Below are 64,079 nucleotides of genomic sequence, written 5' to 3'. Positions count from 1 at the left end.
TAGGACAGATGGTGCGCTGGCCGGCTTTCCGTGGCCAGGAACCTGCTTGTGCTGCTGTGGGAGGCCTGGGTGTCTTTTCCTGTCTGCCCTTCCCAGCTCCCTGGGCTGCTGACTCTCCGCCATCTGACCATCTGTCCTACTCCGCCCTCCATAACCACCATGCATTTCTGCCTTGCTGACACTTGCAGTGCCTTTGGGTGCCCATCTGGCTCAGACCTGGGGATGTATGGGGCCCTGACTTCTGCTGCTCATCTGACCTCTGTTCCCTGGATGACCTATGCAGGCTCTGCTCACTGCTGCTTGGGACCTGGTGGGATGATCATCATGAGGTTTAAGGGGCCAGAAGGCCACCCAGCTATTGTAAGGAGTGTGACCACACCAAGCAGCACTGTGGGGTGGGTGAAAGCTTCTTTCCTAACCTTAACATTTACCCTATTATACTAAAATATCCATGTAAGTGTTTTCTCCTCTTGATGGAGAGTTCCTTGAAGGCAAGAACTGGCTTTATCTTTATATCCAGAGTGCCAAGAATACAGACGTTATTAGGAAATATTGGTTGAACCGAAGTGAGAGAGGGAAGAGAAAAGTACATTGAGGATGCTGTTTCGATATCAGCCTGTTGGGGCCACCCTGGAAGAAAGGAGGACAAAGGGGGCATTTGTGGTTGTCAGTGCATCCGTTCCAGGGGGGTTATGTGTGTGTGTGTGTGGGGGGTGTGACTCCTGGCCGTGGCAGGACCCTCCGCTTCCTTGGCTTTGCCACCAAGCTTCCTGGGTCTTGTTGAGTACTTCAGCAGCTCCTACCCAGCCCCTACCCAGCCCCTGCCTGGTATCTATTCTTCCAGCTACAAGTTTATTTTGTACCCACAAGAAATGCAAGTGGGACCAGGAGAGGAGTAAATATTGGAGGAAGGGGGAGAACTGTAGACCATGTGCTCCCGGTACCCCGGTGCACGAGAGCTCTCCAACAGGAGGAAAGAGACCATGGCGTTGTCATTGCTCCTCTTTCTTTCTCTTCCTTTTTAAAAAAATTATAAAAGTAATGTGCATTCATGGAGAAAAAGACAATGGTTATAAAAGTCTTCTGCTCGCCCCCAGTTCCAAACCATAACACCAACCACTATTAACGACTCTTTGAGAAGCCTCCTGGAAACGTTCCATCATACAAAACTACATATTATACAAAAGTGTAATATACAAAAAGATTTCTTGTAGCCTAAGCATGTCCTCTGATAGCAGTTCACACTTGGGTATAAAGGCTTGTCTCATATATATATATATATATATATTTCATATATATATATATATGAAGTTTCCAAAGTGCCTATCTATATCTATATATCTATATCTGTATCTAATCTCACAAATACAAAACACGAGTGTGTATGCACACATGCAGATAGACAGACAGACAGATAGGCACCAGGACTTCAATAAGGGATGGAAGTGGAGGCGGACCTGAAGAGGTCGTCGATGCAGCAGGCTGGGGCTTTTCAAGGGAAGAAATGAGGGACTGCAAGAGTCTAAGTGGAGGGTGGGGGTGTCTTCAAATAGTAACATATTTGCATGGGAATTTTTCTCTTTTTTTTTGGTGTTACAATTTTTTTTCTTCTTTTTTCAGTTTTGGAGGTGAAGAAAATCCAACATCTGGTTGGCTTCCGTTTCCTTACCTGAAAAATGGGATAATAATGTACATTCCTCACAGATTTATTGTGAGGATAAAATAGGGGTATATGTTTAAAGTGTTTAGTTTTGTGCCTAGCCGCACACACGAAGCCTTACCTCATGTGCGATTATTAGTGGTGCGGGTGATGTTACACGTGGTGGTGGTAATGGTGGTTGTAGTTCCTGCTGTTGTCTCAGCAGCCAGCACCACGCCTGGAGCCCTGTTGACCCTCTGTCCATCGGCAGCCAGCACACAGAAAGAACTTCGTGATGACATCCGTGATGACGTCCCTCTTTTCATTACTGAATTCGTTGCCCTGTTCCCTTCTTCTTCTTCTTTTTTTTTTTTTTTCCCCCTTGACTGCCTCTAACTTCTTATTTATGTTGTGTGCCCTTGAAGCAAACTCTCTGAGACCTGGTGAATACAAATCCTCAGAGGTGTGTAGGGATGTTTTCTGTGGCAAAAGGTCACTGCCAGTTTTCTCCTGTCCTCTCTCTCACCTGGCCCCAGGCTGTTGGAAATGATTTGGTGGGAACATCTATACACTTGCTGCACTTTACACATATTACCCAAAAAAGCCAATTAGGACTGCTTACTTAAGAAAATACTTAAGAATCTGTAGGGCTTCTCTTATTCATTGTGTACGTTCTGATAGCATTGACCCTGAAGCTGCACTTAAGACATCTTGGCCTAGTAAATGTGTCCTTCTGAGATGCTCTGCAGTGTTTCTACTTGTATTTAGGAAAGCTGGCTTAAAACTCTTGGGTTTAATATTCTGTATCCCAAATGCTCTTAGTTGTCAGTAAAACTAAGCCTGCCCACGCACTCTTCTATTCTTGATTTATAAATAGGTTCAGCTGCCTAACAATTAAACGTACTATATTTTGCACATGCATATTCCTTAAGGAGACATTTGGAGGGTAGATGGCTTTTACTCTTGCGATGCTATCTGGAAACCATCTTCCTAACTTTTTTCCCCAAGTGGGCGTATAGTCGGCTGTTGAACAACATGGGGGTTAGGGGACCTGACCCTTGTGCAGCCAAAAATCCACCAATAACTTCTGATTCCCCCAGAATTCACCAACAGACTGCTGTTGACTGGAAGTAACATAAACAAACCATGAACACATATTTTATATGCTATATGTATTATATACTGTATTCTCACAATAAAGGAAACTAGAGAAAATGTGAACTAGATCTTAAGGAAGAGTAAATACATTTACAGTATTGTAATTCTCAAAAGACAAAACAAAATAACCCTGTTTATAAATAGACCTTCACAGTTCAAACCAATGCCGTTCAAGGACCAACTGTCTTTTGAAGGGTTGGCAATGAGACTTTGGGTCTGCAAAGCCCAAGACACAGTCTCTGACATGCACGGAAAAATCTAATATCAAATTTCCAGCAGATCTTCATAGGGACAGGCCCAGGACCTGCTCCTACGTGTCAGAGATCTGCACTGCAGGCTTAGTATTATACATGGCCACACATGCTTGTGGCTGCGAGAAATCCCAGTGACGACCGTAGGACGCTAGAGAAAAGAAGAGTGGGGTCATAGAAGGAGATGAAAATGTAGTCACAGGTAGAATAAGTTCTTGGATAAGGTGCATGAAAGGAGCAGGGCTTCGTGTGTACCAAGGCCCATGAGAGGTCTGCCTGCCAACCTCCAGGGGGAACTGGTTCTAGGTTAATCCACCAGAATTTCCCTTCTGGGCAGAACTGGGGCTTGAAAATAATACGGAGCAATATATAGCACTTTCAGGTATGGAGTTTTATTTATTTTTCCATAACACTGCAATAAGGTTGGTGGATTGAAGATCATCCCCTCTTTTACAGAGAAAACTGAAGCAGAGAGAATGAAGACAGTTGTCACTTATTTGGGGCGCTCAGGCTGGGTCTCTGAACCCTGACCTCATTCTGCTCTCTTGTATCCAGGGTTGCTTTACCTGATACCAGGGTGCAGGGGAATGAGCTCTCACATTACAGCCCTCAAGACACCTAGTTCTAGTCTAGACCCTGCAGCTGACTGGGTGGGACCTGGCCCCATCTCCTAAGTCCCCAGCCTGTTTTCTTGTGCGAACGTGAGGGCTGAGTCTGGAGGTCTCTAAAGCACAGCCCGGAGGCTCCCTGACTGTGTGGAATGGCCCATTCCTAGGGCCAAGGACTGACCGAGCACACTGAGTATGGTGCGCACAAGGGCGCTGACTGCCTTAGATGGCAGTGAAGGCTGGGAGCACAGAATGAAAGAAAAGGAAGCACCCGCGGGTGATATATTGGCCCCACAGGCCGAAATGCCCTATGTCTCCTACTTTGCAAGTAGTGATGTGTTGGAATTCAGGCGGCAATTTGGTAAATTTCCCATTTGAATTAAAAACAAAGAGAAAAAGAGCCTAGGTCTGGCCCTTTTTCGTAGCCAGGGGCCGAGTCCCAGGCCGAGGAATCCGGTCGGACCAGTGGGGGGCTCCACCGAACGCAGGCTCCGCTTGTCCCGGGGTGGCCTCGCGGCCCAAAGCCTCTCGGAAGGGTGGGTCACGGTGGGCGCTTAAGTACTGTCGAAGCCATGTTGCGGGGGTCCACCTCCGTCCTCCCCGCCCCAAGTCCGCCCGCCGCCCTGGCCTCGGGGGCCCCCGACCCCCATTCCCAGTCTCTCTCTCCCTCGAAGCTTCACCGATCCGCAGGCGGGGGCGCGGGTGATGAGAATTCCTAGAAGCCTTAGGCGGCTACCCAAGATTTTAAGTTAGGATCCTCCAACGACCCTCCAGGTTCATGCTCACACCCCGCCTCGGGGGCACAGAAGGACCCGGGGGACGTGGGCAGGGAGAATCCCCCACTCACCATCCCCGTCTACCCTGGAGCCCGTTTCCATCCCAGTCCTGCCGGTCTGGGCTGAGCCGGAGGGGACGGGGGACGTGGCCGGCGGCTGGGCAGGAGGAGGAGGAGCAGCTGGAGGTGGCGGGGGCAGGTAGCGGCTGCCCGGGAGAGGAGGGGGCTGGGCCCCTGCGGGAGGCGCAGTCCGGCTGCTTCGCCACCTCGGGGGCAGCCGCTCGACCTCCGCGGGCTTCGCCGGGAGTGGGGACGGTGAGTCAGATCTCGGGCACCCGCGGGTCGGGTCGGGCGGGGGTGCTGGTGGAGGTGGTGGCGAGTCAGGAAATGACATCAGAGGCCTGTGCCTGGGGAGGGGAGGTCTCAGCCCAGCCGGGGCGGCGGGGGCGGCGGGACGGGGGCGGGAGGACCTTGGCAGAGCCTCGGGCCCGGGGTCCGGAGCAGGGCCCCTTCCTGGGGGAGTTTCCTGCCGGGTCCGCCCTCCCCGCCTCTCCCCGCCTCTCCCCGCCCCCCTCTCCGGGCCGCTCCTTGTATGGTCTGAGCGCCGCTCTCTTCCCGCCCCCTCCCTCCCTCCTTCTTCCCTGCGTCCCTCCCCGCCCAGGCTGGAGGCTGCTCGGGACCCGGACGCAGAGTCCTGGGACCCGGCTGCGAGGCGGCCACCCGAGACGCGGCGCGCACGCTCCGGCCCGCGGTGAGGAGTGGGGAACCGCTCGGCGGCTGCGCACGGGGAGGGGCGGGGGCGCGGGCGCCGCGGGGAGCCGGGCCGGCCGGGGGTCCTCGGGCCGGCCGCGCGCCGCGTAACCTGGCCACCTCCCCCCCCAGCAGCCCGGCTTGGCCATGGCGGCCCCCCGCCCGCCTCCCGCGATCTCCGTCTCGGTCTCGGCTCCGGCTTTTTACGCCCCACAGAAGAAGTTCGGCCCGGTGGTGGCCCCAAAGCCCAAAGTAAATCCTTTCCGGCCCGGAGACAGCGAGCCCCCCTCGGCCGCCGGGGTCCAGCGCGCGCAGATGGGCCGGGTGGGCGAGATCCCCCCGCCGCCCCCTGAAGGTATGCGGCTGGGCTTGGGGCTGAACCCCGGCGGGTATGCGCCGGGCCGGGGGCAGGGGTTTCGGGAGTTTGGGGGTCTGATTGCACGAAGGGGGCTGGGCGCAGCTAGCCTGTCCCGAGCAGATGTTCTTACCTCATCGTGGAGCTCATGGCTGGGAGCCAGGGCTCCTGGGACCGTTCCAAGTCCCCCGCCTGGGGGTGGGAGGCGGGAATGTGGGGCACGAATCTTCCCCTCTGGGTCCGTTTTCCCCAGTGTAACGGGAGCTGCATCACTCCACTGTCGAGTCCCCCGCCTTTACTGACCCAGCGCTCCCAGGGCGCCCTGCCTCCTCTTTGCCTTCCCGCAAGCTCCGGGGCCCCGGGAGAGTTCTCGGGTTAGGGGTGAGAGCTGTAGAAGGAGAGTAGCTTGGGGAAGGGGTGGAGGGGTCGCCTGCAGACTGTCTTCTCACCAGACTGTCCTCTCTCGCTTTCCTACCTCAGACTTTCCCCTACCACCGCCTCCTGTCCTTGGTGATGGCGACGACTCGGAGGGTGCTCTAGGAGGTGCCTTTCCACCTCCCCCTCCGCCTGTGGAGGAACCGTTTCCCTCTGAGGCTCTGGAGGAGGAGATCTTCCCTTCCCCTCCGCCTCCATTGGAGGAAGAGGGAGGGCCTGAGGCTGCCGTACCTCCCCCACCACAGGTATGGGGGCTTGGGAGGGTCGGCCACAGTGGGACACCCGCTGGGGAGGAGAGGCAAGTCCTTACCTCTGACCTCTGCACCTCTGGCCTGATGGGGGTTGAGGTGGGAGTGGAGACCTGGGATCCCTGCTCTGACCCCTGACCCTCTAGCCCAGGGAGAAGGTGAGCAGTATTGATTTGGAGATCGACTCTCTGTCCTCGCTGCTGGATGACATGACCAGGAATGATCCCTTCAAAGCCCGGGTAAGAGATGGGAGAGTAGGAAAGGCCGGGCAGGGAGGAAAGGCACCCGCCCCTCTAACTGAGCTGCTTTTCCCTTCCTTCCCGTTCCTTGCAGGTGTCCTCTGGATATGTACCCCCACCAGTTGCCACTCCATTCGTTCCCAAGTCCAGTACTAAGCCTGCAGCTGGGGGCACAGCACCCCTGCCTCCTTGGAAGTCCCCTTCTAGCTCCCAGCCTCTGCCCCAGGCCCAGGCTCAGGCTAAGCCTCCCAGTCAGACCCAGTTCCATGTGCAGCCCCAAGCCAAGCCTCAGGTCCAGTTCCATGTGCAGCCCCAGCCCCAGGCTCATCCCCAGCCTGTGCCTTCGGCTAACACCCAGCCTCGAGGACCCCCAGCCCCATCTCCAGCCCCTAAGTTTTCCCCAGTCCCTCCCAAGTTTACTCCTGTGGCTTCCAAGTTCAGCCCTGGAGCCCCAGGTGGACCCGGGTCACAGCCCAGTCAGAAGTTGGGGTCCGCTGAACCTCCCTCTTCCAGTAGCACAGGCTCCCCTCAGCCCCCCAGCTTCACCTATGCTCAGCAGAAGGAAAAGCCCCGAGTGCAGGAGAAACAGCATCCGGTGCCCCCACCGGCTCAAAACCAAAATCAGGTGAGGAAGGGTAGGAGGACCAGGCTGAGACCAGGGAGCTGGGGAGGGGGCTAAGTCAGGAGCCAGAGAATGAGGGCAGAGGTGGCTTCAGAGAGGGAGGTGGACATGGAAACAGTGGGCTAGGACTTTTGAGCCTCTGAACTTGGCCTGGTGGGTCAGTGGTAAGAGAAAGTTCTCCGGAGGTTCTGGGTCTGGGTGGGGTCATAAGATCGACTTTTCCTTGCACCCTGCCCTCTAGAATGTTAAATGGAGGGATGAGATCATCACTGGTCCAATCTTGCTTCTTTCCTCTTCTTGGATTCTTGAGTTAATCTCTCTGCGGCTCTGAACCACTCTCAGTGCCCTGGGGCTCATCTGATGATAAGAGTCACAGTGTCAGTAAACACTGGCTGAGCCAGCGTCCGCTGAGTGCCAGGCACTGTGCTCTGTGCTCTGGAGGGAAGAGATCTCTCGAAGAGGTGAATTCTGAGTGAGTCAGATGGGCCTGGGATAGAATTCCTGGCTCACAAGACCCTAGGCAAGTTGGGTGAACTTTGGCCTTCAGTTTCCCCACCGTAACCCTACACAGTGGTTCTGAAGATTAAGTGAGCTAACTCATAGAAAGGCCTGGGATCTCTATCTAGCTCTTGAATGCTAACCATAGGAAAGTGATCATTCCTGTTTGACCATTTTTACCTTCTGGTGCAGGGGTCAAGATCTGAGTTGAGGGGAACCTGCCGGTCACATAGTCCTACGAACTGTCATGTTAGTCGATGCCACCAATGTGTTAGTGCGCAGGCACAGTTGAAGGGATGCAAGTGCCTGTGAGTTTTACAGAATCTGCTGTTACAGGAGCTCCAGACAGGCACCAACATGGGAGGCTGCAGGTTAGGAAAGGTGTGACAGCCCTAGTGTACCTTGAAGGGTTGGTGGGACTTGAGGTACCCGAGAGGAGAGGGAAGGGCATTTGAGTGGGAACGGCATGAGCAAGACTCAAGGGCTGCCGGGGTGTTTGGAGAAGAGAAAGTAGTTCCTGTGGCAGTAATGCAGAGCTGGACTCACAGAGATAGGTAGGTGGGGGTTTGAGGGAGGAGGAAGTAAGACAACACACCAAGGGAGCCCGTGAGTCCTGGAGAGTCGGTACTGGGTTTTGAGGAGTCATGTGGCCGGGTTGGAGGGTTGGTGACAGCTGTGCTTTTGGAAGCTTTGGGGGAAATTTTTCCAGCACAAGCATGGGCTAGAGGTAGGAGGTCAGTGATGCATGGGAGTTCACTCCTGGGCCACCGTGGTAGTGTTGGTTGCAGTGAAAAATAAAGCCCAGATACGAGAACTGTTAAAAAGGAAGAGCCTCCAGGCTTGGTAACCGATAAGCCGTGGAAGAGGAGGGGTGTGTTGGGGAATGATGGTATTGCTGACAAAATAGAGAAGTCCAGAAGGGGAAATGGTTTGGACGGGAAGAGGAGGGGCCCAGCTGTCAGCATGTTGAGCAACAGGTTCCAGGAGGACTTGGTCTCAGCTGGAACTGTCATCTAGTTAGAAATGGAGGACTGGGTTTCAGGAGAGGGCCTTGAACTCTTGAGGAGCGTGTGATGATACCAGAGGAGCAGGGGCTGCTGAGGGGCCCAGGGGATGCTGAGAGGAGGAGCTGAGGGTCTAGCAGTTGGGTGATGCTCAGGCTGAGCAGGTTGGGGGGGGAAGACGGGCAGCAGGAGGAAGAGGGTCACAAGTCAGGGTGGGGTCTCAAGACAGTGTGACGAGGGAGAGGTTCCTCAGCGGGGGTTTGAGGTGGACGAGGACTAAGGTCAGAGATTTGGCCATTCTGAAGTCCTAGATGACTTTGTTGTTGCCCTTTGGGGCCCTGTGTTGGGGACAGAGTGAAAAGAGGGGCGTCAGTAGGTGGTGAGAAATGGAGCTGCCAGAGTAGCCTGCCCCCAGGTTGGCAGGGAGGTGAAGCAGCAGGGAAGAGAGTGCCCATGTATGTGAGAACCGGGAGGAAGAAGCTGTTGGAGGAGGGGTTCATGATGCTTGCAAGCGGGGGCTGCTGCTCTCATGGCCTCCTGGAGGGGAACATGGTGATGCCGCCGCCCCAGGCATTCCCAGAGAGCAAGGGCAGTATGGCCACCGTGTTTTCTGGTAGGGGAGGAACGAGCAGGGAGCTGGAGCTGGCTGGCTTCCATCTTCTCAGTCATGTAGGAGGTGAGGTCATCGGTGAGCGAGGGGGCAATGCAGTCGGGGGCTCTAGGAGATGGAAAGGTTTGGAACAGCTGCTGTGGGGAAGGCAGGAGCTGGGAATCTGCAGGAGCCGAGTACCAGACAGCCCCCCTGGGGCTGAGGCTGGAGGGCACAGAGGGCGCTGCAGTGTTTCGTGAACTCACTCTGCGGTGTTCAGGATCTCTCCACCTACTTTCTGCAGCTGGGAGGCAGAAGCAGGAAGCGGGCAGTGCATGAGCCAGGGTTGAGATGGGGCCGGCTAAGCCAGCCATGGTGGCTGAGGGAGGCATGAGTAGCTGTGAGGGCCTTGTTGAAATAGCTGGTTCAGGGACCAGACCTGGGGGAGGCAAGCTAGGAGGTTTTGATGCACAAGATACGTGGGGACGGTCAGGAAGCAGAGGAACCTTTTCTGAATTGGTGCATTCAGTAGGTACGGAGGGGAAAGGAGAAAGGAAGGTGATTGTTGGGAGGTCAAGACCAGGGTCTTGGAGGAAGATTGACCTGAGACGGGTGAACCTCGGGTCCGAAGTGTTCCCGGCGGAAGGTGCCCGAGACGGAAGGACATTTGGAGCTGTTCTAGTGGAAGAGCTAGGGGTCTGACCATGGATGTTGAGGCTGGGACATTGGTGCTGGCAGGCAGAGAGGGAAAACTGTGGCTGGGTACCCACGGGGAGCTGATGCGTATGAAGAGCTCATACTTAAAAGAATGGGATGGACACCTCAGGGGACCCCAGAGAGCAAGGGCTGGCTGAGTGCCCTTCCTCTGTCCCCAAGATGCTAGGAAGGGAAGACTGGGAGAAGAGACAGAGAGGCTTACATTGGAGAAGGGGCTCCGCGGGGCCACAGTCGCGGAAGGGCAGGAGGTGGTCAGAGTCTGTGGGGGAAGGGCCTAGGAGCTGGAGCCTCCGAGAAGCCCTGCTTCCCCAGGCCGTGGCAGCTCTAGATGCAGGCGGGTGTGAGTATGGGGGAATCAGGGCTGAGAGGGGGCTGAGAGGCTTTGAGGTTGCAGGCGTTACAGAAATGAAGGCACTGGCAGGTAGAACATTTGGTGGTTGCAGCCTCAGTCCTGGCTGGGCTTATCCAGTACAGAGAAAACCAACCTAGTGTTTCTGTTGGAGTGTCATAGAAATGCTGGTGCAGGCCACAAAGCCCCTGGCACGGCTCAGGGTGACTGGCGGTGCCCCCCTAACCTTACCGGCACCCCCATCCCCGTCTCCAACTCTCTCAGGATGCCATTAAGAGAAGGGTAGGCAGGTCTGGCGAATGGTCCTCTGAGGCCTGCGGGGAAGGGAGTGGGGTCGGGTACTCCTGGACCCCTGCTTGGGGAGCTGGGGGCTGGGCTCCAAAAGATGGCCCTGGGGGTTTAACGTGTGATTCCCGCCTGTGTTGCATCCTCACGCTGACAGGGGCTGCTCGGCAGCAGGCGGGCCGGGTAGGTGTGTGTGCACCGGGGTGCACATGCCATCACGTGCCAACCTCTCCTGTGGGGGGCCATGTCTGCGCATGCTCCGTGGACTTGACGCGTGGCCTGGTGTGTCGGGTGCTTCAGTAACCTCAGCTGCTGTGTGTGTGTGGCCTTTGTCTGCTCAGTTGTTCTGGCCTGTCCGTCACTGCCCAGGGGGGGTTTGGGCAAAGTGGGCGGAAGCGGCATCCCCTTCCCCTGTGGTGCTGGGGGTCAGGGAGGGAGGAGGAGCAGCTTTCTGAGTCCAACCTGAGTGTCTGGGAGATGGGCGGGGAGTTAGTCGGTCTTGGAAGAAAGCGAGTAAGCTGGCTGGGTGAAGTTCTTAGAGAGGGCGGCCCTCGGGAGAGTATGAAGAGAGTGTTGGCGTTTCAGGGACGCTCCCCTGGGGCCCCAGGACCTCTGACTTTGAAGGAGGTGGAGGAGCTGGAGCAGCTGACCCAGCAGCTGATGCATGACATGGAGCACCCTCAGAGGCAGAACGTGGCTGTCAACGGTGAGCTCCCTGGCGAGCCGTTGGGACCTCGCCCCTGGCCTTGCAGTGCTGCCCAGCACCTTGGCTCTGCTCCCTGTCGGGGTGGCCGGACCCTTGCATGCTTCTTTCTCCCCTTTACTTCTGTCCTCTCCGGCCTTCCCAGAGTCCTGTGGCCGGTGTCGTCAGCCGCTGGCACGCACCCAGCCCGCGGTCCGGGCTCTGGGGCAGCTGTTCCACGTCCCCTGCTTCACCTGCCACCAGTGTGAGCAGCAGCTGCAAGGACAGCAGTTCTACAGCCTGGAGGGGGCGCCCTACTGCGAGGGCTGCTACACCGTGAGTCCCTGTTGGGGCTGAGAGGTGCTGCCTGGAGCCTCCGCCAGCGCGTGGGGGGCAGTGCGGGGCAGATGCGCCTTCCCGGCTGGTTTTTGGGTGCCAGTTCCCTGCCAATGCCCTACTGTTGCCTCCTTAGGACACTCTGGAGAAGTGCAACACGTGTGGGCAGCCCATCACGGACCGCATGCTGAGGGCCACGGGCAAAGCCTACCACCCGCAGTGCTTCACCTGTGTGGTCTGTGCCTGCCCCCTGGAAGGCACCTCCTTCATCGTGGACCAGGCCAACCGGCCCCACTGTGTACCTGACTACCACAAGTGAGGACCCACCTCTTGTCTCCTGGGCTCTTCTCTGAGGTTGTCTGAGAGTTAGGCTGCCCTCCCACAAGTCCAAGACCACTTCAAACTTCTGGCCTCACTTTCTGGTCCCACATTCTGTCCAACAGCAGGAGCCCCATTTGTCTGGATGTAGCTGTCCAGCAGTCTCAGAACTTGGTAGCAAGTCCCACTCCTGGTAGCGCCCCCCCCCCCCCCCCCCGCCGCCATTGGTTCACTGAGGCTTCTTTTGGGTGTGGTCTTAGGTTCAACCTTGTGTGCTGGAATGACTTCATTTCACACACAAGCTGGGCTCTGAAAGTTCTTTTGGAGATCAGCTTTTTGGAGTTCTGGTGTTCTCCTAGAAACAGTGTTTACAAGGTGGCTACTTCCTAGGTCCTCAGCAGGATCCCACAGTGCATCTCGAGGTCGGTGCGGGAACATTGCACAGTCTCATTCCCACCTCTGCCAGTGTTTGAGGTGTACGTTTTCAGAATTCCACCTGACGTGTCCAGAACTTCACATCCCTCCCTCCACCCACCCCACCAGTGGAGCGGAGATAGCTGCATGGCAGGGGAGGCTAGGGTCCCGGGTCCAGGCATGGGGGGCTGGAGAAGGGCGCCTTTGGCTGTGGTCTGTACCACCAGGTAAAGGCCTCATGGCAGAGGTCCCTGGAGTGGATGGGCCTTTGGGAGGATGGGGGAAAGGCAGGAAATTCCCCTTGATAAGGGCCCACGAAGGTGGCTTGTCTTAGGACTACCCTGTTGAGCTTCCTCTGCCTAGGGATGTGAAGCAAGTTGGCCAAGATGTCTGCCTGCCCCATTGCCATGCAACCAGCATGTCATCTCCTTCCTGCACTTCGATGGATAACCCTGGGTACCCTGTGCCCCCATTCTGACTCCTGCCCCACTTTTGGGCCCCTCCAGGCAGTACGCCCCTAGGTGCTCTGTCTGCGAGGGACCCATCATGCCTGAGCCTGGCCGCGAGGAGACCGTGCGAGTGGTGGCTCTGGATAAGAACTTCCACATGAAGTGCTACAAGTGTGAGGTTGGCTGTGCCTCTGGACCCCCGGGCTGGGTGGTGGTGGGGGCGATGCCCGAGCCTGCCCCATCCAGTGCTTCTGTCCCTGTGCAAGGTGAGGGGGAGGGCTGTGGGGTCCCTGAGTTTGGATAAACCAAGAAAGAACGTGATCAGTGGGAGGTAAGGGGCTTGTGCTTTGCTATAGTGGAAGGGAAGGGGCAGGGGGATGTGCTGGGTGAAGTTAAAGGAGGCAGAGAAGGGAGCTGAGGCATGTGGGAGAGGTGAGGTCCATGTCTTTTATTGGGTGGGTGCTTTGGAAATGGCTCTACCCACAATGCCTGCCTTCGGTGGGAGGAGTCTAGGCGAAACGAGTGGCAATAGTGGTGAGGCTAGGAGTGGGGGTGCGTGTGGTTGGGGACATAGGAAGTGACCTGGATATCAGCCAAGCCCTGAGGCATTTGGTCTTCCTACTTTAAAGATGGAGGTGTGGGGGGACACAGGGGCCTTCCACCAGCAGACTCTTCTTCCTGTCTCCCAGGACTGTGGGAAAGCGCTGTCCATTGAGGCAGATGACAATGGCTGCTTCCCCCTGGATGGCCATGTGCTCTGCCGGAAGTGCCACACTGCCAGAGCCCAGACCTGAGCAGGGGATGGACGAGTCTCTTCCCCATCAGCGTACCACCCACACTGAGACCACCCTGCCCCCCCTTCAGTTATTTTTTTGATGTCCAGCCCCTCCTTCCACGCGCCAATCCCCACCCCAGGATCCCAAGCACCCTGTCCGGGGGTCCCAGCACGGCCTAGGGCTGCAGAGTTCCAGCTCCGGGTTTCCCCCCCCCCCCCCCCACCCCGCAGGGACCACGCACCATCCTCCGGTGTACCCCACCTGTGGGGGCACCAGGTTGAGCGCTGCTGCTTTCACTGCTGCACCCATGCCCTTGGCTGGCGCCTGAGCAGCTGCGTCCTCTGCTTGCTGAGGCCAGGAGATGCCCGGACTCCAGGAGGCTGGACTGGGCCGGGCAGACGGGCCTGGACATTCCCTCCCATCCCCATGCTGCCAGGTTGTGGCTACAGCTACAAATAAAAAACCCTGTTTTCCAGAATTCTTAGGAGTCAACTCTTCTGTGCCTACAGCCCTCATGGGTGGGTTGGAGGAAATAACAAGGATAAAGCAGCCAGGGGTAAAGGAGAAAACTGTTTATTTACAAAAATATATATGTATATGTGTATATATTAAACCCTTCCCCAGGTCCCTCCCCCAATTACCTTTTTATTTCTACCCCCACCTCCCTTTTTAACACAAAGGCCCCCAGGCCCAGAGGGGAGTTCCTCAGGGAAGGGTGGGCAGGAGCAGCACCAAAGGCCTACATCTCGTAGGTTGAGGGGAGGACTGGGGGGAGTGACCACGGCCCTCATCTCTGCGGGTGAGGGAGGGGCTCAGTCCTTGAAACCCTGAATACTGCAGAGAATGCGCTTCTGGTGTCCTGGCAGCGTGATCCCCATCTGTGCCAGGTCCCTGTGGGTGACGAAAGGGGAGTGTGAGTGTGGGCTTCCCTCCCAGCAGCCCTCCCAGCCCAGGCCCGCGGGGTCCTCACTCAGCCGTCAGCTCCAGCACACACTCCATGGTGTCCAGCCCCGCTGAGCGGAAGTGCAGGATGTAGCGTTTCATGCGAATGGACTCCAACCACTCCGGGACACTTCGATAGGGGATCCCGTCCGAGCCGCTCAAGCTGGGCAGGCGAAGCGTCACCCTGTGGGATGCAGGGTACCTCAGTCCCATGGGAGAGGCAGGCGCTGTCCTCGGCCACCCCCCTCCAGCTTCCCTGACATCCGGACTCAGCCCGTGAGCATCTGCAGCCAGCATTCAAGTTGGGTGTCTGAACACAGAGATTATCTGGACTTTGTGGATTAGCCTGGCCATTGTCTGTGAACTCATTTCCTGGCCCGATTCCTGGTCTGCTCAGGTCAATAGGCAGGCTGACAGTCCTGCTGCACTGACGGGCCCAGGGGAAGTGGCCGCCCTGGGAGGCCTGCACACCAGCAGACCGCTAGCCCACCTCCTGTCAGAGGGACTGGTGCTGCCTGATCAGGGGCTGATGCGCAAGGGTCAACCATCCCAGCCGAGGGGACGCAGAAGGCAGAAGAGCAGAGGCCTGGGAAGCCGGACAGGCTCCTGCCATTGTCAGAGTGGCCCCCATCAATGCCAGGAGCAGCCACTGCTCGCCCCCTCCAAGCCTGGCTGTTATTCTTGCCCTCCGACACCCACAAGACAATGAGTGTTCCTGTGCTAAAGCCAACCAGAGCCAAAACCATTAGCAAAGTAAATCTGCTGGGGGAAAAATGTTCAGCATTCCAGAAAGATTAGCACATGCACTCTCCAGTATAGGAGGGAGTTGTGCTCCAAAAGATAGCTTCAAAAGTTGGAACTTGGAGCACATTTTCTCCCAGAAACAAGGTTATATATGGTGGTTTGATACAGAGGCTGGCATGCCAGGGCTGGTTTACTTGGTTAAGCATTTGGAGTCCAGCCTTGCCCATCCCCCACACCTTACTCCTGCCACCAGTTCATTCGTCACATTCTGGCAATCTTTTTGGTCAAACACAATTCTGATCCTGCCCCTCCCATTTAAAAACTGGTCAACAGTTCTCCATGCTCAGGGGGAAGCGCAAACTTCTTGGCAGAGCTGGTCTTCCTGGCACTGACCGGGTCATCTCTCCAGCTTCATCTCTGGCCACGGGCCCCAAACAACGCTGCAATCTTTGTAATCAGCCTGTCCTTCGCTCCCCAACCCGTGCTGGCCATGTGTCCTGGGAGACCCCACAAGGCCACGCGACATGCATCCCACCGGTACTTGCTGGTCTCTGTCTTCCCCACCCGGGACCAAGCTCCCTGGAGTCAGTATCAGGTGGTCAGCACTGCTTCTATGAGCTTTCCATCTCTGTGCACTTGCTTCCTCTCTTCCGCCAAGCTAGGGCCAGAAAGCTCTCCCATCAGGGTGGACTGTCCCCAAGGACGCTGACTACAGTCCTGCCTTGGGAGTATGCTGTGCTCTTCCCAGAAATCCACAGGCCCAGAACTCAGTGAATGTAGCTGAATGTCCACTTCCATTCTTGCAGACCTGCCAGCCTCTGAAAGCCCTTGCCCCCTCCAATGTGGGTACCTGGGATCAAAGTTGGCAATGGTCCGCAGGGAATGTGGGTTGGCAAGCAACTGCTCCAGGTGTGCCTTCAGCTGGTGGAAGGAGGGCCGGCGGGCACGGTCATAGGCCCAGCAGTTCTTCATGAGTTCATAGAGAGGGGCAGGGCAGTCCACGGGAGGTGGCAGCCGATACCCATCCTCAATGCTCTTCATTACCTGCAGTGGGGAAGGGGTGCAGGCTTGAGGGAGAAGCTCACCTTCCCTGGTGGCCCCTGAGAAATCTCTGTTCACACAAGATAGAGGCAACTGAGCCTCTGCCTGCCCCTGACAGTAGTAAAGAGAACAGGGAATAAGGCAAAGGGCACCGAGAACAAGAGTACAGAACAGCTGCGGGTCAGGAAGAAGGAAGAGGGGATCTGCAGGCAAGGGCCATGGGAGGATTTGGGGAGGAGATGAGAAGCGAGTTAGGGGTGACATGGGGGGGAGGAGTACTCCAGGCTTACCTCCTGATTGCTCATCTCTCCATAGGGCTTGTCTCCAAAGCTCAGCACCTCCCACATCACAATCCCAAAGCTCCACACATCGCTGGCGGTGGTGAAGGTGCGATGGGCGATGGCTTCAGGGGCTGTCCAACGGATGGGAATCTTTCCTCCCTAATGGGGCATGTAGGACAGAAAGGTGACATGTTTCAGGGCATGGTGGGGCCAGTGGGTGAGAAAATAACGGTCAAAGGGATGAGTAATTATTATGTCCACAAAAGCATGTGTCCTTACTCGTGCACGTGACTATATATATATATATGGCACATAATTGCACACATGTGTGTGTGCATGTGTGCACGTGCGTGATGAGTACAGGGCTCTAACCTGGGTTTCGTATGTGCCATCCAAATTGTCCAGGAGGCGGGTCAAGCCAAAGTCAGACACCTTGCAGCACAGGTTCTGACTAACTAGGATGTTCCTGGCGGCGAGGTCCCGGTGGACGTAACTGTGGTCACTGAGGTAGTTCATGCCAGATGCGATGCCTTGCAGCATGGCCACCAGCTGCCCAGGGACCAGCTGGTCCTCCCGCTCCTGCAGCACAGTGAGTGGGCAGGTTAGGGAATGGGCAGGGTCTCCTCTTCCCAAACCAGGAGCCAACCCCAGGGATCCATGGTGCACTCCCCTGCCCAGCTGGCTCTGCCCTCCTCACCCTCAGGAAGGCGTCCAGGGCTCCGTTCTCCATAAACTCTGTGATGATCATGATGGGCTTTTCTGAGACAGAAAGCACACGTCAGCACGGCAGCCTCTGCCCCATCTTTACCCAGAGCCAGACTTCCTGCCCTTGGCACAGTATCTTCCCATCACTCCCAGGGGGCTCATGCCCTCCTCTCCTGCCCCATGCTCCGAGAGGCCGCCGCTCGTACTCTTTGTGACAACGCCTTCCAGGTGCAAAATGTGTGGGTGGTTGAACTGGCCCATGATAGTCGCCTCTCGAAGGAAGTTCCACCACTGGCCGTCTGGAGAGGTGTCCTTCAAGGTCTTGATGGCCACAGGCTTGCAGTCCTGGCTGGGGATTCTCAGAGTCCCTCGATATACTTCCCCAAACTCTCCTGGATGGAAAGAAAATAGGCCGTGGCCCGATGACCTGTCAGACTCCCCTGAGGGGACAGGGAGCCATATCATCCAGTCCCCAGATTCCTGTCTTCTCTGATCAAAGAAGTGGCTTGCCCTTGTTCTGCCACGGGGTTGGGCTGCCCTTCTTGGGAAGAGGACAGGAGTCTGGAAGAGGAGTGTAGCTCTATGACCTGTCTAGAACTGTCTCCCACATGAGCATAGCTCTTGGCTAACAGGAGCTGCTCGGCAAATGCCCGGTGAAGGCGGTCATGCGGTAGCTCTGGGCTGTGTTTACAACAAAGGGCAGGCGGGGCCAGGGCCAGCGCACCAATGACCAGGGAAGCTGACCATTGCCTCCTCTCTTCTGCAAGATCCTCCGGTCACAGCTCAGCTGGCATGGCTGCACAGTTGGCAAGGACACTGCCAGGCTTTGTTCTCCTGCTCAGATTCATTTCCTCTGCTGACCCAAGGGATCAGGGCAGCCCAAGGACACTGGGCCTCTGGTGGGGTGGAAGGTGGAGATTCAGAGGGAGGCTCTGAATCTCTCCCATATTTGGGAACCATGTGAGAATATCCTGGGCCTGGGCACAGCGACCCCTCTGTTGACAAGGATGATGTGTGCAGGCTGTTCATCAGAAAGTCCACAACCACAGAAGCAGATTGTGTGGGGAGCAGGGGCGGCTCTCAGACACCTGATAAGGGGGTTACAACATGACCACAGTGATTCAAGGAGAACATCGCGTAGAAGAGGGAAGGAACTCATCTAGGAGCTCTTGGGCCAGCTGAAAGGCTGGCTGGCTAGGAGCTCTAGGCTGCCACGTAACAGGGGACCTGCCCGGCTCACCTTCCCCTATGACAGTGTCCACAATGAGCCAGCCTGGATCAAGCTCCTGGGTGAAGTCCAGGGCTCCCTGGGCCGGGTCCTCATATGCTTGGAGGTCCACGTAAGGCTTCAGCCACAGCTTGTCGTCTGTGGGGAGAACAGGGAGTGCTCGGCCACAGGAGCTCCAACTGCAAGGCTCAGGAGGGTTTTTTTGGGGGTTGGTGAGGAGAGGTGAGGCCAGAAGCACTTCCCAGCTTTCTCATTCTTCTGTTCCCTTAAGAGTCCCGTGGGACTTTCTCCCATGGAATAAAGTCTCTGTAGCAGTGGGGTCTTCCTCTGTCCATGTGCAAAGCACTGTGTCCCTGCCCCCAGGGGCCCAGAGCACTGGGCCAGAACCTGGGCCTGAAAGCGGTTCATGGCCTCCAGTGACCTAATCTTCCCATGGCTCACTGACCACACTTCAAATTCCTTGCCCTTCCTCCTCACCCCTGCTAGCCATACTCCTCTGATCACTCACACCTCATTCACATTCACAGACAAGGCTCACTCTCACTTCTTCACTTGGATGGATCACTGACTCCCCCTTTGGTGGGGCACTTAATGAGGTGATCACTAGGAAGGCCACATGCCTTAGAGGACTTTAGGAAGCCTGCCAGCAATCCCTTTCCCGCTGAGCCTCAGCCCACAGACCTGGCCAGCCAGGATTGGGGAGGCTGCCCAGGGCCCGGGTGCTGGAACAGTGGCACCAAGAGCTACCAGGTAATTGCACAGAGCCTCTGGGGGGCTATCAGAACAAAATTAATTAACCAAAGTTAATTAGGTAGCAAAACAGAAAAGCCCTAGAGACAACAGCCCCAACCTGCGCTCCCAGAGTTGGCCTACAAATGTGGGTTCTCTGGTTCCATCCCAGTGGTACTTCCCAATACCCTTCCCCACATATACACACACAGGTGCCCCCAGCTCACCTTGGTTCACTCACCTCGGTTCAAGTCGGTGACGCGATCACGTTGCCTCTGCCGGTGTCGCTGCTGGGTTTTCCTGTGGGGGTAAGGGCGCAGCTTCTTCAGAGTCTTGGCATGACTGCATGCACCCAAGGGCCTCTGGCTGGCTTTTTCCCACAAACGACAGGGGATGGGGGCATAGGATAGGGTGGGGGTATGCCAGAGCTTTCATACTAGGCGATGGGCAGGTTGCCGGGGCTGCCTTGGGGGCTCTGGCCAGGCTGAGGGAGCACTGAGGGTGGCTGGGGAGGGGCGGGGACAGCACCTGGAGCGGAAGAAGAGGATGCCCAGCAGCAGAGCAATAGCCAGCAGCAGCCCGAAGATGATGGCAACAATCTCTCCTCCGGTCAGGCCCCTGGAAACTGTGGCACGTGGGATGAGGAAATTTGGAGGGCTCAGAGTCCACCGGGATGATGGAGGCTGAAAGGGCACGCCCAGGGGCAGGGCCCTCAGTGGGCCTCAGGTGTGTGTCCCCTCCCCAAGGAGATGGGTGTTTTTTATGTGTGTGTGAAAGAGAGCCAGCACGTGGAGGCCTCACACTGGGACCACTCACTTGGGGAGGCCTACTGATGAGCACAAAACTGAGGGGTTAGCAGATCTGATAGGGAGCTGGCTGACAGCATCACATCAGAAGGTGTATCTGAGGAGATTATGAAGAGGCGGGGGCTTCGTGTGTCAATGTGTGGGGCTCTCCCTGCACCCTGGGCAGCTCCCGTGTGTCTGTGCACATGCATACAGGAAGAGGAAAGGTCACTGACTGGAGCTCGGTCTGAGAAGACTCAGTGGGATGACAGCTGTGTGTGTGTTTGGGGTAGAACACAGGAGAATCCACCCACCTGGAGGGCTTGTCCGAAACTCATGGTCAGGGGAGAAAGGACCAGGCCCTAGAGGGGTCAGCATTCGAACTCTGACAATGTACGTGGTGTCTGGCTGCAGTTCAGTCAGCAAGACCCTGGGTTCCAGAACCATCTGGTGCCGTTCTTCGTCCTGTTGATGAGAGCTAACCTTAACTGGGCTGTGCCAAGCCAGACCCGGTGAAGGGGATGGGCAGTCTTGGGATCACGTGGAGTGGGGTGGATGGGGGAATGGCCAGGGCAAGGGCTCTCTGTAGGCTTTTGTCCTGAGAAAGCCGCACAGTTCACTGTGGTCCGATTTCCCTCCATCCCATCACCCGGGCCAGGGATGCTGGGGTGTGCCCAGGCATGGACACTGGACACCATCTCTCAGCCCTGCCCTCACCTGATTCAGCACATGTAGCTCATAGCTCAAGTTCCCCCCGGGGCTGCGGGGCCGGGACCCTGCCCAGGTCAGTTCCAGCTGCCGTGGTTCCTTCTTCACCAGCCTCAGGGACAGGCCTGACAGGGACTCTGTAAGTCGGGGGAGTCCCAGGGGTTTGGAAAGAAAGAGGAAGTAACTTTAATGGCCTTTTGATTGCTTCCTGCCCATCCATTTATCCCTGTGGCTCTAAGCCCTTCTGGTTTCTTCCAGTTCTGCCCCGGTTGCTCACCTGCAGGCCCCATGCTGATGCTCAGGGAGGCGCTGGCCTGTGTGGAGGGGCCCAGCCCCGACACTCCATTCTGGGCCTCAACATTAAAGGTGTAGTTGGCATAGGGCTCAAGGCCGTTGACACGCACAGCCGGTACTGTGAGCCCAGTGGCTCCCGGAGAAAAGCGCACATTTCCCCCACAGGGCTGGCAGGGTCCTCCGTCCACCGCTGCTCCCCGGCACTGAGAACACCACACACTGTACCTCACATCCTGGCGCCCCCCCATATCTGCTGGGGGTTCCCAACGCAGGGAGAGCTGAGTCCCCAAAACAGAGAAGCTCAGGTTTTGGGGAACTGAGGGGGGCCCTGTAAGGAGAAGAGGGGCTGTTAAGCTTTGCTCTCATCCAAGCTGCTGGCCCCTGCCTCCTTCCACCTCTGAAGGCCTTGCTGGGAGGTCTGACTCCAGAAATGAGGAATCACCTCATTTCTGCATTCTTCTAGGGAAAGTAAGGCGCAAGGGAGGAGCTTTAATGGTTCGTTGCTTTAAAGGATGCCCAGCATATGAAAGCTCTGGAAAATTCCAACCTTAGCTTTGGCTCAACAAAGGGCTGCACCCCCTTGCAGATAGCCAAGCCCTGCCTCCTTGGACTCACGTGTGCATGACACCTGGGGGCCCTCCCCAGGGGCTCGGAAATGGCCGCTCTCACAGGGACAGATGGTGGCCCCTTCAGACTCTGCTGTGCTGTGTCCTGGGCACTTGAGACAATGGGGTACATCTGTGTCCGCTCGGTAGGAGCCACTAGGGCAAGCTGGAGAGAGAATGCAGGAGAGCCATGGATGTCCAGTTTTTACGGGCAGTCTCCTCCCCATTCAACCCCTCTCCCCCAAGCCTTTGTACCAGAAACACCCTACATGTGTCTCCTTGGGGGACAGGCATCCTTCCCTTCCCCAAGCAGCCTCTGCGTGTCCTCACCCCCTCCTCAAGGCTCCTTACCCAGGCATCCTTCACCGTTGCCGTCTTCCTCATAGCCTGGCTCACAGTGGCACTGCCCCACGGGCACCAACCACTCACCGTCGGGGCTGCAATGCATGCGGGGTGCCCCTGAGGGGCCAGGGCTGGCCTGGGCATGGGGCAAGCAGGTCCCTCCCACTTCCACCAACCCGCCAGGGCCAGGGAGGGTGTCGGGGAACCGGGCCAAGCCGTGCACAGCCTCGGGACAGCGCTGGTAGAACACCCTCACAGACACCAGGGCCACACAGGCACCTGGGTTGTGGAAAGCGAGGTAAAGGCCTCGGCGGGTCAGGCGGCCCAAGGAGCAGCGCTCCACATTCAGTTTCACTGCACCAGACGCCAGGTCTCGGATGGTGAAGCTCTGGTCTGCCGCCACAGTGGTTACCTGGGAAGGAGCAGGGGTGAGGGGGTCTGGCGAAGTCATGCTTCAGTTCCATGGAACAGAAAACGATTATTTGTGTAATTCTTCATCGTTTACACGTCCATAAACCAAGGGCTTATTACCTGTGAGCTAGTGAGCTAAGTAAGCATCTTATGTGTGTTATGCTCTTTGGGTCCATACAATAAACCTACGAGGCAGGATGGATTACCAGCCCCACTTAACAGACAGAGAAATTAAGGCTAAGAGAGGTTCCAGACCTCGTCCACGATCACACAGTCACTACATGACGGGACTGGGATCCAGGCCGTGAGACGCCACAGCCCATATAATTTCCCTTACTCGAAGGTGTTCCCAACCTCTGTGCCAATGAGGTGATCAGTTATAGAGTGCATCATCATTAATTTATTACTAATAACAAACTTTACAACATCTTCCCTCTGGAAAAAAAAAAAACGCGAGCACTTCCTATGATACTATGCTCTGTAGACCTCCGCCTTCCAGTGCGCTTTCCTGAGCAGGAAAGAAACGGAATTGGAGAGCGAGCCTGCCGAGATCGGTCTCCCTACGCCACTCCAGGCGGACTCGCAGGGGCGTGTCGCACACCAGCGCCCTGCGTGCTGACGGCACAAGTCCGAATACCCCCTCCCGGCCTCCGCCAGGGAAGGCTGTTCGCTCAGCCGAGGCTGGCCTGGGCAAGCGGCGAGGCGGGCACCGGGAACCTGGGAGGGGGTAGGCTGAGGCCGAAGATGGGGCACGGCAGAAAAGGCACAGCGGCTCCTCCTTATCCGCACGCTGGCTTTTGGGGCGGCAGGTGTTCACCACGGGGCCGTCAGCCAGCGCCGAAACGGGTGATCCCCCTTCCGCAGCCTCACGCTGCGTCACGTCATCGCGTCATCACGCCGCAAGCCCAGCGTCACGCCGCAAGCCCAGCGTCACGCCGCAAGCCTAGCGTCACGCCGCAAGCCTAGCGTCACGCCGCAAGCCCAGCGTCAGGCCTCAACACCTCGCCGCTGGCCTCCCCTCATCTCCTCACAGGGGGCATCACCGGAAGGAAAAGGGTGAGAACGGAGCAATGGGGTATTTCGAGAGAGAGAGAGAGAGAGAGAGAGACAGAGATGGAGAGAGACCGACAGGGTAAGAGACTACAGTCCGAAGACCTTTGTCACCCTACGCTGCTCTAACTGTCGTCGTTCTTTACGAGTCACTGTTCGCCCTCTCCGGCCGTGCCTCGTGTGCGCGGGGACGGGCGCCCGGAAACAGCACTGCCCGCGGCTCGGGCATCCAGCGGGGGTTCTGGGACGTGCGCCCCCCCGGCTAACCGGGGGCTGCTCTACTCCCATCCACCCCTTCTGAGCTCTAGGCCCACATTCTCCTGATTTTTCATCTAGACCCTCTTTGTTTCTGCCACTTTGCCTTTTCCTTAGCGGAGCGGGGTCACAGGGAGGAGGGAGGCAGGAACCAGTGTTAGGACCGAACGCTGAGGGTTTAAAAAGCACCTTCTGGAACAAGGGCCGTCGGAGCTGGATGCCCACGTCCTGGTCACTCTCCATGTAGAGGAGGTTGAAGGTCTCCTTGCAGCCCAGAGGCCCGGCTCCCCCGGGGAAGCTCTTGCAGTCCCTCACGGTGAACTGCAGCTCCACATGGACCCGAGAAGCTTCCTCGCCTCGGTAAATCCAGTTGGAGCGCAGCCAGTGGTCAGTGTCTCCGCCTGCTTGCACGGGGCAGTCCTGGTACATGTAGAGGGGCGTCCCGTTCAGTATCTGCTGCACCTCACTCCACTGCGGGAGGAAAATCCCAGTCAGGCTCCCAGTCAGCACGTGCTCCCCCAACTCTGGTTTCGTGCAGCTGATGATGGGGAAGCTGCTGTCAGGTCTCCAGGGGTTCAGGCTACGTGTCCTGCTCCTGCTCTCTTCCCACTCCCGGGCCCAAGGAAAGTCAGTTAAATGTTTGGGGTCAGGAGCTATTGAGATATGCAGGACAGGCAAGACAATACCCCCTTCTGATCTGCAGCCTTGGATGAGTCCACTCCCAACTGAAGTTGGAGCACCGATGTGTACTGGCTCTCATCAGAGGAGCTCTCAAGGGCCCTAAAGGGAGACTGTTAGGGCATAGGCCCAGTCCAAAACCTCTCTGCCTGTTTGTTCAGAGAAGAGGATACTGCATTTAATATCAAGGCCCCTAAGCTTTTGGAGGGCAAGAACAGGCACAGCACTCTTCTGTATAGGGGGAACTCACTCTCTCTAATATTCCTTCCAGTTATGGTCACTATCAAAATCCACAACAGACAGGACTGGGTGGACTCCTGGACACCATGCAGTCCACGCCCCCTTAACTGCTTTTACCTTAAAATATATATTTTTTTAAGACTTTTTTTTTTTTTTTAAAGATTTTATTTATCAGAGAGAGAGAGGGAGAGAGAGCGAGCACAGGCAGACAGAATGGCAGGCAGAGGCAGAGGGAGAAGCAGGCTCCCTGCTGAGCAGAGAGCCCGATGTGGGACTCGATCCCAGGACGCTGAGATCATGACCTGAGCCGAAGGCAGCTGCTTAACCAACTGAGCCACCCAGGCGTCCCTACCTTAAAATAATTTTTAAACCTACTAATAATCATAGCACGGACGGGCCACTCACTGTTGTAAGCACTTCCCATGAGGAAACTGAGTCACAGCAAGGTTAAAAGACTTGCCCTATGCCCTCAGTTGTTAAGAGGCTGAGTTGGGGCATGTACCCAGGCACTCTAGGTTCAAGTTTATGCTCTTGATCATTAGGTCTCTATGCACTTGTTAGTCAAAGTCAGAGAACATGTATAGTGTAAAGTGAATGTCCTCTCACCCGACTACCCCTTCACAGGGAGCCACTCTGAACAATTTGGAATATAATTGGAATATAATTGGAATATAATTTGGAATATAGTACCTCTATAGAAATGGCTGAAGATTTTGGGGTGGATGTGTTTTTTAACATATATATATTTTTAAAATTTTGTAACCTGCTTTTTGCTCTTATCTTAACAAAAAAAAGTCTTTGAGAGGGTCATAAGTGGGGCCTGGGTGGCCCAGTCAGTTAAGCATCTGCCTTCAGCTCAGGTCATGATCTCAGGGTTCTGGGATCGAGCTCAGTGGAGAATCTGCCTCTCCCCCGACTCATACTCTCTCCCCACTAGTGCTCTTGCTTGCTCTCTCTCTCTCAAATAAATAAATAAAATCTTAAAAAAAGATGTTCACAAGAGTATAAAAAGATCTAATTCTTTTTAGCAGTCCATAAAATAGTATTCTATTGTATGAATGAACTATAATTCATTTAATCATTCACATATTGTTGAACATTTAGGTAGTTTCTAGTTTTTTTTTTTTAAGTAAACATGTACAGATTTCTACAAGATTTCTGTAGAACTGCTGTATCAAAGGATAAGTATTATAAATTTTTAAAGAAGATACAGTCAAATTGGCCTCCAAAAAAGGATTTATCAATTTATACTTTTACCACCAATGCATGAGGCCCCATTTTTTGAAAACCTGGATATTAATGATCTCTTTACTTTTGGCCTATCTTATGGACACAAATACAGCTTCTTGTCATTTTAATTTACATTTTTTTGAGAAGGAGGTTTCGCAGTTCTAATTTGTTCACTGGCTATTTCTATTTCTATGTAATTATCTGTTTCTAAACTTTGCCTGATAGCCTGTTCTTATCTTTTTGAAGTATGCATTTGGATGAGGCTTTTTTTTTTTTTTTACATGATAAATGTTAATCATTTGCTTGAAATATGTTTCAAATATTTTCTTCCCATCATGCCACTTTATTTGCTAATGATGTCTCTGATGTTGGTACCTTAAAAATTTCACATAACATCTCTCTTCTCTCCCTATGATTTCTGGGTTGTGTACTTTGCTTGGAAAACTCTCCCATCCCAAGCTTATAAAGATCTTCTATATTTTCTCCTAATATTTTTGTAGGTTTGGATTTTAGGTTTAGATTTGAATCTCCCTAGTATTTGTATTTTTGTGTATAGTGTGAAATGGAGATGTAACTTTACAGCCTTCTTCTAACGTGTTGTCTTCTTTTTAAAATTATGGACATCCGAATGTCAATTTACTGTCTAGTCTATACTTTGCACATTGATTTGCAATTCCAGTGTTATCACATACTAAAGTCTCATGTATATGGGTTTTCTATTCTGTTCCATTGACCTGAGTATTCTTGTGCAATGTCACATGTTTTAATTATAGGTGATATATTGTATGTTCTGATATCTAGTAGGGCAAGTATTCTATTTCATTATTCTTTTTCAAAAATTCTCAGCCATTCTTATGTATTTTTTTATGCTAGATGGATTTAAGAAAGGAGCTCTCAAATTCTATAAAATATTCCATTGGTATTTTGGTTGCAACGCCTTTATCTTATAGTGGAGTCTGAGGCCCTCAAAATATCTCCTTTTCCAAGGGTGTTCATTGCTACACTCACCTCTGGGAAAAGGCAAGAAGAAAGCACCAATAACTAAGAACTGGGTGGGGTGGGGTAAGGGCAGAAATCCATGAGGTATAGTTCAAAGATTGGGCAAGAGAGTCCCGGCAGTGAAGGCATGCAGGGCCTGTTCTTAAGAGGAAGTATGATGGGGAAGCCCGAGTGGAAGGCCTGGGATGGAGGTCAGGTGGAAGGGTAGTAGGTGGTTAATGTGCAGCTCATTAGCTAGATTGCCATAGCTGCGGCTGGAGCCAGGCACAGATGTTCCCAGCTGTTACTTGCCTCTCCCAATCCCAGCAGTGACAGACGGGGGAGAACCAGCTGCCCAGGATCAGCAGCAAGAATCCTTTTGCTTATCATTTTGGCTGCTGGCTGCTTCATGGGTACATTCTGGGGAGCCTGAATGTGTGTGAGTGTGTGTGTGTGTGTGTTGAAAAGATAAGGAGGGGAGGGGGCAAGGTAGTCATCAGGAGTATGTGACTGGGGCTGTCTCTGTGCCCTCCTGGTGCAAAGCTGTTTGGCTTGAGCTGCAAAAGGGGTCTTGCTTCCACTCCAACCCAATAAGGGAAGAGTTATTTGGGTGGGGACAGCTGGTGCATACTGTGGGGAGGGGGATGAAGGCCTGTGGGAGCCAACAAATGGACCTGCAGCCCTCATTGTGGAGTGATTAGCTGGTTTATGAGATGAGGCACCTATTACGACTGGCCTAATCCAGGATTTTCCAAGCAGCCCCTCCTGTAGGATACATTATGGTTTAGTCTATTAATTCTAATTATAGGCCACTCTGTGGGAGAACGAAGAGTAGAGCCAGGACCCTAGGACCCAGAGGGAAAGTAAGCAAGTGACCCCAATCCCAGAAATAGAGGCTGCATTCCTACTGGAATAGAAAGGGGAAAGGGGTCCAGGACTGGAGGGGAGGAGGGCCTGAGGCCAGACTCCTGGAAGCTGAGGCCAAAGAGGTCTGCCTCCCATGGTTCTTGGCTGGCTCTGCTGAGTGGTGGAAGGTGTTCTCTGGGACTCACAAAAACCTACTTCTGTTCACTAGGTTTTAGGAACACCCAAGGAGGGAAGGGACTTGGAGCAGGTTCAGACAGCTGGAATGCATGGTGTGCCTGGGCTGGGGAGGATGGAGAAGGTGCCAAGGGCTCAGGACCTCTAGTGGGGGGAGCGTTTAACTTTGGGGAGGCAAACACCCTTTAAAGAGTTAGGTGAAAACTTTGGCTCTCCTCTCCATATACATACACACAATTTAGAATATACACATTTATGGTGTTCCCTGACCCTCTGAAGCCTATCTGTGCAACTCTATTGGTCCAGATGAGACCTCAGATTGAGGTCACATCTGGTGTTTTGGTTCTTAGCCCTCAACCATCCCTAGTATGGCTCATCCTCTCCCTGGGTGATGTGGGCTCATCACCCCCAAGTTCTAAGTATTCAGCTCTCTCTCGTTGGAATGAGGAGGGAGGGAGCCAGGCATTGAAGCGTTCTTCATGGGGCGAAGCCTAACCCCCCCCTCAAAATGTCCCATTCAGGAGGCTCTGACTCACCTCCCCTCCCCCTCCCTGAGGAGACGCTTCCAGTTTTTCCTGCTCTTTTCTCTGTTCCTCCACCCACCTCTCCGCCCATTTCCCACTGGCCTGCAGCTTTGAGCCTTCCCTCCCCTGACACTTACCCCATCCTCTGGGGGATCCAGCAGCCAGCCCAGCTCTCCCTGTGCTGTGCTTGTGTCCATCAGAGTGACTGAAGTAGGGAGAAAAGGGGCCTGTTACCTCTGGGGGAGGAGGCCCTAGTCGTGCAACCCACTCTCCTCCTCCTGGGCCCCCAGCCCTAAGGCTTCCACATCCTGTTCCTAACTGCTGCGACTTCCTGAGGTTTAGCCCAGGAAGGAGGAGTGAAGAGCTCTAGGGATTAGTCTGTCTTCCTCCAGAGTGTGAAGGGAGGAAGGCAGAGTCGGGGAAGGGCTGGGGCAAGGACTGGATGTCTGGATCTTTGGCCAAAGTCAAGGCAGGAAATGTTGGGAAGAGCAGCCACACACAAGACTTGCACCCTCTCACTCAGCAGGGACTGGTGCTGCCTGGGGGATCCATCCGCTGCAGAACTGGAAGGGTGGATAGGCAAAAGAGAATCTCAGCCCCTGGAGGTCATAAATGATTAGGGTGTGGACAGGGGACATTCGAGGGGGTTCCTGAGTGGGGAGGTTCCCTTCTGCTGGCAAAGGGCCTGCTCTGCCTGTGGTTGGGGGTGCTCAGTGTGGGTACAAGGCATAGCTGAGTCTGGGAGGTAGCGCCAGAGAGGGTGTGCAAGCCTTCACAGGGAAGGCTTGACCTGTACATCTGGGAACCCCTGCACCCCGAATTCTAATCCATCCCCTATCATCAGGTCCCTCTGTCCTCGGGCCTAGGATGGCATAAGGCGACTTCCCACCCCTGACTTCATATGGTCCGGATCTCTGGGTTGGGCAACTGAGGCTAAAACCGCCTGGGAATGAGGGATCTCCACGATCCCTGGGGTGGGGGTCTGGACGCTGCCTCTCCGCAGCGGCCAGGAGCTCCCTCCCCACCACCAGGCACAAACTGTAGGCCAGGGTGACTGACCCGGGAAAGCAGTTGTTTGGGGGGTCAAAGACCAAAGACTGGCCTGGCCAGTCGGTCGCCTGGCTGCGGGGCAAAACAAGAGCGCTGGAAAGGGGGGCGCGGAGAGGGCCTCCTCCGGAATGCCGGCTCCTGGACGAGGATGCCGGCTGAGCCCCAGAGGAGGGGGTAGGGACGGGAGCGGGGGTCGGTACCTTCCTTGGCGCGCGTCCCCGGGGGCAGCGGGGCGCAGAGCAGCAGCAGCAGCCCAAGCCCCAGGGGCCAGCGCCGCTCCATGGCGCCGGGCCGGGACCTGGGACCTCGGCCCAGACGGCTCGGTCAGGTCTCGAGGACTGGACGGGAAGGGAGGGCCGGGGGGGGGGGGGGGGCGGGGCCAGCGCTAGGGGCGGAGCCCGGCCTCACCTGGATCACCTTCTTAAAGGGACAGTAGGGCAGGAAGGAAACTTGTTAGACAGGTAATAAACTTCAAAACCGGAGGCGTCTCGTCCGGAATGAGACTGCGGGCGCCGCCTAGTGAGTGGGATTAGGAATTGACTAGCCCGGTTCTAACCTAAACCCAACCCAGTCTTGATCCAGCCTTTAACCTAATTCTACCTCTGACTTGAATTACACCTCTGCCTTTCTAAAGGTCTAGCATTGTAATAGGCACCGGGAAGGCAGGGTTTTATGCTGCAGTAGGGGAGAGTTAGATAACCATAGTGCAAGGTGGGCTACAACTCTTAGAGAAGCGAGGGGGTTGAAAGAGGAAGCAAGCCCAGCCTTCAAGGCTCATTAGGTGAGTCTTCAGGGAGTAGACGGTGTGAACTGGGTTTTCAGTGGCAGATATTGGGAAAGGCAAGGGCCTGAGGCAGGGAGCCTCAAGGTGCACTCTGGGAGTGGTAAATGGACCAGTCTGACTGCTGGGGCATGGGATTTGTCTTGGGAGCAGGGCAGAAAGGCAGGTGTGGCCAGAGCAGGGAAGGTCTTGGTAAACACGTTACCATGCACTTCACAGAGCAAAAAAGAGGACTCCGGGAAGGGTTCTCAGCACAAGTGTTGAGAGGGAGCAGGTCCAGCTGCTTTAGCCCTATAGGGAGACAATTCACATCCTTCCCATCCTCTTGAAGACTGTCTTACATTATATTTAACAAATGTTTATTCACTTTCTAGTCTGCACACATCAAGCTCTGAGAGAATCAAAGAAGAGTAAGACAGTTCCTGCCCTAAACAAACCATAGGTCGGAGGAGTGTTGAGGGCTAGGGCATAAAGCAAATGCATATGACTAAAATGACAGACAGGCGTAGACCCCAGCTGAGGTGTGAAATGGGAGTGATGGTGGCTCAAAGGGGGAGTGATGGATCCACTGAGGATGGTGGAGGCTCCACTCCTAGGTCCTCTCGTTCCTATGCGCCTTCATGGCTCCATCTCATTTGGGTGAATCATTCATAGTCTTTGTATCATTTAAACTGCATGTTTCACATCACTGTGGAGAAAGGGAGGTGGTGCATTACAGATGCATACTTTATTTTCAAAAATTAATATTTCTCAGGCTTTCTTCTTTTTTATATAGATACATATGAGAAGAAAATGGTGTATAATTTCCTGGCCCAGACTATTCTCATTGGCATAAATAAATAAGTAAATGTAATCCCTGCACCTTGGTTGGAAAATTCACTTTGAAGAGATAAGAAGCAAAATGGAAAGTATTACCCTCCCTCCTACCAGTTCCTCGCCCCAGAGTTAACTGCCACCAATCCTGTTTTGAGATTCTCCCAGGATTTTTCTCCTAAACACACACATACAGATGTGCTTTTAGAATGTATACAGAGGGGCCCTGGGTTACACTCTGTTATGCACCAGGGGCCTCTTTCTAATGGTAAGTATTTTGGGAAGGAGGCCCAGGCTCCTGCAGGCCCACAGGGGTCAGAGCTTTGTGATTTCAGCAGGGAGGAGGAATGGGGCGGGTGAAGGGTGCACAGCCAACAGAAGGGGGGAAATGGAGCAAGCTTTGGACAATTGCTGCTAGGAAATAAGCCAGACTGCGGTGAGGTAATGCATGTGTTCCTTGCTGTAGTTTGTTAAAGTTATGAGACCCTTGGGACGGAAGGGGGTGGGGTGGGGGGCTGTTCCATGCAGTGAGAGGTGGTGTGGAGAGGGCTGGTTTTAAGATTGCTTTTCTGTCCAGGGTCGGGAAGTGATGCAGAAGGAGAACGAAAGCCCACCTTCTATCTCCATTCATGATGGTCCCAGTTTGACAATTCCTCATTCCATTTGGCCTTCGATTTTGGCCTCGGCCCTTAACTAGCAGTGCCGCTTCATACTCCCTGGACCTTAGCTTCCTTGGACTCGGAATCTTGGAAGCCCATTCCAGGAAAGATGGCAAGATTTGAAGTCAGAAGACATAGGCTGGCTCTATTCTGTGTCTCTGTTTCCTTAGCTATAAAATGGGATTAATCGAGCCCATTTCAGGAGCTAGATGTGATAATCCAAAGGGGAGAAAGTGCTCCCTAGCAGTGAGGTGCTATACAAACACTGAGGTACTAGGAGATGGTTGGAGGTGTGGCTTACTGAGGTTCTCCTGCAGGTCTTCCAGAGAACTTCTGGACTGGAACAATCGCAGTGACTAAGGCATCAGCTTTTTTTTTTTTTTTTTTTTTCTCTTAAAAGCAAATTTATTGAGGGATAATTTGCAGAAAATGAATTGCACCCATTTCAAGTGTACAGTTCAATGTGTTCTGACAAAGGCATACGCCCTCATAACCACTGCCTCAGTCAGGATCCAGAACAATGTCATCACCCAGAAACCGTGCCTTATGCCCTTTGCAATCGATCCCACGGTGGGCCCAGTCTTCCCGTCAGTATAGATAAGTGTTGCCCCCCTCCCCACTTTATCCTTAGGTCCATGCATGTTCTGGGTATCAGCCGTTTGTTCCTTCTGTTTGTTGACCAGTATATTCCCTGTGTGGATGCCCTAAGACATCATTTAACATAAAAATCAAACCCAAAAGTCTTTCTCTTTTCAGCTTCCCCAGGAACTATTGGCCCCTTAACTCTTCAGGCTTCTCAGAGGAACACTTGGTTTTCCTCTTAGGTGGAAAGAACCCAAGTTGTCTGGCCCTGTTCTCCTTCTGTAGTTGAGAAGGAAGGGAAGCTTATCTGTCCCTGCTTCCTGGGTTTCTGGCTTGCTCCCATAACCTGGACCTTAACACTTTCACGTTTATGTTGTCCCGTCCCCTGCCTGCCCTGATTCCCCCTCGCCAGCCTCATCTGGCTCTGCTGATCTGGGATAAAGGGAAACTTCAGCTAGCCTAGGTCAAGGCCTTGTCACGTCCATAAAGTTCTGGTTAAAACACAGCCTAACCAGCAGGGTAACGCAGTAAGCTGCCAGTAAAACTCTGAGGACATTAGTGCAAATTGGTTATCAAATGGATATTAGTTCCTTAGCAGGGGCCTGTGTAGATGGGACCAAACAGCTTTGTTTTGGCTGTTTCGGGCTGGCCTGCACTTGTAGGCAGCATAGTGCAGGAGACTGTGTGGGCAGTGGGAAGCGAAAGAACAGCCTTCTCTGAATGTGTTCTGGTGAATTCCGCACATCTTTGATCACAAGACTAATTTGGTCCTTCCCTTTTCTTCGCCTCTGTGCTCTTACCTATCTGTTCTCTGATCCTGGTTTACCATCAGGCAACAGGGGTGGGGATAATCATAGTTACCATTTATTACTGCACCTACGCATGCTGCCAGGGCACTTCACATACATTATTTCATTTACTTCTCACACCAACTCTTTGAAGAAGGTATTATTAGTTCTATTTTATAGATGGAAAAACCTGAGGCACAGGGAATTTAAGTTACTTTAGTTCAAAGTCACTCAGTTGCAGAATCAGGATTTGAATCCAGGTCTATCCAGCTCTGGGGCCTATGGACCCTACTTGAAGTTCCAGAAAAAAAAAAAGAAGTAGGCAACACCTAAATTTTGTTTTCCTACCTCCTTACCTTCGTCTCCTGGCTTAAAACAGCATGCATTAGATTTGCCTGTTTTCAAGCTTTAGAAATGGAATCGTGATATGCATTCTTTGGTATCTGAGTTCTTCCATTTACTCTTATGTTTGTGTGATTTATTTATGCAGTTGTGTGCTAACTCACTCTCACTGCTGTACAATATTCTCTTGTATAAAGAACACCTTATTTTTAAAGATTTCTTTACTCTTGATTAAACATTCTACACTTGAACTGTCACACAGGGTGACTCCCAGAGTTTATGTGGCTGACTGGTCTGGATATCTCTGAAAGAGGCTTGATCTTTCCAGAAGGTAATTCTATTGTTGTTTTTAAAAATTTTTTAAATTTTTTTTTTTTAAAGATTTGATTTATTTGACAGAAAGAGACCCTCAGAGAGAGGGAACACAAGCAGGGGGAGAGGGAGAAGCAGGCCTCTCGCTGAGCAGGGAGCCCAATGTGGGGCTCAATCCCAGGACCCTGGGATCTTACCTGAGCTGAAGGCAGCTGCTTAATGATTGAGCCACCTAGGCGCCTGGTAATTCTGTATTTAAAGGAGATTTCTTGCTAGCCCCATGATTCCTAAATTGATTAAATCTATACAGAGGTAGCCTGTGAGCAATGCCACTGCCTGGTTATTGCCCTCCTGCTCCCCTGTCCCTTTGTCTGTCCCTCCCACCTCCCATGTCACTTTGATAAGAGGAAAGCACCTGATTTAAGTAGTTGGAACTCTTCATACCAGGAGTAGGACTGTTTTGAGGCCATTTGGATTTTTTTTTTTCTGAAGATTTCAGGAGCAAAAATATCAATTAGAAAGTCCTACTGTTGTGACTGAATAGCTATGTGACCTTGGGGAAATCACCTGTCTTGAATCTCAGCTTCCTCCTCTAAAAGATGGGGGAAGTGGTAATAGGTGTTGGTTCTAAGCATCTACAGTACTGTGGATGAGATGGGTACCAACAGGATAAAGGATGCAAGCAGATGCTTCTGCTTCTGCTTTCCTTTTTGTGTCCTCCTGTACAGGGTTATTTGCAAGATAGATTTGGAGAATCAGGGAATAATAAGTCTGCTGAAGGAAGGAGGAGACTAAGTAGTGTCAGCCCCTAAATTATAAGGGATGTTTGCTTGAAGCTCAGACCTCAAGAAGAGGAAAGAGAAGAATAAAGCAAGAGCTAAGAGAAATTACTCTTGATCCATTTAGATTATGAGGCCATTATGGGACTAAATATGACACTAACACTTTTAGAAGATATTGCAATTCTGCCTGCTCTTGTTTTTCTTAAGCTTCTGTTTCCCTTTGCAATATTAGAATCCTCCCAAGCATTTTATTTGTTTTAGAGGCAAGAAGGTAGTGAAAAAGCCATGAGCTTGCGCCCCATTCTAGCATGGGCCCCAGAAGAGAGGAAACTCAAGATGGAGGATGAGTGGTAGCAGCCACAAAAAAGATGGGGCTCTTTCTGGTGCTGATGGGAGATACATGGTGGTGTGAAGTGGGAACTCACTAGGGGTTCTGCCTTCCATCTGAGTGCATATTTAGATATGGGCTTTCCCTCAACATCTTCCTCATCCCCCATTCTTTTTCTAATTCTTTATTTTTAAAAATATTTTATTTATTTATTTTAAAGAGAAAGAGAGTGAGAGAGAGAAAGAAAGCACAAGCTTGGGAGGGTGGGGGAGTGGCAGAGGGAGAAGCAGACTCCCTTCTAAGCATGGTGCCCTGTGTGGGACTGGATTCCAGGACCCTGGGATCATGACCCTAGCCCAAGGCAGACGCTTAACTCACTGAGCCACCCAGGTGCTCTGCCCCCACCTCCAGGCTTAACTGATCTCATTCCAGAGTGAAAATAAAACCAATTTGCGGTCTGTCCTGTTATTTCATTGATTTCTAGAATAGTGACACTCCAGTTATGGAGTGGTCATTAGTAAAGGGGCTGTGACTCAGAATTCCTTATACTAATATTTGTGTGTGTCTCTTGAGAATTCCTTGTGCTTCTACCTTAACTTGTTTGCTTGACTGCCTCAGAAGATAATATTGCTACCCTGAGAAGTTAATACGCTCCATTAATGCTTAGGCAGGTAGAAGGGAGGGAGAGAACAAATGTGTCTCAGTGAACTGGGGCATGTCAGAAATTTAATAAGAACAAGTTGAGACAAGTGTTAAATACCAGAATCCCCCAGGAGAAGAGTGAGAGCTTGGTCCTTGTTGAAATGTTTACTCCTTAGACCGCAGGAAGAGAACAGGGAGTGGTAGACTACCTATGTTGTAAAGTCAATTTTTGTTTAGCTAGTATGAGAGAGGAAAGGGCTGAAACAAACTGTCAGCTTTGTCTTCCGGATTGGGACAACAAAGTTTATTTGAAAAACTTACAATTTTATTGCTAGCCTAGGCTGGAAGTTCTGGGAAACTAACCTCTAGAGAGGGCTGGAATGTAGATTGGTATAACCCACACTTTCAGTTTTAAGCTACTGGTCCTGTGGGCCAGAGGTAATACTACCTTGTTGTCTTATAAAAGAAGTATTTAATAAGTATGGACCTTATTAATTGGCCATATTTGATTCCTTTCAAATTTTGCTTTGAATAAGTTTTTAATAAAAGAGATTCTAATAGGGCAATCCATACTTTTTTCGAAGTTCCAGTTAGAAAGTTACTGTTATAAATGTATACACAGAAACATGCATGTTTGAACATACAGCTACAACCACCTCTGTTAAGAAATTAATGTACACTTCTCCAAATATATCCCCTAGCTGGGGAAGTATCCAGGCCAAGGGTCATAAAATCTGAGCGCCACCTGGTGAGGAGAAGTAAGTATCTGCATCTGTATCTTTAGGTATGCAATCAATAGGTAATTTACCCCTTATAAACTCTTAGAATAGCATGGGAATAATGATCGACATAATCTGAAAGAGTGATTTTCATTATTATGAAAATGGGTAGGCTCTAGGCTAGAAAGTAGCTTTTGGAGCTTGACCGTGTCATCCCAGCAGTGAAGGTCCAGGCAGGAAGGGAGGGAGGGAGGGAGGTAGGAGTTCGGCATGGCCTGATGAGGCCTTGTCCTACCTTCTTGCTTCAGCTCAGTTCTTGCGAATCCAGAACTGAAGTGAGAAAGTAGGATCCAAGTTGCCTAGGAAGCGCTGGCTGGAGGAGAGGACATTCATTATTTGCAGTGCTTCCATCAGGTACAAGTGGAGAGAGATGCTTCTCTACTCCCTTTCAGTCCTCTTATCCTGAAGCTGGGCAGAGAACCCATGAAGAAAGAATGGCAACAGTGTTTCTCTTTTTTCTTCTTTCTTTCCCTCTCTTGCCCTTCTTACCCCTCCCTCCCTCTCTTGTTTCTATTTTTTTAAAATAATTCTTTGGAAGCATGTTTCATTATACCAAAATCAAAACTTGTACTTATTGTACTTGGTGTTTCATTTACTTAAAAATATTTTTTAACTCAGAATTTATTTTTACTTAATAATGCTCAAGACACTTAAAAAAGTGTCCAAAAGTCCAAAGATATCCAGATTTTATTGAAGATGATACTGAGGTGGTGTCGGTTTCTCTGTTGCTAAAGCCTCAATTTGATCCTGTGTAATTATACGTCCCAATAATTCTTCTGGTTGGGGCAGGGAGAAAGTTCCTATTTGTTTCTGAGAGGTACTGAGGGTTAGTGGAAAGGAGGTGTTGGAGCTTTTGGATTCAGATTGACTTGGAGTAGAATTTGGATTTCTGCCTCCTAGGAGCAGGAGTGTGGCTGTTTTTCTTACCTCTCTGAGACTTAGGCTTCCTCTCATGCAAGCGGTTCATTTACCTTTTGGGAGTACCTCCGTGTGTGTGTGTGGTGTGCACCCAAGTGGAAGGCAGCTCCCATAAGCCCTCAGGTGGAGGCGGAAGCGGACAGCCACATGGATACAGGAACAATATCCTGTCTGAGGAAAAGGTAGCCTTTGTGTTGGGCCACAAGTAGAATGAAATAGAAAGACTTCAATAAAGCAGTTTATTCATTCATCCCACAAAAATGTAATCAGCTTTTACTGTGAGTGAGGCACTGTTCCAGGTATTGGGATATACCTGTAAGCAGGGAAAACAAAAAAGACCTGTCCTCACTGAGTCTACATCTCAGGGGGAGGAACCAGGCAGTACACAAATAAATGAGTTTTTCAGTTCGTGAGAAATACTGGGAGAACAATTGAAACAGGGAAGGGGGTCAGGTTTATGCGAGGTGGTCTCTATTGAATATAGATGAGGTGAGTTTGGGGCAGAGAATTTAAGGAGAGGAAGGAATGTGCCATACAGATTCAGATTAGAGGGAAGAACAACCCAGGCAGAAAACAGCTCAAGGCCCTGGACACATGTGTGCAGAGGTTCAGCGAAAGGCGAGGAGACCAGTGTTTCAGATCAGAGCAAGCAGCAGGAGAAGGGGATTAGAGAGGTCCTGGGAAAGGAACAGCACACACGCAACATTCTAAACTATTTGAAAGACTTTTTGGCTTTTCGTTTGAGTGAGTGGGGCACCCTTAGCAGGAGTCAGTCAAAGAAGATGCATGCTCAGCCTGAGCTCTTCAAGGGGCTACTGGCTCTAGTGTGCAGAGAACAGATTGGTGTGGGGTGGGGGCAGAGCAGGGACAAGTTAGGGGTCTCAGTCTTGGCCCCTGGGAGAGATGGGAGGGCTTGAAGCAGAGTGCTCTGGAGGAACGTTCCCGCGAGGGCGAGAGCCATAGTGCAGCAAACATTGTTTTATACCAAGCAGGCAGCGCCATTTGACTTTAGAGTGGGAAGATGGCTTGATCAGGAAACGGCAGGCTTCCTGTTGTGATGGGCTTACTTGGGGTGAAGAGGAAGAGACGGGAGATAAACTCTACAAGGCAGAGTAGAATTGGCCTTGATGATAATTAGCAAAAGTTTTGAGCATGGGAGCACAGGATCGGATGAGGGTTTGAGCTCTGGTGGACAACAGAGGAGAGACTGTAGGTACAAGAGGAGGAGGGAAGCAGAGATAATGGTCCAGATAATGTGGTGTATCTCCCAATCATATGGGGGGCCCCCAAATGTGGGGTGACAGATCAGGTGGAAGCCGGTGGGACAGGTGGTAAAAGATTCATCTAAGGCAGAACTAAAGAGATAGTACTAAATATAATACCTCTGGGAAGTGGAGGGCAGGACTCCAATGGAGAGGCTGTGTCTGTGAGGCAGTAGTGAGGGGCCATAGTTATAGGGCAGATGTATAGGGGATGTATAGAATTTCTTCTTTTTTGGTAATCTTAGGAAAGGTGCCTGGTTGTAATTGGTCAGTTAGGGTGGCTCTTTCGAGGTGGGTCCCTTCATGAGCCTGTTTGCATTCAACTGAGAGTCGCTGTGATCCCTTTTGCCTTGTACACTTGGTCAGGTTTTCAGTGCTCACGCCTGTTACCTAAATGTGGCCTCTACAGGTAAGAAATAATAAGAGTTCAAACTTGGGCAGGGAGTGGAAGGGATATGGAGTGACATTTTACTCATGGAGTAATAGGGTGTGTTGGCCAGTTAGATGGGGAGGTGAGGCAAGTCCACCAATTCATGTAGACTCATATTGGTGAAAGTCATATTTTTTATTTCGGAAAACCATATTTCTATGGAAGTAGGTGTGCTGGGAGGAATTTCTGGTCTCTGGAAAATGCTTTAGAGATGATGATGAATCAGTATGATATTGCCATACTGAAAGACCCGCGGATCCCCTTACCCAAGAATCCAACACTGCCACTGGATGCAATCAGCAAGAGGTTCTTTATTGTTACGCAGGCGCCTGCGGGTGGTCAGCGCGCGCCTGCGGGTGGTCAGCAGCTCCTGCTAGCTGAGCACACCCGGCTTGGGTGGTGCCGGGTTTTTATAGACAGGTACAAACAAGTTTTGGGTGGGGCGCAACTGATTGGTTGACAGTTAGAACTTTTGAAAAAGGCATACGTGGAGTTTGCTGATTGGCTCTAAGGACCCACGCGCGGGAAGAGAGAGGCGGGAAGGGGGAACAAGCTGATTGGTTCTGAGGGCCTGCGCGCAGGAGGAGAGAGGCGGGAAAGGGGAACAAGAAGGGGGAAGGTAGGAATGCCATCATGGCGTCTCTATTATTTCTATAAGCCAAGCGGTTACAGAAGGGCAAAAGAGCGATTAATAAGCAATTAATAACCTAATTAATAACCTGGTCTATACCTAAAAGCCAGCGGTTTACAGAAAAGCAAACAAGCGGTTAGTTATCCTATCTATCTTCTAGGGGAGGAGTCTTTCAATACCTGGTAAGAAATATATATTTGGTCTTAGGCCCTTTTCTGGCACAGAACTCTTAAAAACAGTAGAATATCCTGTGCTGAGAGTGGGGAAGGTATCTTTTGTCATGTTAATGAATGACTTTGGAAAGATCCTAGTTCACCATAGGAAGGGCTTGTTGCTAGGGGAATGAAAGGAATCCCTGATAAGAGGGTCAGAACTTTCAGTCCCACCCTGACCTCCTGCGAGGGGAGTGAGGCTGGAGGTTGAGTCAGTCACCAGTGGTCCATGACTCACTCAATCGTGACTGTATAATGAGGCCCCCATTAAAAATAAAATTTAAAATAAATAAAATTTATTTTATTAAAATGAAGGCCTTTGAGAGCTTCCAGGTTGGTGAATGAGTGGAGATGCCAGAAAGTGGTAAGTCCAGAGACAATATGGAAGCTCTGTGCCCCTTCCCACATATCCTACCCTATGCATCTCTTCCATCTGGCTGTTCCTGAGTTATATCCTTTTATAATAAACTGATAATCTAGTAAGTAAACCCTTTTCCTCGGTTTTTTGAGGCACCCTCTGAGGAGGGGCATGATAATTCCTAATTTACAGCCAGTCGGTCAGGAGCACAGGTGAAAATTTGGACTTGCTTTCGCATCTGAAGTGGGGGACAGTCTTGTGGGACTGAGTGAGTAACCTGTGGGATCTGACACTATTTCTGGGTAGATAGTGTCAAAATTGAATGGAAAGACCCCCCAGCTGTTACAGACTTTTGTGGTGCTGGGGGGAAAAAAGCCCATCCATCAGAGTTGGGTGCAGAATTGCAGCTTGAACTGGAATGGTTAACCAGGATTTTGTGTGGTGGAGTGGGGTGTATGGCTGGGGAGACTGGGAAAAGGAGTTGTTAGTGGCTGGTGAGAGGCAGGGAACCAGAGAGGACAGGCAGAAACTAGTCTGAAAGAGAACAAGAGAAGAAATCATGACATGGCAGGTGCCTTCCAGAGTAGAACGTTGATGAAAAATGGCCCGGATACTTGAAGGGGACATTTGTGAAGATCGGCAGTGAAGTACCACATGGGATGTGGCATTCTTCTCTCTCCCCATAGAAACTAAGTCATTATGTGGGGCTTTTAGACTCAGATTCTTGGTTTTCTTGGAAGTGTAGGATGCCAAGGACAGTCCCCCATGATCGGGTCAATCTTTTTGTTTGCTCTGCTGCTTGGTAAGAGAATGAAACAGTTGAAAATTTCAACTATGCTGATATTTTGCTTTTTCTCTATTTAATGTGTTCTATTCCTACCTTCTCCTCTTCTAAGCCCCATGTTTTGCTCTGTGCTCTTGCCCTGTGATGTAGGTTTTGCTTTATATCTCTCCACAGTCTAGCTTGACTGAAAATAAAGGTCACTGTCAGCCTTGCCTTTGCTCTCCAGCTCTCTCTCTGGGTGCCAGGATCTTCAAAGTCCTCCCTGTGGGTCTGGCTTTTTGCCCAAAGGTGGTATTTGTTTGGAAGAGATACAAGTTTACTCAGTTCTTCACTTGTCTTTCATTTCCTGGTGAGGATTTGTTGTGGTTCCCTCTTCCTTTATCAATTTTCCAGCTTGAAATACACCTCTTGCTGTCATTTTGCAATTCTCAGAACCAAAGTGAAAACCGATAGATTAACAGAAATGGCATTAATTTTGTCATTACTGTGACTATTGTCATGTTTATCACTGAATCTTGTGGAAGCATGGAATTGTAACTAGTCTGTGGGAATAGCGGGGAACAAGCATAATTATTATCCAGAAAGTCTTGGTCCTTAGGGAGTTGAGAGTTTGACACCAAGAACCGTGGATACACTCACATGCAATCATGTGAAAAATGTCCTGATTTAATTGGGTAATCACAGCTTCCTTCTGTCTTTGATCCCCCATCCTTTACTAGCTAGAACACCCTTGCCAAGTCTTTTGAGCTCTCCGGGGCTTCGAGTAGGGGTGATAAGATCTTCCCTGAATGGGCGGGACCACATGATCTCCTAAAGGCCCCTCTTTTAGTAAGATCTTCAATTCTGTGAATACTATTAGGTCCCAGAAACAAGGGCAGAATCAATCCAGCATAATTTCAGAATCATGGAAGAGGCTAGAGATAAGGCAATCCTAAAGAAATAAGACTGTATTTAAATCTGAATACAGGTCGTTAACATTGCCACGTAGGAAAATGGTAGTGGTGGCTTCATTCTGCACACGTCTCCAGATCTTGTGTCGGCTGTCACAGCACACTGCTCTTGTCATCAAGGAGGCTTCTTCGGCCATCCTGGCGCAGAGCTGCCTGTCTAAAGCATGTCTCTGGAGGGGAACGAATTTCTGTGCAATCGAAAACTTAAAGGCTTGACTTTCTGAGGTTGAGGGAAAGAACATGTTCCTTGGAGGTGGGGCGGCTGCTCTAAGTGTGGGGGCCGCAGGATACAGGTGGTGATATGAGGACATGGGCAGGCGGACCAGTGGCCAGGATGGACAGCAACAGCAGGGAGTCTGACAGCTGCGGGAGCAGAACCCTGCACAGCTGTGTGGGGGCGGGGAGGCCCATGGGGGGAGGGGGAGTGGAAATGCACAGACCAGACTGGCAGGGCACATAGAACCTAGTGCCATTGAGATGTGTCATTTGACCCCCAGGCTGTTGCAACCTGGGGAAATAGCTGTTACTACTATAGACAAATGTTTTTTTTCTGTTAAGAACATCTTCCAAACTGGGCTATGTGAATGTACTGCTCTATTGAGTGCCTCATCAGAAGGTAAGTTCCAGAATTTTTTGTTGTACTTACTATTGAGAGTGGGCCCAATGAACTTTGGAGGGGGGCAGTTTTTGCTGACCATAACCCCCAACCACAAGATCCTTCTGATTCAGTCACGTGGGATCGTGGGATAAGTGCCTGCTTCTTTGGAGTGCATCAAGCCCTCTACCCTGCCGTGATGAAAGAAAGCTCAGGACTTCCTCCCAATCCTCCTCTGATGCTCCTGCCCCTTCTTGTTCTGTGTCTGGGGTGTCCTAATGCTTAATCCAGTCTTGGTCTGGTGCAGCAGGAGGGAGCCCAGTCTGACTCAGTCCTACCTCAATGGCTGCATGAAATTGGCTTTTCTATACTGGGTGAAGATGTAGGACATTCCTGATGGCTAATGGTGATAATGCAGTGCCATTCCCTAGAGTGGCAAACCTTTGATTAAAAGGTGAGACCCTGGGACGCCTGGGTGGCTCAGTTGGTTAAGCGGCTGCCTTCGGCTTGGGTCATGATCCCAGCGTCCTGGGATCGAGTCCCACATTGGGCTCCTTGCTCAGCTGGGAGCCTGCTTCTCCCTCTGCCTCTGCCTGCCATTCTGTCTGCCTGTGCTCGCTCTCTCCCCCCCGCTCTCTCTGATAAATAAATAAAATCTTTAAAAAAATAAAAATAAAAAAAAATAAAAGGTGAGACCCAAGTCATAGCTTTCCTATCTCTTGTGCAGAAGAATGCAGGAATCCAGGTATGGCCGACCAAAGCTGAAGGGGTCAGTGCACTGCAGAAGGGGGTCAGAGAGCCCTGGCACCTGGGAGGTCCCTCTAGCAGGAGATGCTACTGCTGCACAGGGCCACACCAAAATTCAGGCAAGGAACATAGGAGTGACAGCTGTGAGAACATGACTAGAGCTTTTCTCCCCCGGCACTTCTTTACAAAATTTTTATTTTAGCAATTTGTAGTTATGTTGCAGATGTCTGCATTCATTCTCTGTGTACACTCAAGCATTACAAATAAAATGGAAACCCACCTTGACTACCATTCCTGATTCTACCCCCTTGTTATTGGCTCATTTTGTAAACTTTCAGATGTTTCTTCCATGCATTTTTCTCTCTATACATGTTTATCATCATATATGATTTTATGATTTTGTGTGTATATCTTTGTATAAATTGGTATTACCTACATATGCTATATATGTTTCCCTGAAATAGTTTCCTTCACTTAACTGTCTTAGATATTTCTCCGTATCAGTTTATATAGATTTAGCTAATCCTTTAACTCTTGCAGATTATTCCATAGTATAATGTATCACATTGTATAATTAAAGATACTCCATCTGAATCAATGCCCCCTTTCTTATAAAATATTGAGAAATACCTCCTATATTATCCTGAAATGAAATTCATAAATGGCTTACTTAAAATATGACTTAAAATCTATACATCCCTTTAAGTGCAGTATAATGATATAAAGAAGAGCAATTTATAATAAGCGAATATGTTATTTTGATGTATAAATGACTCATGCACGTTGCCACATATGACATCATAAAGTAGACAGATGCCTGCACCAAGTGTGGATTTAAGGGATGGCTACAGCCCCACATGAAGACAGATTTAGGTGTGTTTGTTGCTGATTTAAATACTTGGGATGATGTTGCTATCGATTTCAGGATTTCTCTGAGATGATGAACAACTTGTGGCAAAGATTCAAACTTCACAAAATTCCGATGTGTCAGTTTATTTGGTTGTTCCATTCTTAAAAGACTCATTGCATATTAAAGCTGTGCAAAAATTACTTTTTGGCTCAGATGTTCTTTACCTACAGGGCTATCTGGCAGGACACCCAAAGTTCTTGCTGGCTGGGAAAATTCTTCACCGTGCAGGATAGATCATGGCCTCCCACCAATAAATGCCCATAGTAACCCCAAAGATGGTACAAATCTAAATACCCACATAAATTTTCTAAGTATCTTTCAGAGAGGGTTACACTGTCCTCATTAAGAACCGCTGATCTGAGGGTATTTATGCTTTGTTCCCCTCTGGATTTTGGCTATTATAAACAGAGTAGCAAAGAATATCCTTATATATGCCTCCTTATGCACATGTCAGAACAGTTCTTCAGGGAAAGATAAATCCTCAAGTCATTTCAACCAAGGTACTCTCACATGTCATCAGGGGCATGAAGCAGGGCTTCTCTAGATGATGCCTATTTCTGTTCCAAATTTCTTCTTTTTTCCAGGTGTTTTCCAGATCTGGGTCAGAGCAGGTTTCGATTCACGGAAAGCTCAGAGTCATGCCCTCCTTTCTGTCTCTGGGAATGCAGCCCTCCTCTGAGGTGGGTCATTCTTACCTGTCCATCTAAGGTAGGTGGCACATTCATGATATCAAAGAGCCCGCCTTCCTCTTCCACAGAGGTTGTCCTCAGTGAGTGTGACTCCTCTGCTATAATGTACCTTACAATTTCTACTGTAAGATATGATCTCTGGTGGGACGTCCTGCTGGTGGGGATGCCACTACTTGCCAAAATGTCAAGTTCAGAATAGGAGTAAAATATCAGAAACTATTAGGTTGATTTTTTTAAATAATGAAGTATCTTCATTGTGCATGTTGAAAATTAAGAGTACCTTGAAGGTGTTTCTTGGAGAGCTAGTGAAGTTGGACTTGTTCCCAAAGAGACTGATGAGAAAAAAGAGATAGAGGTTCCCAAAGAGTGACTGGGAACAAGAAAGAAGGGTTAGAGATGTGGGCTCTCAGGCTGGCAGGAAATTTGAAGGACATTTAGTCTGAGTTTTGGTGCCCTTTCCACGAGCAAGACCCCTTTCAAAAGCTTCAGATGCAGCAGGTACTACTGCTTTATATCCTAAGAAAAAGAAGCAGGATTCCAAAAAATTACAGAGAAGCCATGAAAAGAGTTGAGATTTGTTCATAAGTAAGGAATAGAAAAGGCAATTTTTTGTAAACGAGGAAAAGACTCTGGAGCAGGAATGTCATGGGAATAAGTTTCCCTTCAGAAAAGGAAACCAATAGACTGATAGCAAGGAGTTTGCTTTGTGTTTCTTTTGCTTTGTCTCCATTATCTTTCCTGGGCTGTTGCTCTTTTTCTCAATCAGTATTATATAGAGCTTAGCCATGGACACAAATATTTTTATATATATTGCCTCATCTAACGTTCACAGAGTTGCAAGTATTTATGACCGCAGTCGTACACACCCAGGTGGAAAAGACCTATAATCATAGGTTATAGGTTGAAAAAGTGACAGAAATAAAACCCAACCCCAGGGCTTCCAAATCTACATCATATGCCCTTTACAACAAACCAGCTCTAAATGAATATGAATTCATAGAATGTTACGACAAAAATCGTGTTTTTATAGCTTTCTTGGGAATGTCATGATATTTTCTCAGATTCTCTAATGTTTGTCTGCTTGGGTGTCTTTACGCATTGTCCCCTAGTGGTAGATAAGAAAGACTATGGGGAAGAGGAGAAACAGGAATATAAGAAGACACTTGTTCATTACTCCAAACAGCAATCTTGGTTCCGAAATTTGAGACTCGGTTACTGAGAAGCAGCAAGGAGATAAAGCTGGTTTCTTTTGGTCCCACCAGGTGCTGGGTCACATGTGGCATGTGGCATCCCAGTCTTCCGTTCAGGGCAAAGGCAGAGTGGCAACAGCTTCATTGTACTTTCCTGAGGAAAAGCACAGAGGTATAGACAGTGTATCTAGTACTAAAGAGTGAAATCTGGAGCACATATGGCAGGAATAAGATTAAATGAGAAAATGATGTATGCAAATGTGCTTAGCAAAATGCCAGGCACAATTAGGTTTTCAGTGAATGTTGGTTCGATTTGAGATTGTATTTCTTTCCTAGAGCTCCCTACTTAATGCCTTGTGATTAAAAAACAAACAAACAAACAAACAAAACTCTCCTCTGACTTTTATTACTATGGTCTGATGGGGGAAAATGAACGAGTCTACCAAGCTACCTACCTGGGAGCCCAGTACCCAGTCCCTACTGCATTCACACTCCCTCACCCAGTGTTCCTGCAGCCATTCTGCAATTCTTCCCTTGGGTTACCCAGTTGGAAACTTGACCACTGCAGCCCACTGAAGTCCCTCTATTGCTTTCATTTCTGCACATGCAGACAAAATGATGGGAGCTCTCTGAGGGGCTTGTTAGGAGTCACTGGATGATTGGGAATGCATTTTTAAACTCCTTTATTGAGTTTAAGAGGAGACACTTAAGCTCCCACATCATGGTGGGAAAACAGTGGATGCTGTGTTCTTCTTTTGCCCCTTTATTTTATCCCCCAGTTCCCAGGACTGTCACACCATTAAGCATGGTCAGCACATTTTGGCCTCATCCTAGGAAGTGTTCCATAATATGCTATCACCAGCACTCCCTCCTGTCTCATGCTTCCTTCACCCCCTATGCCTCCAGAGAGGTGTATGATGAATGGTGGATGGGGGCTGTTTGAGGATCCCAGGAGGGACAAGATGGAGGGGTGTGAAGAGAAAAAAAAGTTAGGAGAACAATCACCATTTCAACAATGGAAAATCTTAGATTATGATTTTTTTTAGCAGAATGATTAAGCCATTCTAGAAACATGACTCATATATTGACTTCTGCCCTTTCTTCCTCCAAATGATTATGAGAAACACATACTTGGAAGATTTTAATAAGATTATGAGTAATATTAGATCATTATAATTCCTGTTTATGGAGGATAGCAGTCCAATACTTAATTGCAAGAGGAAAATGAATCCATGCTTCTAGGAAGCACTGCTATTTACAAAAACCAAGGAGGAATAATTTGGTTACATTTGCTTCTAGCTCTCTCCTTGTTGTCTTTTCTAATTTTTTTTCTTAAGAAAAAAGAGAAAGATTAGATAGAAAGTAAGCTGTTTTGAGACTAAGATTGTCTGAAAAGACTATTTTGCCCTTGAACTTGAGTACCCAGATAGAAAATTCTAGATCAGAGATGATTGTTGCAGTGTCTTTTTAGCTTCTAAAATTACCTTTAAAAAGTCTAAAAAATACTCAAATTATTAATATTTTGAATATAGTATCCTCTTCACTTCTTGTCCTCTTGAGAAGCTTGTGGGATCCTCAATTTATGCTCAATATTCTGAAACTTTATGATGGCCCAGATACTTGGAAGGCCCTTTTAAAAGAAAAAATTATGTCTTTTAGTTCTTCAGTTATTTTGTTGGTGGGATTTCCCCCTTCATTTATTATTTTTCTCCTTTTAGAATCTTTTTAGTTGGATATTCGATATCCTGGATTAGTGTTGTTGTTTTCTACCTATGGTTTTGTGGAGTTTTTTGGCTCTCCTTTTTGAAATACTTCATAAGTTTTATCTTCTGTCTCTTATATTGAGTTTTTAATTTTAGCTAATCCTGTTTTTAATTTGAGTGAAATTTTTTAAAGTTTTGAATGTTTTCTTTTAATAAAATCTTATTATTTTATTTGGTTGTTTTGGATACTGTGAACTCTCTGAGAATGTCAATTTTGGTGAGAAAAGTTTTTTTTCTCCTTGCATTGATGAATTTCCCACAAGTAGCTCTTTTTTTGCTTTGTTTTCATTTTATCTTCCACCTTTTCTCAGATACTCCAAACTCCTTGTTTTCTGCTTGTGTTGAATAAGGGATGGAGGACTGACTGGAAGCTGTGAACTTGTGAATGAGATTGTTGACCCCAGGCTTCCCTGTAGAATGCTGGCAGGGCTAATTATCTGAGGAATCTCTGATAGTGTCTTTACATCTTTTTCTTGGAAAGCTTGGATTCTTTGAAAAGTCTACACTCATTTCATGCCTGGAAGCTGAAGGCCTGGGTGCCAGTGTTCTTGGAACCCAAGTGAGGGAAAGATATTAATTTACTTAATTTGTCATTTTCAGTGTACCCTTACCTCAGATGTGTTTGGTGTTCACCCAGCTCAGAGACCCTGTTTTATCATCTCCAGGGAATAACCTCCAGTCTTTCCCTAAGGCTGAGAAAGAGTGGTTGCCTAGTTATACAAAAGGGAGGAAGTGATCTAGGAATCTGAATCTTAAACTGACTTATAACCAATGTTTAGCAACTTTTCTCCAGAGGTGCCTGGTACTGAAAATCCTGAGTAAAAGTCAGGTTAGTTCTTGACTTTTCCTTCTGCTTGCATAGGCTTTAGTTTTCTCAGATCAGCTATGTTTTTGGCTACTTGTCCATCTACTTTCCAGCTTCCCCCTAATTTTTTTTTTCTTTCCCTCATTCTGTTATTGTAGATTGAAGGCTTGAAAAATAATTTCTAAAAATCTCTGTATAGTCATTTTAGAAGAGTTTTGGGGAGAGGGTGAAAGAATATGTAGGGATTCAATCTCTTTCCCTCTTTGACTTTCGATTTGGGACATCAGCTCCAAATTTGCTTTTTGTGGTACAGTCCTGTCTTTAACTGAAAATATATGTATATGTATATGTATATGTATATGTATATATACACAAATATATGTATATGTATATGTATATGTATGTATATATATATGTATATAAACTAGATATGAGCAAAGCTACTCTGTTTTGCTTTTTAAGATTTATTTATTTATTTGAGAGAGAGAGAGTGAGAGAAAGAGCAAGCCTGCATGCACAAGGTGGGGGAGGGACAAGCAGACTCTGTCCATGACCCTGAGATCATGACCTGAGCTGAAATCGAGTCAGAGGCTAACTGACTGAGCCACCCAGGCACCCCAAAGCTGCTCTGTTTGAAAAGGAAGTGGGTGCCCGTGGTTGCCCTTCTTCAGTTCTCATCTCGTGCCATCTCTACCATGAGAACTTCCTTTAAGGCATGGTTTGTAAACTGCTGATTTAGGAGTTGAACATGATTTATCCTTCTACCAAATGTTAGACATTTGAGTAAAGTTTATGGCATTATGGAAGGAGCATTGATTTATTCCTTTAAAAATTAGTTTTATTGCTCTCCATTGCTCAGATGGTCCAAGTCAGAGAAAAAAAAAACTAATCTAAAAGTTTTGGAATTAGAATAAAATTAGACTCTGGACCTCCTTGCAAACAAATTTTATCATTGCAAAAATAACCTTAAAATGCTATTTTCTTTAGCTAAAAGGAAAATACATCAATCTACCTGAATATTAGGCAATATTTAACTATGCTTATACATTTTGAAAAACAAGGATATTGTAAACTCAAGTTTACTTTTAGAAAGCTACAATTCTATTTTATACTGGAATTCTTTTTTTTTTTTTTAAGATTTTATTTATTGACAGAGATCACAAGTAGGTGGAGAGGCAGGCAGAGAGAGGAGGAAATAGGCTCCCTGCTGAGCAGAGAGCCCGATGCATGCGGGCTCATCCCAGGACCCTGGGATCATGACCTGAGCTGAAGTCAGAGGCTTTAACCCACTGAGCCACCCAGGTGCCCCTATTTTATACTGGATTTCTAATAAATTCAGTGTTTTATTAAAAATTATTTACGTGAATATATGATGAGAGAAGGTCTGTAGGGCCAGAAGAATATTTTGAATTAATTCTGCCAGGAAATCTTATTAAATTAGTGCATAATTTAGCTTCATGTTTATGCCCAGTGTAGCCTTTAAAAACATTGTTATTTCCTTCCTCCTCCACCTCTCCCTGGCACAGACCATCAATTACCTGATGAAACCATGGAAGAATGTGGAAGTATTTGTACACTGCAGGTCACTCATAGGTCCAATTGGGAATGGACACAAGGATTTACTGTTAAATGAAATATGTATTTTTACATGTCACTAAAGTGACCCAGTGTGTTTTCTAATGTAATAAGAGAAAAATAAAAGAAACTCCCTCGTGAACAGAAGCCAAAAAAGTCCTTTTCTAGTGTAGAGAGTCAAAATGAAGGGAGTGCAGGTAGGTCTCTTCAGAATTATCCACTTGAATCTGACCTTCTGCTGTTATGTGTTGACACCAGCAAAATTTCACAGGCGACTCAGGCATCATGCTAAAAATTTTTTTGACAATTATGCTACAAAAGGATTTATCCGTTTTATTTTCAACCATGAGACACCTTTAGAAAACAGAAACATGCCCCAAACTGGTGAGAAACACATGGTATTTAGATTGGTGGTGTATATTGGAAGGAGTCTCAAAAACAATGAAATGGGTTGTCCTGTTTATGGCCTCTTTTGGAGGCAGATTATGCATAGGGCATGGGACCTCTCTAAGGCTCACATCTAGTGACGCACTGAGAGATGGATGAACTGGTGCCCATGGAAGAGTACTCTTTCAACCTGCTTACGGAGGAGTGTGGAAACAAAAGAAAACACTTGAAGAGCTATCAACCATAGAAAAGGAAGAGTCCCGGGAAAACCATTTCCAGCAAAGTATTTGCTTTGATGACCGTGTAAGTCACGAGGTTGCCTTTGAGCACACGGGGGATACTTGGTTACATGTGATGGCAACAGGGCGTGTGTGCCATGGCCTCAACTTGCTTCTTGATGACATCATGAAACTGGCCTTTCACCAAAAGGATTACAAGAAGAGCCAAAATATTGTGAAACTTGCAGGAGCCACTTACTGCTGCTATCTTCAAGGAGAAGGCAGGGGAAAACATGGGAAGAACTAAATCAAGTCACGGAAGCTGAGTTTTAAACCAATGATCAGAGTGGGTTATTTGCTCTTTGGTGATCTTTTGAGAAAACTGAAGCAGTTCTTCAACCAAATGTCATATTTGAGAGGTAACCAAAACCACTTTTTCCTGGGGCACCTGGGAGGCTCAGTTGTTGACCATCTGCCTTCAGCTCAGGCCCTGGGATTGAGCCCCACATCGGGCTTCCTGCCCAGCAGGAATCCTGCCTCTCCATCTCCAACTCTTGCTGCTTTGTATTCCCTCTCTTGCTGTCTCTCTCTCTGTCAAATAAAATCTTTAAAAACAAACAAACTCTTTTTCCTGAGGTTTCTATAAATGTTTATTCTTGTTTTTATTCTCTTTCACCATTCACAATAGACCTCTCACTGTGGAGTTTTGAGTGAGACCATACTGAGTGGGAGAGAAGCCTTTATTTTTTTTTTATTTTTTAATTTTTTTAAAGAATGTATTGCTCTGTAACTTTTTTTTTTTTTAAAGATTTTATTTATTTATTTGACAGAGAGAGATCACAAGCAGGCAGAGAGGCAGGCAGAGAGAGAGGAGGAAGCAGGCTCCCTGCTGAGCAGAGAGCCCTACGCGGGGCTTGATCCCAGGACCCTGAGATCATGACCTGAGCCGAAGGCAGTGGCTTAACCCACTGAGCCACCCAGGCGCCACCGCTTTTTTTTTTAAAGATTTTATTTATTTATTTTACAGACAGAGATCACAAGCAGGCAGAGAGGCAGGCAGAGAGAGAGAGAGAGGGAAGCAAGCTTCCTGCGGAGCAGGAAGCCCGATGCGGGGCTCGATCCCAGGACCCTGAGATCATGACCCGAGCCAAAGGCAGCAGCCTAAACCACTGAGCCACCCAGGTGCCCCGAGAGAAGCCTTTATTTGTGAGTGGCTTTGGGGAGGACTGTGACTCCAGGATCTTTGATAGTGGAAGAGGAGACTCCCTTCCCTGTTTTTCTTCCCGCACTTCTGCTTCCTTCTACCTTCCTCTTTCTTTCCCCTTTCAACGGCAAGGTGTTCTAACAGGTTGGTTGCTATTCTCTTATTGTGCCACCCCCACCCCATGGGCTTGCTCAGAGCTCCTCTTGTCATCCCAGTTTTTGGTTCCCTGGCTTCAGTTGTATGCCCACTCTGGATCTGGTCTCCCAGTTTCCCTTCTCTGTTTTTCCCTTCTCATGACTTACCTACTCTCATTTCCTCAGAGCCTTCTTGGGAAGGGAGTAATTTCTGTTTGCTAAGCACACTGAAGTTAAGGCATTAATGGCTAACAGATTTGATGTTAACATTAGGGAAATTCACATTTTAACTGGAGACTCCTCAAATTTCAATATGGAGCCTGCCAGTGACATTTTAGGCAGCATGAGCAGTCAGTGGAGGAGAAAATGAGCCTTTTCCTGGTGCTTGTGCATATGGATGACTTTTTACTTTACCCATTCAAGAGATGGGCCTTATTGTAATGTGTACAGACTAGTGAATAAAATATTAAACTGGGACATGAAGGATCCAGGAAGGTTTGGGGCTAGGGGAGCCAAACAAGGATAAGGACATCTTTTAAAGAAAAGTCAGGAAAAAAAATAGTATGGTTAATAAATAAAGTACAAAATATGAGTATTTTCAATCACTCATGCAGCCTCTCTTCTGTTAACATTTCCCTTTCCCTGGCTCTGGTAAGAAGCAGGTGGAGCATAACAAATATCATGGAGGACAAGGGGTGTTAGAGAGGAGAAGGGAGTTGGGGTAAATTGGAAGGGGAGGTGATTCATGAGAGACTATGGACTCTGAAAAACAATCTGAGGGGTTAGAAGTGGTGGGGGTGTGGGAGGATGGGGTACCAGGTGGTGGGTATTATAGAGGGCACAGATTGCATGGAGCACTGGGTGTGGTGAAAAAATACTACTATTTTTCTGAAAATAAATAAATTGAAAAAATTAAAAAAAAAAAAAAGAAGAAGCAGGCAACAGGATAGGCAAATATAGACAGTGGATCATTGAGCTGGGAGTGATTTGCATGCCAAGAGAGATCACAGGGATCTTCTTTTCAAATTCTGCGGGACTGGAGGTATTTACTAGTAGCTGGGCTTTTGTATGAATCCAGGGAGAGAGCTTTTTGGATCTCTGGTCTCAACAGAGTGGCCTAGCCAGAGAGGCCACTTTTCCTTGTGGATGTATCCCAGTGTCCCAGTGTGAGCAGAGCCTCCCGGAGATGATGTCCTCCTCACCTGCATTGATCTTCATGGTCCTCTTCTTCCTGGAGTTGATGATTGCGATGTTGCAGAATGGCTTCATGGTTATTGTGCTGGGCATGGAGTGAGTGTGATGTGGGTGCTGCCTGCAGGTGACATGATTGTGGCCTCCCTGGCTGCCTCCCAGTTCTGCCTGTATGGGGTAGCCATCTTGAATAACCTCTTGACCTTCTCTGAAATAGACTATTACCAGATCCCCTGGAACTTCATCAATACTCTCACTTCCTGGCTCACTGTGTGGCTTGCCGTCTTCTACTGTGTGAAGATCACTCTCTTCTCCTACCCTGTCTTCTTCTGCCTGAAGTGAAGGATTTCTCCGTCAATGCCCAGGCTGCTGCTGGGCTCTCTGGTATTAGCTGGCCTGAGAGTCATCTCATCAGCCACTGGAATGAGAATTTTTATGCAGATGCTTACCCCCCAGAGTTCCCAAGGAAATAGCACCCTGGCTGACAGTACAGCCCTTCTATTGGTCTCTTGTTCTACCTCATACAGTGCTCACATGGTTGATCCCATTCTTCCTATTCTTGGTGTCCATGCTCTTGTTCATGTTCTCACTGTACCAGCACTTGGGGAGGATGAGGGAATGTAGACTGGGAGCATGTGATCCTAGTACCCAGGCTCACACCATGGCCCCGAAAGTCACTTGTTTTCTTCCTTGTCTTTTATATATCATATTTCCTGTCTCTGATTGTTGTTGCTATGAAAATCAGTCTTCACTGATACTGGTCCTGGGTCACTGGTACTGGTCCTGGGAAGTGGTGACCTATGCAAGCATCTGTTTGCACTCCAGCATCCTGGTGCTAAGCAGCCCCAAGCTGCGAAAAGTCCTGAAGACCATGCTTTGGAAAGCTCTGGACAAAGGCTGGTCCGTCTCAAGTTAACAGTGTCAGTAATCATTATGTGTGGACAAGCCCATGAGTGGTGAGAACCTGTAAAGTTTGGGTACTGTTCTTTTGGGTACTGTTCTTTTCATTTCCCTCTTTCTTTTATACTTCTTCCATGCCCTATCAATTCTTTTTGCACCCTTCTCTGTTCCTGCCATCCCCTCCACTGCTCCTAGTACCCAGTGTGGGTCCCAAACCACTCTGGGCTGGGATGATGGCCTCATTGTCTAATAGACCTTTCACACCCTCTATATGAGAGTTCTCGAAACATCCTTTGGGTCTGACCACTTTATGGAGACCTGTAATGGCTGTCAGTTATCTTTGAGGTCAACCTGAAGTATTTTTTTAATGGTGGCATAGATTGTCCCACCATCCCACACACAACTGCTCTCCTGTCAGTGGTCTCTCCACTCCAGTCCAGGAAAGATTCTTTCCATCTCCCCACATCTCCATATCTTCTTCACTCTAGCCTGTGGTCATTTGGCCCATCTGGAAATTACTTCTTTCTTCTGTCTGCCAGTCTTGTCCCTTCCCTTCTTTGGTGCCCAGCTTATGACTGATTTCACGCACATGGAGTCTTTTCAGTTTGATCCTATGGAAGGCTGAGGTTGTATAGGAGTTTTCCACCACTCTAGGCTCTGCCCATGATTTGTTTGTTTGCTGTATGTTGAATTCAAAGGAATTGTGTGATGTGGAAATAATTTTAGGTTTTGGCCAACAGAAGATAGAGAAGGAATACAAAATATGTTTGCTGTTGTTCTTAATTTTGATAATCCTGCCCTTCCTGTCTGCTTACCCAAAAGGTGGATCCTGAATGCCATTGCTTACGATGGTAGTCTCCAAATTGGGGTGTTGGCATCCCAGAATTGTGTGCGTAATGATCCACTGAATGTGGAAAGAAAAGTGTGGCAACTCCAATTTCCACTTATTTTTATCTCATCCTTTTAGTTCCTTTTTTTTGGTGTATATATATATATATATATTTTTTTTTAAAGATTTTATTTATTTACTTGACAGACAGAGATCACAAGTAAGCAGAGAGGCAGAGAGAGAGGAGGAAGCAGGCTCCCTGCTGAGCAGAGAGCCCGATGTGGGGCTCGATCTCAGGACCCTGGGATCATGACCTGAGCCGAAAGCAGAGGCTTTAACCCACTGAGCCACCCAGGCGCCCCTGGTGTATATTTTATGATGTACAGAATGTATTAGTAAAGTACACATGCATGTTAAACAATATGTTAAGTAAATATGCATATGGTTGGATGCATGCTCATGAATTTTTTGTTTTTTTTGCTGATGGAATTTTTTTTTTCTTAAAATTTTATTTATTTATTTGACAGACAGAGATCACAAGTAGGCGGAGAGGCAGGCAGAGAGAGAAGGGGAAGCAGGCTCTCTGCTTAGTAGAGAGCCCAATGTGGGGCTTGATCCCAGGACCCTGAGTTCATGATCTAAACTGAAGGCAGAGGCTTTAACCTACTGAGCCATCTAGGTGCTCCTAGAATTTTTTTTAAAGATTTGTTTATTTGAGAGAGAGAGAGAGAGAGAGAGAGAGAGAGATATGAAGATAGTGACAGAGAGCACGAGGGAGATGAGTGAGCATGATCAGGGAGGAGTGGGGAGGAAAGGGAGAAGCAGGCTCCCCGCGGAGCAGGGAGTCTGATGTGGGACTTGATCCCAGGACCCTAGGATCATGACCTGAGCTAAAAGTAGATGCTAAACCCACTGAACTACCCAGGTGCCCCTGCTGATGGAATCAATTTTAAAAAACACATGCAGACCAAAAGACTAGAAAAGGGTTGGGTGGGAGCAGTGAAGGCAAGAGCATCAGCAGTATCTGTCTCCACAGACCTCTCAGCTGGAAGCACCTGGAAGACTGCCTTTCCGTGTCTACTGTTCCCTGAAACAGTAGAGTTCCAGAACTGTACTGAATGTCTTGGGTGGAGAGAGGATGGTGATGCGACTTTTATGTCCTGCATCCTGTTCACAACCCTTTCAGTTATGCCACGTCTAGTGGGCTTATCTCAGGACTTCTTGATTGGTTGATGTTATTAACCACTTTTTCCTAGGTTTTAGCTCATAAGAGCCCTCAAACACTTGATGACTCCATCTTGACCAAAAACATAACCCGGTATCTCATCTTGGCTTTCTAGGCCTTCTGTGTACTCTTCCTAGCCTGATAAGCCACCATTTCCTTTGCTGTACCCAAACTTGTCTGGTTATTGCCTAAACATAATGGCATTTCCATTTCCTTCAATGACCCATGTCTCCTTCCTTACAACATACAAGACAGCATCTTTCTTGTACCCCAGTGAAGGCTTTGCTGCTGCTTCTCCCACTGAGCTCTTCTTGGAATTCTTGGTAGGAATGGAAATATAACATTTCCAACTGCAGCCTGGGAATCCTCCTACTTTATCCCTCTCAGAGAGAGTCCTTGAGGTATGTATTTCCCATGTAGAGAATCTACTCTGGATTCCTAACTGTAGCATCCCCACCATTACACATATAAAGACCAGCTGTGAAAATTCAAAATTCTCAGTTTTGGCTTCCACCTGAGATAAATCTGGATATGAGGAAGTAAAAGGCAGTGAACAAATAAGCACAAACAAAAGAATCACTATAAAACATACTGCATATTTAAATACAAATGGTTATTTACCTGTTTGGATTAACTTAATCTGCACAAAGTTTGTGGCTAGGTAATGTTGTAGTTTATGATTGGTGCATGAAAACACTTTGAGGGCAGGTACCTAGTTCACTGTTGAATCCCCAGTGTCTTTCACAGGGTCCTTATGACATGGGAGATGCCTCATAAATTATTGTTGAGTGCATTGAAGGTTAGGGTAGCACATATCTTTCCAATTATACAAGCCATCAAAGATGTAGGAAGTGGATGGGAAGGATGAGCTTCCATACTGAGAGGTCTCTGGCTGGCCAAACTCTAGAACTTAGGAGTTCAAAGTTTGCCCCATTGGATTCCTACTCCAAGGTCCAGTAGGAAATGGCCAAATGTCAGCCAGAGAAGCAAGGTCAATAAAGAGAGCAGTTAGAAACTCTATCTACTGAGGATTTGCATCTTCACTGAAAGGCAAGGTGAAAAAACACCTTAGTTCATCTCTCCTGTCTTCAGGAATGCAGTATTCATCATAGCAAGGGCTCTGTGTTGGAAGAACAATTCTGCCTGGAACTTTGTCCCAGTGGACTGGGAAGTGGAAAGAGATGCTGTGTTTCTGCATTCTGTTCTCTCTTGATGATGTTGTATGCATGGAACTGGTAGGATATAGTGTTGGCCAGAACAGGAATGTACTATAAAATATTCCCTTACTCTCAAGTTACTTTATCTTGAGCCTTCAGTATTGTCATATATGATCCAGAATAATTTCTGTTTTCTTGTAATTAATTAATAATACTATTATATTATTAGAATAAAATATACTTTTATATTATATAATTTATTTATATAATATATATTATGTAATATATGTTATATAATTATAATAGTAAAATAATATAATAAAACCAGAATAATTTCTGTTTGTCTGTAAATAATTAATGTGCCTTAATGTGCCTATAGACACATTAATCTGCTTATCACTCACCTGGGTAAGTAAGTACTCACCTTACTTGCTGATTTTTTTTTTTTTTTTACTCTTTGAGCAGCATTCCTATGAAAAATAGAACCTTTGCTTACTTTGCCTCCCTCTGGTTAATGTAGATAGTCCAAGATTTGGTGCTCTGACCTCTACTGCATCTCTGATGCTCTCCTGAGTTCTCCTTGGACTATTTGTCCCCCCACAGGAGGAAGGTAGTTATTATAATAACAGTTGTCATCGTTACCTTAATTCTTTCTTATACTTATGCAGATAGTATAGATATATATTCACATGTATTTGTGATCCATATATTTTATATGTGAAGAAATAAGCTTTCAGAAAGGTTAAATGACTAGCCTGAAGATCAATAGATTGTGATTGTGACAAGATTCAAAACCTGGTCTCTGTCTTCAGCTAGGGATGAAGGAGACCAGAGTAAAGGATGTGTTGCTAACTATGGCAGGGATCTCTGGTTCTGAAATCAGTTTGGGTCTTGGTCTTCCCTCCATTTAACTATGACCTTAGCTGAGACTCTTAGAGAGGAGAAGGGAGCTGGAGTAAACTAACCTCTTTAGTAGAGGTTTAGCTCACTTTTCCAAAAACACCTATTTCATAAGGTCATGCTGAGAACTAACACAGTGGAGAACACTTAGAACAATGCCTGGAACAAACTATCAACCAATGAATGTGAGCTCTGACCCTTGATAGAGGATTTCCTCACAGAGCTGCCAGCAGGTGTGCAGTGATGTGGGTGTCAGCTCAGAGAAGTAGAACCTCTGTGTAAGGGATGCTAAATGCAAGTGCCTGCCTGGCATATTATTCACACCAATGTTGACATGGACAGAGAGTGGGCAGAGGAAGGGCACACAAATTCAGGGATAGGCAGGGAGATTTTTGAAACTGAGCCTTAGAAATATTTGCATCTATTCTGAGAAGAAGAAACCTCTTTACCCTCAGGAGATAGCCCGTGTCCTCTACTCCGTCCTTTACACCTGACGGCAGCAAGAGGGGCAAACATCAGGCAGGACCTTCCAGAGCCACCCAAAAGGAATAGACCTTGAAGTCTGGAGGGATCCATCTTGTCCACAGGAGAGATGAATGGAGATGACATGGTTCCAGAACCTCCAGTGACTGGCCGATAAGAGAGCCATCACCCTGGCTATCATTTTATTTTATTTTTTGTTCCTGGTGACAGCAGTAAGCAGTGTTCATCACTGTAACATTGAGCATGGAGTGGTTGTTACAGAGAACATTGTTAACCTTGTGCTAAATTAGCCTGGGGGACTCTTGTGTGGGGGACTCTTGCCTCTGTTGGCAGTGGCAACAGAGTGGTGATGGGGAAGAGCATTTATATTTTCCAGAATCCATTGGCCTTCCCATACAACTCTGTATTGCAGTACCTGGCCTTCCTGAACACCGCCACCTTATGCTTCTTCATCTAGCTCAGTGCTTTCTGTTGCGTGAAGACCACAACCTTCACCCTCCCCATCTTCCTGTAGCTAAAACAGAAGGTGTCTGGATTGGTTCCGTAGATGCTGCTCAGTTCTGTGAGGTCTCCATATTGAGCACCATCCTATTTTCATAGACAACCAAAGCTTATATCACTACTTTTTAAGGAGAGGGTTGCAATCTTGGAATGCCACTAGGAATACTATAAGATCATATGAGAAATCCCTGTTCTCTTTAAACCTTGTTACCTGAACAATCTTTACTCTTGTCTTTCTCATTGGCATGGTTTTGCTCTCTGGAAAGACATAATGAAGGCCCTGCTCTCCATTGCGGCTTTCGTGACCCCAGTGCCCAGGCGCACATCAGGGTTCTTCTGGTTCTTATCTCCTTCTCTATATGCTCTTCACCTCCTATTTTCTGTCACTGGTGCTCAGTGCTGCAGGTGTTTTTCCTTCTTGGAATTTAGGCATTGGATATGGCAAACAGTGATTTATCTGTGCACAGCTGTCCACCCATGACTGCTCTTGAGCAGCCCTAGGCTGAGAGGTGTGCTGGAGGGGGGATGCTGTGCATGGTGCTGGGCATTTAATGGAGTGGCAATTAATGGAAAAACCTCAGAGACTCTACTGCAGAGGGGATGGTACAATGCGACGTGGCTTCTTTAAATATTTTTGCCACTTTTAATGCTCTTTTCCTCTCTGCTCTATTTAATGACGAGGAGAATAACTTCAGTGAAACAGGATTTCAGGGTGAGATCGAAGGTCCTGAAATAATGGGCTTGCATCACCGATTTACACTCAGCAAGTGTGTAGCTAATGCAGCTAGGTTCCCTGTGGGACTTGATGGGGCCAAAGAATCAGGAAACTTTTATTTTCCCTGTGATGGATCTCTTGGAGTTTAAAATTATCCTTCTGGAAACTGGATGCAAGGATCCTGACACATAGTTCAATTTTTATCTGTTGAGTAGACTGGAGAAGATATTTGGAGCCTCGATTTTCCTCTGGCTCCATGCTATAAGCCGCCTTTCCTTTTTCTTTTTCCTTGCCTCCCCTTCTCTCCCCCTTCCGCTCCCTGTCCTGCCCTCCCCTTCTCTCCCTTCCGCTCCCTGTCCTGCCCTCCCCTCTCCCTTCCGCTCCCTGTCCTGCCCTCCCCTCTCCCTTTTCTTTTTATCACGTCCTTGTTTTCCCCCCGTCTGGTGCAGGGAAGCCCCCCTCTCTCCTGTGCACGAGTTCCTGGTGTCTGAACTCTTCTCACAGACCATGGTCCATTTGTGCACTTGTGTGGCAGTGTGTGTTATCTGGGATTTGTATATTTGCAGATGACCTTTGGAAATCCCTATGAAAGCTAGGGATTTCTGATTTATATATTGCTTATGTTCTCTGCCATAGCCTACTCTGTTAGTCTGTTCTGTGACTATTAAGGTCGATGAACCCATAAGTGACTTCTTTTATGCTGAGACTGAGACCTACTGAAATTTTTGATTTGGGGAAGTTTAGCTATATCTATCTGATAAGATTTAAGAAGAAAGACTTGATTTTGGTTTGGTGAAGGGTGCAGCCTGCTTTTCTGCCTTCCATAAATCTCAAACCTTCCTTAAACTCAGTTACCTTTTGAATAATTCAAACTGAGGTCCCTAAACTTCTCTCTATTTGCATTAAAACCTCTACGACTCATCTCCACTTTTTCATTAGAAGATAGGTTTTCTAGAAGACTGGCTGTTGGCTTTTCATGGCTCTCTTTGCTTCTTTCCTATGCCCTGCTCTGTCAAGGATTCCCACTTCTTTGCGAATCTTCAAACTTTCCCTCTTCACTGTCCTTACTTTCCTCAACAAATGTGCCTCTTATCTTTTTTCCTGAAAAAAAAAATCCCCCCAATTCTTTTACCCCCTCAAGTAGCCATTCTGCTAGTCACGTGCTGAGAATCACCCACCACCCCATGCTGCCTTACAATCCTCTCTGCTCCCTTTTTTTCTAAAAAAAAAAAAAAAAAAAAAAAAAAAAAAAAGTGTTTTTAAAGGACACATAGGAGTTCCTAATTCTTAAATGTAATGTTATCCTCAGCCCTCATCTTCTTTTTAAGTTTATTTATTTATTTCAGCAATATTCTACACCCAGTGTGGGGCTCAAACTTGCAACCCCAAGATCAAGAGTTGCAAGCTTTTCCAACTGAGCTAGCCCTCATCTTCTTATGTCTCTGTAGTATTTGCTTTTCATGATAACAAGTGATTTCTTTAAAAAAAAAAAACTGATAAATGATACTTTTGCAAAAGTACAACCTGATCTTGATAGAAGATTTAAAAAAAAGGAAAATGAGCACCACTCATAATTGCCCATCCATGGATCTTCCTGAAGGTCCTGTGATGCTGCACTAGGCTCTTCTCCTCACTCTACTGCTCCTCTTGTGTCTCCCTCACTACGTGCTCATCCTCCTGTGCCCTCCCTGCCAGCTCTTTCCGTAGCCAACCATCTTGTTCTTGGGCATTCATCTGCTCCTTTTCCTTTTGTGTTTACAACTATTCACATAGTTTTACTTATGACCTTCATGTGAATAATCAGTCGTCAGAACGTTGACCTTCCTCAGAATTCCAAACCTCTGTTTTCTTCCACTTTGGGCATCACCACCTGATAGTACCATGAACATTTCAAATTTAGTAAGTTCAAAATGAATGTCCTTTCCCTTCTTCCTTTCCTTCCACTAACCCCCTTTACGCTCAGTTGCATCTGTTTCTTCTTTTATATCCACCTCTGAGATAATTTTCACTCCCCATCTCTGCTGAGCCCTTGAACTTAATTAGCAGCTTATCTTCAATTGCGACCTCTGAAGTGTCTCTGTTGTCTGTCCCCTTCTTCCCATTTCTGTGGATTCTAGTTTAGATTAGACTCTCCTCCTCTCACTGGGACTGCTAAAATGTCTTCTTCACCACTTGCTCCATTACTTCTCCCCTCCCTCCTAATCAGAATTACCTTTACCAGATTCATCTCTTTTTTTTTTTTTTAAAGATTTTATTTATTATTTATTTGACAGGCAGAGATCACAAGCAGGCAGAGAGGCAGGCAGAGAGAGAGGGAGAAGCAGGCTCCCTGCTGAGCAGAGAGCCCTACGCGGGGCTTGATCCCAGGACCCTGAGATCATGACCTGAGCCAAAGGCAGCGGCTCAACCCACTGAGCCACCCAGGCGCCCCCAGATTCATCTCTTGAAGGCATAACTAACCATTCCACCCACACTGTCAATGCCTCTGAGTGAGAAATGAAACATGGGTCCCTAAGCACTCACAGACCTTCACAATATGGCAATAATTTTATCTTCTCTGTGTCTATTTTAGCAGAATCCTATTTTGTAGCAAAATCTGGATTAACCTTGTTCCCAACATACCAGGAGCTTTCTCCCTGACATACTGAAATGTGCTCTCTTATCCCTATATCTACCTGTGAAAATCCTATACATTCCACCCCCTATTTAACTTTTAAAGGTTAATTCAAATGGCTTCTCTTCAGGGAAGCTTTTCTGGTTTGCTACCCCTTAAGCTTTGCTTTCTCTGACCTTTGAGTACATATGAATGGGATGTTCCTCAGTCATGGGCTGAATTCTCTTTTGTGGTGGAATGATTTATATTCATGCTTTATTCTCCATAGTTTATTTTATTTTATTCTTTTTAAAAAGATTTTATTTATGTGTATAATTCAGTAAGAGAGAGTGTGAGTGGGAAGGGCAGAAGGAGAGGAGAGGCAGAGAATCCCAACCACACTCCATGAGTGTGGAGCTGAGTGTGGAGCCAGATGGTGGGGCTCAGTCTTATGACCCTGAGATCATGACCTGAGCAGAAACCAAGGGTCAGATGCTTAAGTGCCTGACCATCCAGGCACTCCTTTGTAGTATTTTTTAAAGTGTTTGAAAGCATGGGCTACCTTGTACATTTCTATGTGTCCCCTGAAGCACTTATAAATACTTTTTACGTTGAACAGAATAATTCTATGGCCCCTGGAACTCAGCCGGAAGTACATGGGCTTTTGTCTGTATATTTATTTCTGGGCTACCTAGTTCATTTTTATGTTGATGTATGAAATGTATTTCCTTTGCTGACTGGCCAGCTTATTTTTGGAGGTCAGACTTATATTCTGTTTCTCTTTGACTAATCCTCAATGTAGAAATAATAAATGGGTAAGTGAGAGAGTAAGATATGCCCGATTTTGTGATGGGTGTACTTTGCTTCTTTCTTGTGCATTTACATGTTGCTAAGCAACTGTGAATGACTAGCTTAGCTCCTTCCTATGGGAATCTTAGTGAAGTGCCACTTCTCTTTTCTTACTGACCCAGTCTCCGTCTCCAAAGCACCCTGTATAAGCTAATCTTTGTTCCTTCCTCTTTTCACATTGTTAGCCTGGGGAAAAAGAATATCTACCAGAATCTGAATGATCTCCCCACAGGGACTAGTTCTCATGGAGCTTGAACACACAGGGAAACATAAAAGAGTAGCCAGGTTTGTTATATTTTAAAAATACATAGCTTATTATTATCATTAACTTTTGCCTGTCATCTAATTTTTTGTGCATTATGATGATATTACTAATAGTCATTTATGTATGCCTATTTTGTGTGAGGCATGGGACTAGGAAATTTATTTACTGACATCCCTTATATATTTAATTCTGAAAACAACACTGCAAAGTAGAAACTGAGGCTTAGAGAAGATTACTGAGTGAATGATGGAAGTAGAAAACCTTAGTGCTATAAACTTTAATAGTGTGGTATTGATGCAGGGATAGATAAATGCATCAATACATAGTCCAGGTAATAGTTACATGGAGAATTATATACGATAAGTAAGGCATCTTAAGTCAGTGAGGGAAAAATGGTCATTTCATTGTGTTGCAGTGTATTGGTACTATAGTTGGAAAAACAAAAATATAGTTAGAGCCAATATTTCATCCTCAATTGCAGATAGATTATTTTAGACTGAATTTTATTTAATTTTTTTAAAACATCCCCTTTTTTTGATAATT

At 48.6% G+C, this 64,079-nt stretch overlaps 3 protein-coding genes across 4 annotated transcripts; 2 read left to right on the top strand and 1 right to left on the bottom strand.

Annotated features, from left to right (window-relative positions):
• Positions 1-4,846: 4,846 nt before the first annotated feature.
• On the top strand, positions 4,847-13,975 carry ZYX (zyxin). 2 transcript variants are annotated; one of them, XM_059396227.1, is made up of 10 exons: positions 4,847-5,182; positions 5,314-5,536; positions 6,017-6,216; positions 6,366-6,458; positions 6,553-7,083; positions 11,108-11,228; positions 11,371-11,540; positions 11,677-11,855; positions 12,779-12,899; positions 13,411-13,975. In XM_059396227.1, the coding sequence occupies exons 2-10, from the start codon at positions 5,329-5,331 to the stop codon at positions 13,513-13,515; spliced, it is 1,728 nt and encodes a 575-aa protein (XP_059252210.1). In that variant the 5' UTR covers positions 4,847-5,182; positions 5,314-5,328; the 3' UTR covers positions 13,516-13,975. The 2 variants fall into 2 exon arrangements, with proteins under 2 accessions (XP_059252210.1, XP_059252208.1); XM_059396225.1 differs by having other exon boundaries at positions 5,093-5,182; positions 5,317-5,536.
• Positions 13,976-14,054: 79 nt separating this feature from the next.
• Positions 14,055-29,706, bottom strand: EPHA1 (EPH receptor A1). Its single transcript, XM_059396224.1, has 18 exons — positions 29,559-29,706; positions 28,446-28,513; positions 23,807-24,088; positions 21,911-22,313; positions 21,570-21,725; positions 20,938-21,282; positions 20,670-20,797; positions 20,267-20,417; positions 19,696-19,792; positions 19,409-19,467; positions 18,451-18,576; positions 17,417-17,602; positions 17,203-17,264; positions 16,878-17,084; positions 16,515-16,664; positions 16,034-16,227; positions 14,468-14,623; positions 14,055-14,388 (listed from the first exon to the last, which is right to left on the bottom strand). Exons 1-18 carry the CDS (start codon positions 29,638-29,640, stop codon positions 14,310-14,312), a joined length of 2,931 nt encoding a protein of 976 aa, XP_059252207.1. The 5' UTR covers positions 29,641-29,706; the 3' UTR covers positions 14,055-14,309.
• A 23,545-nt stretch (positions 29,707-53,251) lies between these two features.
• On the top strand, positions 53,252-59,742 carry TAS2R60 (taste 2 receptor member 60). Its single transcript, XM_059395980.1, is given in 6 exon segments — positions 53,252-53,457; positions 58,947-59,178; positions 59,180-59,367; positions 59,369-59,471; positions 59,474-59,528; positions 59,531-59,742. Coding segments are annotated over 6 exon segments (996 nt in total).
• Positions 59,743-64,079: the final 4,337 nt, after the last annotated feature.

The sequence above is a fragment of the Mustela nigripes genome, chromosome 4, assembly GCF_022355385.1.
Source record: "Mustela nigripes isolate SB6536 chromosome 4, MUSNIG.SB6536, whole genome shotgun sequence".
Lineage (NCBI taxonomy): Eukaryota > Metazoa > Chordata > Mammalia > Carnivora > Mustelidae > Mustela > Mustela nigripes.
Note: the sequence above shows the minus strand (reverse complement) of the source record. Positions and strands in the feature narration are given on the sequence as shown.

Coding starts and splice junctions, on each gene's coding strand:
- ZYX (XM_059396227.1), top strand. CDS start 5,329: ATGGCGGCCCCCCGCCCGCCTCCCGCGATCTCCGTCTCGGTCTCGGCT. Junction 7,084..11,107: donor CGGCTCAAAACCAAAATCAG/GTGAGGAAGGGT, acceptor TTGGCGTTTCAG/GGACGCTCCCCTGGGGCCCC. Junction 11,541..11,676: donor ACTGCGAGGGCTGCTACACC/GTGAGTCCCTGT, acceptor TTGCCTCCTTAG/GACACTCTGGAGAAGTGCAA.
- EPHA1 (XM_059396224.1), bottom strand. CDS start 29,640: ATGGAGCGGCGCTGGCCCCTGGGGCTTGGGCTGCTGCTGCTGCTCTGC. Junction 20,798..20,937: donor CATCAGCATGGGGCCTGCAG/GTGAGCAACCGG, acceptor CCCGACTTACAG/AGTCCCTGTCAGGCCTGTCC. Junction 16,665..16,877: donor ATGGCACATACGAAACCCAG/GTTAGAGCCCTG, acceptor ATGCCCCATTAG/GGAGGAAAGATTCCCATCCG.